Source organism: Gastrolobium bilobum, unplaced genomic scaffold, assembly GCF_033153095.1.
Source record: "Gastrolobium bilobum isolate Gb01-03AN ecotype WA unplaced genomic scaffold, APGP_CSIRO_Gbil_v1 utg6129, whole genome shotgun sequence".
NCBI classification, from domain to species: Eukaryota; Viridiplantae; Streptophyta; class Magnoliopsida; order Fabales; family Fabaceae; genus Gastrolobium; species Gastrolobium bilobum.
This window is the reverse complement of record NW_026895895.1, coordinates 373,147-431,125: the sequence shown is the minus strand read 5'-3', so window position 1 is coordinate 431,125 and position 57,979 is coordinate 373,147. Positions and strand designations below refer to the sequence as shown.

Sequence of the window (57,979 nt, the reverse complement as noted above, 5' to 3'; positions counted from 1 at the left end):
TGTTAGTTGAAATCGCATGCTCATTTCAAACTATACTTTATGGGTTTCAAAACTAAATTATTATACATGAATTTCAGAAGAGTATTTTACATATTATCATAAAAAAATTTAAACTAGCCAACATGATTACGTGACTATACATGGAATGGAAGCTTTTCCACGAAACCAGGCCACTAACCACAAGAAAATAAATTTTTATTGGGAAACTAAAGATTCCACACAAAATTTACAAACACCCAAATCATAAAGCTAAATAGCCAATGTCATTGTGTCTGAAAAAAAACAATAATTAATTCAAAACCTAAAAAGAAGGAGAAAATGTGACCTGAGCAATATCGCCAACAGTGACCAAGATCGAGTCCACGTGTGGCAACACGGAAACCCATCCTGAATCCGACAGCAACGAGTATTTCTGACACCTTATCTGGTACTGCAACCCGACTATGAATGGGTAAAACCCACCCGACATGCCGGGTCTGGTTCCTGACGGGCACTCCGAGACCCACATCACCGACCAGAACCGGGTCGGGTCATTCCCCACTGGGTTCTCGAACCCCAAGGCCTTCGTTAACCCATCAATGATATTCAGCCCCAGCTTCTCCAGGGCACGTGTGAACTCGCGCAGAGAAGCTAGTGCCAACTCGCTCGACTCGGTCGAACACGACGAGTCCAGACGGAACGACTCAGCGAGTCCGTCTCCTCCATCATCTTCGTCGTTGTCGTCGCCGCCACCGCCTTCGTAACCCAGAGGCCAGTTCATGGGGAAGAACGATTCCTTCTGGTCCCGAGAAAGGTCGAAGAGAGCGAGCGCTTCTGACTCGGCCGAGTTGGCGAGTTCGGAGGGAACGGAGTGATCGGTGAGTTGGGCGAAACCGAGTTGCGAAACGGAGGAGAGGATATCGTTCGGGGTTTGAGAGGAAAGGGAAAGGGAGGGAGGACACGTGGCGGCGGCGGAGGAGGAGGAGCGGCGGGTGGGGAGGGAGAGATTAGGTGGTAGGCGGTGGAGGAGACGCGAGAGAGCGTCGGCGGCGTCAGAAGTTGAGAGGAGATTGTTAGGGTGGGTCGACGGTGTTGGCGGCGGAGCTGAGGTGGCGCCGCCGTATAGGTTTGGTATGAGTTGATGTTGCTTGTGAGCTGAAGAGGCCATGACGTGGAAAGAACAAATGCGAAAACTGTGACTGAATGATTGAGACCCTCTGTTTGGAAACTTGAGACCCTTTGTGTTTGTTACTTTGTTCATATATATATATATATATATAGAGGGTTAAATGTTTGTTATGTCACATGACTCATTTTTATCTTTCTTGCACAGATAACAAGAGTCCCATCGGCCATTTTTCTTTTAATTTAAAAAAAAAATTGATGGGCCCCATGTTTGATTGTTTAGGCAGGAAAATTGAAATTTAATTCTGTAACATGATAAACTTTTAACCCTTATATATATATATAGGGAAATTATTGTCTCATTTTACATGACATAGCTATCTCATGTTCCTCTCACATAAAAAGTTGTGCCACTATTTTTTTCTTTTTTTAATGTATGGTGGGTCTCACCACATCATGTGTCTATGGTAGGAGATACTTATCTCCAACAACATGAGAAAAATAGAACTTATATATATATATATATATGTTGAGTTTACCATCTATCATTTAATATGACCACAAAATTTTTTCTATACACACAACATTTCGTGGGGCTAGCAGTAAAATAAAAACTCCGGCACGCAAAACGAATCTCTATAACATAACATGATCATTTTTCTTACAACATAACTCTTATAAAACCCATATTCGTTGGACTTGTTTTGATGATTACAAGCGTGTGAATATTGGGAGACGAAGGAGAGTCGGAAGGACGATTCTCACGTGTGATCCATTTGCATATTTGTTTGCCTTCTATTTTTTTATTTTTTTTTGCCAATACATTAATTCTTCATTTCCTTGTTCAAACTGAGACAATATAGCTAACAATGTCTGATTTGGCAGGCATTATTAAACAATATTAGGATTTTCTTAAAACTATTTTATTGATGAATGGTACTTGTGGGCTGTGGCGGTATCATATTACAAATTTAAATTTAATATCATTAATTAGTGATTAGTACATAATTGTACATGCATTGCTTAACAACCTTGCAACTTGTAAGTATATGCATCTAGAATAATGGCAAATATATTGTCGATGAACAATCCTCTACTTTTTCAATCTAGGAGTAGAGAAGCCGATTGTAGTCCTTCTTTCTTCTGTGTTATTTTATTGGGTAATCTGATTATTATGTTACAGCCAAATAAAATGAGTTTAGACATTCCATAGATGGGGCCAGGGAAAATTTTTCTCTCATCTCAATTTTTCTTCTCTCTCTTAAATTTTTGTTTCTGCATGATGAAAGTATTTCTATTTCTTGTAATAGGACAATAATATTACCCTATTTTATTATATTTTGCGTTATTTTGGTTATTGTTTTCTTCTCTTGTGATACCTTGGTCTTGCTTTTCGGTATTTCGTTCAAGAGATATATCACCTTTTATTTTGGCGGCATTAGTATTTATTTATTTTTTAAGGTAATGAGTACATGATATTTTCATTTATATAATTTTTACTTAGTTCATACTTAATTAATATAGAATTTTATTACTCGCGCTTTTTTTTTTTAGGTAAACTTATTACTCACACTTTAATTCTCAATAATATAAAACTAATTGCAAGAAACAATATTTGTCGGTTCAATTTTTGCTTCTTCTGCCTATGGGATTCCAAATTTCAATGTTCGTTTATGAAATTCATTAATGACTTTCACAGCTTAAACAATCATATATTAGTGTTTATTGATAACTACCTTAATCGATATTGCACTCCTAAGCTAGGATTTCCTAGCTTTCAAAACCAATTACCCCCGTTTCCAAAAAAAAAAAAAAAATACCAATTATCCTAAAAAAAAAATTCATTTTTTTTGCAGTCAATATAGATAAATTATCTACATTAAATTTAAAATAACATTATTTTAGAACAAAAATCAAGATATTTTTGTAATAATAATTTATTTTAAGATTATAATAGTCTTTCATATTTCAATTTTTTAATTTTTCAATACAAAACGACGTCGTTCTAAGAATGAATGTAAATAACTTATTTATATTCATTGTAAAAACATTAAAGAAAAAAAGAAAATTGTTATAAGAAAAACATCTAATGTTAAAAGTATGTACATTCAAAATTAGGTAATTGCTAATCCACTAATATTCTGAATCAACAATCTATTGGCAAAATTCATCTGTATATAATATCATTGTCTGCATCTGCTTTGTGAGATAATGAAAAATAATGTCAAACACAATATTTTCAGCGTAAATATACATATGGTTTCATGGACTGGATAATAATTCTGTTTTTCCTGGAAAGGTGTGCATTTCAAATATCACTCAAATAAGGATGTAGAGAGTTGAACAGCTACGAATACGATGATAGCGTAGAATAGGAAAACCATAAAATAAAAAAAAAAAAATCAAGAAATTATGACACGTGTCAAGCAGGTAAAAATTCGCTACACTGTGTAGCGAATTATGTTGGATTCTGTCTGCTTGGCACGTGTCATTTTTGCTGACTGTGCAACCTGACATGACATATTTCGTTACACTGTGTAGCGAATTACTTGCAAACATATTTTGCTACACAGTGTAGCGAAATATGTCGCGTGGCATTTTGACAAAATTTACTGTTGACGTGGCAGTTTGGTAAATTTTTTTGCCAAGTGTGACAAAATGGTCACTCTTCCCGGGTATCCCCTCTCTACCCGGGTAGGTAAAAAATTTCAAAATATATCCGAATAGGGAGAAGTGTACCCGGGTAGACTTCATGGTCAATGATCAAATAAGGACAGATTGATGTTATATTTTCTGAAGAGGTTAAATTTTTAAAATAATTTATAAAAAGAGTCAATTTAATAATTAATTATTAAAATAGGCTATAGTGGTCAAAAAGTCGGAGTGAGAACGATACAAACCTGCAAAATAAAAAAATTATTGTCTTTTAAAGATAGTGCCGGGTTTTTCCTCTTTCCAAGCATCTATCAACTTTCTGTGCTTGCAAAATGTTAATATTAAAAATGTAATTAGTAATTTCTATATTAATGCTTTCTTGTTGCTGTGACAATATTATATTTTCTTCTAAAAATAAAAAAGAGAGAAATTGAGAAAAAAAAAATTAAATAGAACCGCTTTTTAAATTTTTAGAAAATGGAAATATCCAATGAGCACAATAAAAAAGGATTTATTATTCTCCTTTTAAATGAGATAAGATTTTTTCCTGTAAATTTAAAAAATGTGGGTTCATTTAATTTTTCTTTTCTTTTTTTTTTTAGTGGAATCCACAGTTGAATTGTATCTATCGCCGGAGATAAAAAAATCCTTGTTAAAAGAGACGAATAAAGCTCATAAAAAAATCCTTCTTGTATATAGTTGTGTGTTGCTTCCAATAATTTTTTTAAGAGAAAAGTGTGAATTATTTTAAAAGTTATAAAGTTATGTCATTTTAAATGAGAGAAAGAGATAAATAAAATGAAAGAAATAGTGGATCAAAAAAATAAAAGTGTAGATGTCATATCTTTGTAAGAGTGAAATGACATAAATTATATCATTTAAAATGACAAATACTTTTCTCTTTTTTTTTTTTAAAATTGACATATGTTCGATTTTACTTTTAAATACCCAATAGTTTTTACTCTTTTTTTTTTCCAATAATTTGCATACAATTCTTGTGTGAATGATTACATTTGAAAAAAATTGTATGCAAGTTATTAAATTTTGTTGTTAATGTACAAATTTGGTCAATCATTTGTGATAGATGTCAAATTAGTGGATGGGACATGAATGTGTCAAACTCAAACAACTATTAAAGCATTTGCAGCAATCATTCATTTTTTTTTCGCTCTCTCTTAAAAGCGTTTTCTTCATTCATGGTTTCTCAGGGTACGGAAGTATGTTTGTTTACATGGCACGTAAGGACTCATCGACCTGGTAAATACTAATTAATCACACGAGGTTATATTTATAAATTTTTTGTTTATAAACTCTTATAAATTATATTAAGTATGAATGGTCATATTTTAATTATGCAGTATACAATCAGTCGCACTTAGTGTAATTTGCAAAATAATTTTGTAAACGGATCCTATCCCTTAGTTATATTATCATAAAAAAATAAATTATTCTAAAATAAATTATTATTCAAAATAGATATATAAATGTGTATTTCTTTTTAAATCTTAATAAATTAATATAATAATATTTTAAACTAGTGGAATACTACTCTTATTTTACAAGAGAGTAGTTCTCTCTTATTATAGAAAGAAGTCAGGTGAAGCTCACAATTCAACATCAACAATATCTTTATCCCAAATTAATTGGAGTTTGTGGTAAATGAACCCAAATAAAAGATACGAAAGAGTTGAAAACATAAGATAATTATCTCATATAAAATGAAAGTAATATTTTTTTTAAATAACTTTAAGGGCCTGTTTGGAGTACCTGATAAAGAATATAAGATATGATAATTTATCATATCCTATTTTTATCTCTTATTTGATGGGTCAATAGTATATGATTAGCTTATCCTATTGTCTCATTTTATCTTATCCAATACATGATTTCTTATCCTATGGGGAAGCTGGGTTATGATTCAACAAGATAAGATACCAATATTGGATACCCAATATATCCCCATGCTACCTCCCTTCCAAACCCACTCCTCCCTCTCGACCATCTCCCTCCTCCTCATCCTTGTCGAACTCCTTCTCTCTCTTATTCTCATCCGAGTGAGGCTCGACGCTGTTTGGTGTGGTTGGAGCATTCAGCTTCAAGTGTCTCTTCATTCATTTATATAGTAGGTTCATGAACTCGTACTCTTAATTTTCTCTCTCTCTATCATCTAAGGATTTTCCATTTGTTTCCTTTGTTAAAATTTCCTTCGAATTCGTAAGCTGAGAATTATTCCTTGCCTTTTCGCGAAAAGATCCCTGAGTTTTTCTCACCTTGTTTTTCCACAGGAACCCCAATTCCAGGATTTTGTTGTTACTAATCAGAACAAATTTCTCTACAAGAACCCTAAACCCCAATTTCTGAATTGGGGTATCTTAAATAGAACAAATTTCACAATCTTATCACATTACTAAGGTACTCATCAAACACAGGACATGATATAAACTTATTAGCCCCATATTATATTCTATCCTTATCCAACTCTCTTATCCTATCCGTTCTTATCTTATTCTGTCAACCAAACGAGTCCTAAAGATAATATTACTTTAAGGGATAGTTTGATTGAGGATAAACTTTTTTTTATCCGGAAATCACGATTTCTAGGAATATGATGGAAAATTAAATTTTTGAAAAATGTTACTAAAAAGTTATTTGGTAGTCCAAAATATTCCCGATAATGTTTGATTAATTTGACTGATGCTATGTTTGGTTGACTGTAAAATATTATTGGGAATGTGGATAATTTTACAAAAGTAACCTTATCCATCATTTTCATTCAAATTTTTTCCAATTTAAAATTAAAAAAAATTCAAAAAACTAAATAATCATTCAACCAAATTTTTTTTTAGCATCATCAAGTAGAATCATCGGCTTCAATAAGCAACACTATAAGCACCATCTTAGGTAGAAACTTCTCCGCTGAGGCATTGTGGTGCTTGTTGCTATGTTCTTCCAATGTCTGCATCGTCCCCATGTCACAGCTCAACGCCGTCGCCACTTCACCCATTATCAAACAACTTGCTATATAAAAAGCAAATCAGAAATCGCATCAAACACGAAAGCCCTAATGGGTCATCACCCAAAATAGAAACTTGAATGAAGCATAAGCAAAATCAACATTATACTTTAAGGGTGTGCATGATAATCTTTCCAAAATTATTTTTTTGTTTTTGTTTTCGGAAACAGAAATGGATAAAAAACTCGTTCATTAAAATTGGTTTATTTTTTTTGTTCCCGAGACGAACCTGTTTAATTTTTGTTGCTGGGGAACAGAAAAAAAATCAGAAAATTGGTTTAATTTTTGTTTCCGGGCACAAAATGAGAAACATTTATCTCTCTCAATCACTCTCCACATCTACCAATATCACCACCACCAATGGCGGACCTACCTATGTGCCAATGTCTGCAAATGCAGACATAAACTTCTGGGGAAAAAAATTGAAGAAGGATATGGGGATATAAGGGGAACAAGAATTCAGAGGGGGAAACTCCGATTTTTAGGGAATCATTGAAGAAGCTTAAAAAGAAAAACAAATCGGAGAGAGGAAGCAAGAATTAAAAATAGATCCAGCCTAAAAAAGGAAGAGCGCAAGATAAAGGAATAGAGAAAAAATCACATTAGGGGGTCCATCAGCGGGGGATTGCAAAATCAAAAGAGCATACAAGGAAGAAGAAGGAAAACATGAGTTAAAAAAAAAAAATTGATTAGGAGGAGTGAAATAGAGAAATATAAGCCAAAACAAAGAAGAATGGGAAGGAGATATTTTTTTTCTTCGTATGTATTCTTTTTGTAAAGGGAAAAGGATCGAAGAAAGTTCAACTTATCCATAAGTGCAGTATTTTGATTTATCACTGGCAAGTAGGGGTGTAAATAGAGGCTTAGAACAGGCCTAGGCTTTTAAAAAATCTATTTAGAAAATAGGCCATAAGTTTTTTTGTACATATCGGGTCTACAAGTCTACAGGTCGGCCTATATCATATTATTTATTTTAAATAAAATAAATAAAATTATTATTTCAATAAATTTGAATAATAAAGTAATATTATTTTAGTTATTCTTTTAATTGTTGAATGTTTAATAGGCTTAAACAGACTAACATGCCTATGCCAAGGCTTTAAATTTTTAAATATAGGTCAAACCAGACTTGTAATTTGGGACCTACAAAAGCTAATAGGTCAGGCCAGACCCAATATTTCTTATACAGACTTGGCCTATTCAAGTCAAAGCTTAGCCTAGCCTAACCTATTTACACCCCTACTAACAAGAAAGGTACAATCAAGTATTCACATCTTAAATTTGTTTATAGTTTTATTCACTAAACATCAATAGCAATATAATCCCATTTCATGCTTGCGTAATCAATAGATGAGGCCTGCCGAGTGTTCTTAGATTTGTAATCTTCAAGATGCTATGCTATGACTATGTTTGATGTTCCTTGAATGGGCTGGCATGCTAAGGCTGCGCATGACAATCATTCTGATTCCTGACACTGTTTCTGAAAAGAAATGATTCTTTTCTATTTCTGTATCTTGGAACAATTCTGAGAATCAGAAGTACGTTTGTTAACATATTTTATTTTTATTCTGAGAATCAGAATTACGTTTGATAACACAATAAAAATCTATTTCTTTACTTTTGTTTATAGATTTCATCAATTGTATAAAATAGCAAATGATAATAGATTTTAACTGAAATGCTAAATTTTATATTTAAAAAAATTCTATAAAAATTCTATAATATTTTATTATATAGTTTTTTTTTTACGACAAATGCTAATATATAGTTTTAACTATTATTTTTTAATCATCTTCACAATTCATATTTTTTTTGTTTCTCATTCCCTTGACCATTTTATTTTTTAATATCATATTATTACCTTAATATTAATGTCGTGTGTGTCCCATATGCAATACATTAGTCATCTTCCATTGATGACTGAACCCTCGCTTTATTTCTACAAGCTAATGAGGCTATTAATTAATAATGCACACAACAATAAACTGTGGTTTCCACAATAAAATCAATAATTCACCAAATGAAACTTCGCCAAAAGCCATCTCTTTGCGTCCTAACTCCACATAACCGTACCCGTGGACATCAACAACATAACGATCCAATGGAACCTTCCTGGAAATATCGAGCCTGCTGGGGGAAAATACCAAAACAAACACACCTTCAGAATTTTGATTTCTTGAAACTTCTTTGTTTTTTCTTTTTTTCATTTTTAAATGTTAATAATAATTTTTCTTGAAACTTAAAACATACCAAAACATTCACTGTAACAAGGAAAGACGGAGATGTTGAAAAGATTAAAATAATTGGTGTTGCATTCGCATCAGATCCAAGATTAAAAATATTTGGATGTTTTGTTATATTATGTTGCAGTGGGATGGGGAGGTTTCCATCTGGGGTTCTCGAACAACACCGATCTTGAGCGAGGTTCGCTTTGGAAATGTCAGGGCACACCAAAAAGGCGAAAGAGAGAGGGAAGATTCCGCGGTGAAGGAGGGTGGTGGTCTGGTGATATGTTGAAGGCCGGTGATGGTTTGGTGTTGGTGTACGAGGGGTATGAAAGAGAGATAGAGAGAAAACTGATTCTATTTTTATGCCAAGAATGAGAAAAGCATAAATTTTTTTGATTCTTTTTTTTGTTTCCCAGCACAAAAATTAAACCGGTTCATCTGGGGAACAAAAAAATAAACCGGTTTTAACAAACGAGTTTCTCATCCATTTTTATTCCCAGAAACAAAAATTAAAAAAAAAAAACTCATTCCGGAAAAGTTGTCATGCACACCGTAAGTCTCTATTACTTATTTTTTATAGAGTTCAATAATGGTATGCAAAGTGTTTGAAAAAAATACTTGAATTGTTATGTTATTTTTTCACCGAGAAAGGAATATATGTAACCCCCTTCTGTTGTTAATAATATATCTAAGCATGATTATGTTTTGAAAATTTCTTTCTTCTCCACTGTTTCGCAATGGTTGGGATATTGGATGATGTTGTGGATAGATATATTCATGGGATGTTACTTATATTCCTATATTAAAGCCAAAGGATAAGGTGCAGAAGGAAGTAGTCTATGACCATAATCTTGAATCACTCATTTTGTTCATTCATTATTTTATTTTTTATTTTTTTTCCCTTTCACTTGTTAGTCTCTTTGGGGTTAATGCAAGTGAAAATAATGTTTTTCTGAATTTTTTTTTTTATAAAAATGGGATACTTTCCAACGCTGTATTCATTTTTATTATTTCACTTTTAAGGCATTTATTGAAGGAAGGGGAATAATTCCATAAGTCAGTTTTAGGAGAACCATAATAACATTAGGATTGTTATTGAAAGCTATGTCTTGTGGAGGAGGGATATTATTATTACCAAAATTTTCGACTACCAACTCACTACCTATCTAATCACCATTGGATCAATATTTTCTCTTTTTTCAAAAACTTTTTAGCATTCTCTATCTTTGATCCAATGGTGATTAGATAGGTAGTAAATTGGTAGTAAAAAATTTTGGTAGTAAGAATATCTTCCCTCTTTCTTATGACGACGTTATGACATATTTTCTATTCATTCTCACTTCAAAAAGCTCATAACTTTTGGTTATTTGTCTTGTGTGCACATATCATCCATCCTTTAGTGTGAATAGATCAGTTTTGCTAGAATAAAAGGTTTTTTAATTTTTTTAAATGATGAGTGAATTGAAATTCATGACACACAAATGTTACAAGCAGCCACTTGACATCGTGTGAGAGATTAGTATTTCAATATAAATATAACAAAACCTATCACTTTATATATTCTTTTGTTAAGTTTTCTTTTCTTATTTATATTTTTTGTTTTTTAATGCATTTTAAATTATTTTTGAAAAAAAAAAGTTTGGGGCACTGCCTCCGAACCCCGCTACTAAATGTGCAGACATAAATTAAATTTTTTGAGTCCGCCATTGAACACCACCACCACCACCACCATCATCCTGACACGACCACCGCCACCACCATCGTCATCGTCGTCGTCATCGTACCAGTGTCATAATCACCACCACTATGATGCCACCGTCACCATCACCACCACCTCCACCCATCACTACCACCATGCCACCCTCACCGCCACCACTATCACCGTCACCACCACCATCATTGTAACCACTGTCGTCACCGCCACCACCACCACCACCACCGCTACCATCACCACCATTATCACCAACCACCACTACCATTACTGCAGCCACTACCGTCCCCACCACCTCCGCCAACCACAACCACCACCGTCACAGCCACCACTGTTATCACCACCACCATTACACCACCACCGCCACTATCACCACCACCACTACCATGACGCCATCACAACCACCACCACCACCACCACCACCACCGTGCCACCGCTACTATTGTCGCTGCCGCAGCCGCCACCAACCACCATCCCCACCACCATTGTCCCAGCCACTGCTGTCACCTCCACCACCATCATCCCCACCATTACCACCGTCGCCGCCACCATTACCACAACCATCGCCGCAGCCACTGCCGTCACAACCACCACCACTATCATCACCACATCACTGTCACCACCACTACCATACCGCCGCCGCCACCACCACCACCATGCCACCCCCCGCCGCCACCACACCATATGAATAGAAAAGTGATGATCCGAATATTTTATTTATTTAATAGGAATTATTTTTTATTATATTTTTTGTTGTGTTATCAAACACAATTCTCATTCTCGAAATAAAAATAGAATATGTTACCAAACATATTTTTTTTCTCAGAAACTGTTTCAAGACACAGAAATAGAAAAAAATCATTTCTTGTCAGAAACAGTGTTAGGGAATAGAATGATTGTCATACGCACCCCAAGTCTTAACTTTGAGAAATGAAAATATCTGAAAAGTTTGCTAAAATTGAGTGGAAGCAAGAAGAGAGAGAAGCATAGGAAGCAGCGTAGTGGTCAGGGTATTTTTCTTCAAAAATTATTGAAAAATATTCTCATCAGGTGGTAATTCGAAAATACTATGTATCTGGTGGTATTCTAAAATGGATTTTGCTTCATAAGTTATTTTCTTGACAATCTAATTTTTTTGAAATTTTTTATAATTTTCATATTAAATATGGGTAAATAAAATTTTTAAAATCAATTTTGTGAAAATTTAAAATTTACCTACGTACCAAATGCCCGTAAAAGAGTGTTAATCTATAATAAACATACAATAACAACCTTAAGCGCGTTTGTCATGCTAATGCTAACTGATAATATAAATGTCATGCTAATGCTAACTGACATAATATAAACTAATCTAAATCGTACCCAAGTTGGTTATAAATCGAAGTATACATGAACTCTACATTAAATTTTGCCACGAATTCAGAGCTCCCGATATCAAACCTTTTTTTTAGAAAAAAGAGGAAAATAAACAATATAATAAATGGAGTTATTCTCTTCTCTTTGTTCAAAAATTAGGACAAATTATATAAAACTTCCCTCAACTTATGTGATTTTTTTAATAAAATACCGTGCCTTTCAATTGAAAGAATTGATCTCCTTGCACTTTAACATTCAAACAATAAACCCCATTTAATAATTTTAAAACCAAAATATCCCTCTCTTCCAGTCCCCACCAAACAACAGTTGTTCCTGTTCAAGGCTGCCTCCGTCACTGCTACCGCCACTATGTTCACCTGCTGCCATCTGCCATTGAACGGTCGCCAGATAATTGTTGGACAAAGAAAATGACTTTTTGGGTTTTTGATTCATCAATTATCATTAATATTTCAGCATTTTCCAACAGAGCCATTACATTAAGTGCATGTGGGTAAGAAACTGGATGCTATGTTAGGTAGAAACTTCAAGCCAACATTAAACCTTGCAATCTTTTGTCCTAAAATAATTAAATATGTTTAATTGCTTTAATCTTATACTACAAAGGGTTAATTGTTTGAATAAAAAGTCCAGGGTGGTAATTTGAAAAAGCATTTGAGGATGGTTCCCTTGCCCAAAAAATTATTACATAAATTAGTCCAAATTTGATGGTGTGTGGTGATTGTCCTAAACCACCATCCAAGCATTTAGAGTAATAGATATTGAACCAATCTTTAGCGATAGTGAGAATATTATAATATGAGGGGATATTCCATCGAATGTTGGAGCACCTAGAGCATACAAACAAGCAAACAAAAAATCAATATCAACAAGTTATAAACAAATTTTTTTTGGAGATGAAACTTAGGAAACATACATTTAAGAGCTTAAATGCTCTAAATCTAGTGATGACGAGAGCATTATACTCGGAATGGATAAATTAAGGAGAATTACTAGCTTAAATTTAATTCCAATTTATGATAGTATTTGCACTTTGCAATCTTTTTTGTTTTGTGTTTTGTGTTATGTAATGTTTAAATAGTACTTACTAGTAAGTAGTAATTTGATATCGCTTATAGTTGAAAATGATTGTTACCCAAGAGCAAGGGTGTAAATATGTTGGGTCAAATCAAGCTTTAACTTAAACGAACTAAATCTATGAAAAATATTTTGAACTTAGCTTAACAAATTAACCTTATACAAGCAAAATTCTAGGCTAGGCTTGGCTTGACTCGTTTATGAAAAATAAAAAATTTGACTTGGCTCATTTATAATTATAAAATATATTTTTTCCACACTTACATAGGTTCAAATATTGAGACTATAATACATCAAATTCTATATTCCTTAGGGCCTGTTTGGTCTGATGTATAAGGCCTGATAGTATAAGCTTATACTATACGTTATGACATTTTCAGTTGTTTGATGTGACCATCGTATAGTATAAGCTTATACAGCAGGACCCCTTTATACATCAAAATGATGTATAACTTAATCCGGCCTAGGAGTGATGGATTAGGCCTGATAAGGAATTGATGTATTAACATTGCTTACAAGTACAATTCCCAATAACTAATATATCATTTCAATATTTATATATTAAAATAAAAAATTTTAATATATTAATTTTTGAAATATTGGAGGATATTACCTTATACAATATTATACCAAACGCTGGATAGTATTAAAATTTAATCAGGTCTTATACTATCAGGTCTTATATTATCAGGCCTTATCCTATACTATGCACCAAACATGCCCTTAAGTTAGAGAATAAACAATCATAGAATTTACTCAATCCACATATAATTACATTTTTCATGCTATCTAGCTGGAATATAAAAAAATAATATTTTCAATATATTTAATTATCCCATTAGAGATTCAATTCATGGGCTAGTTTGGAATCAATTCAAGATACAACAGGGTCTCTCTCTCAAAACAGAAAAAGTAAAAAAAATCAAACTAGAAGACAGAAAAAAAAGAAAAAGAAAAATTAATTACTACTCCCTTAGACTGTCTCCATAATTTTACCTTGAATTTACACGGCGGGTGATTTAGGAAGACAAAAAGTAAAAACAAGAAGAAGATCTTCTTGCAATTCTTTTTGGTTTTTTGCAAGAATACAATAGGATTTATAAATAATATATAATAAATTGAGAAAAAAAAAAGGAATGGAATTAAAATTTTAAAGGAATTTTAAAAGAATACAATTAGTTTGTTAGGCATGTACCGGTAATCCAATATCAAAGAAAGAGGAATTGAGAAAGAATACTTGGATTTGGTTAGTTGCTTAGTATGCGGTATTTTGTAGGATTCCTGGGAAACTGAATTTTTTTAAATTTTAAATTTTTGGATATTATCGTAAACTGAATGTAAAAATCATATTTTTGAAATTTGAGATTCCCGGACAAATAAAAATTTCTCCTGTACCAAACGCCCCCTAGGTTGTGGAGTTAAAGATGGTTATTGACTATCATAGTTGTCCTAGGTAAAAAGTTGAAGTAAAGTCGTGAAAATATGAGTGACCGGAGGAGAAAAAAAAGACTAATAGTAAGAAAACTTGTTTGTGAAATTGTAACCATGGAAAATAGCAGTCGACATTTGAATAAATTCCGCAACTAAAATGAATCAATAACTTCAAATTGTTCCATATTTATGAATTAATTATTTTATTAAACTCTGCAACTAAAACAAATTTGAATAAATTATGAGTTTTATAAAAGTTATGTGTTGTAGCAAAAGTGATTGTGTTATGTTAAAGAGATTCATTTTTCATGCCATAGTTTTTTTTTTTTTTGCTTAAATAAATGCGGGCCCCACAAAATATTGTATGAGTAAGAAATTTTTTGTTGTTATGTTACATGATTAATGCAAAGCGCTACTTCTTTTCTTTTATTTCCTACCATTTTGTATTTCAAAAATTCAAAATCAAATTTATGCATCACTTAATTTTCATCCGTCACATTCATTAGCCAACCTTCCTCCTATATCACTCCCCCATATAATAGAATTAGTAAGAAAACGTACGAATTAATTACAAATGTAAAAGGAAAAAAAAATCCCTTATAATTTAGAATCAACCACCAATCAGGAAATAAAAGTAACAACTACTGGTCAAAATGTTTTATTAATTAATATAAAGAAACTAAAGTTGTAAATAAATGTTTGTAATTTCCGATTTTGGTATTCCGGCGATCAGATCCCCGAAGCTCCCTTTGAGGTTATCAAACGGTTCCCAGTAACCCTTTGGGCATCGCATCACCGTCCATTTTGATAAGAAAATCGGGAAGAAGCAGCCGTGCACGATGCATCATACTGGTGATTCACACGGTACCTGAAGCACGAAGAAACAGAAAACTCGAATACAAATTTAGGCAGCATAGGAAGCAAAAGCCAAAAGCTGTTAGATTGGATCTTCATCAATAATGTTTTCTAGATTCTTTCAGAAATCTTCACCGCAACAAAGCCCACAGCCACAGCCACAGGTACGTGCCTCAATTTCATGTTCATTACAGATTCTAAATTCTTCGTGTGTGTGTGTGTGTGTGTTTTGGTCAAATAGTGCATTGATATGAGTTTCGATGTGAATATGAGTTCTGATACTGATGTTGTCTCTGAACATTTTTCGTGGTGTATTTCAACGGCAGAACGTAGTGCAACGTCGTTTTTCGTCTGCGGATTTTGATCCGCGAGTTCTTCTTCACTATGGTGTTCCATCTACTGCGTCTATCCTTGCCTTTGATCGCATCCAACGTCTATTGGCGGTGGGAACACTGTGAGTTATTGCTTGTCATTGCCTTTGTGTCCGAACAGTGCGTTCTCTTCATATTTTCTGCTTTATTGGAATTCTCCATTTCCAATGATACCAGAGTGAAATATTCACCAATTAGAAAACTGTCTATTTTTAAGTAAGGTCAGCTATATGATACATGCTTTTTGTGCATTATATACTAGATTCATGCTTTTGGAACTAGCTAATAATACATTATTAGTAAAATGAATTTTTATGTTTTTTGTAACTTCACTAGAATACCTTTTTTTTTTTAATCATTCAAAGTTTCATCATTCCTTTTCTGTGATGATTGAGGATTATCTTAGATATGAGAACACCAATATAGTACATTAGTACATTGTGGTGTTTAGAGTTAGACAATTTTCCAATGGAAATTGTTAGAGGCTTTATGAGTTGACTTCTGCATTTTTCTTCACTCTTGTAGTGATGGCAGGATAAAGGTGTTTGGTGGTGATAATATTGAAGGGACTCTTATCTCTCCTAAGCAAATATCGTTCAAGAATTTAGAGGTTTGTAATTTTTTATCCATGTTGAAACTTGAAACTAAAGAGTTATGTATATCAGTCATTCAGTCATTTATTGATTTTTACTATAATGTGTTTTATTTGTTCTTTGAACGCGTGCATCTCTGGAGTCCATGTGTTCATGGTGGTGATTTGTGTTGTGTGTATGGTGTGCTCCTGCATGCATGTTTATTGATCTGATTTGATATTGCACATTTATTGAACTGTAGATGTCAAAATGAAATATTTTTGAAGAATTTCATGTATATTATGGTTTCTTATCTTTTTGTGTCTCTCTCACAGTTCTTGGAAAATCAAGGTTTTCTTGCTAGCGTCTCAAGTGATAATGAAATACAGGTACAAGATACGGCTAGTAAAGTTCTTTTAAACTGTCCATGACCAGGAACCCTCCGTATCTGCTTATGATTTTTATTTGTATCACATCTGAGCTTTCTTACTTTGGTTATCTTGTGTTTTAAAATGGTTAACTTTTATACCTTGTTTTTCTCTCTCTTATTCTTGTGCCTTGCCTTAGTTTCATTGACTAACCAGCTCAATACGATTCTGATAATGGCAGGTTTGGGATTTGAAAAGCAGGCAAATTGCTTCTGCTTTGCAGTGGGAATCCATCATAACTGCTTTCTCTGTTATTTATGGCACCAGTTACATGTATAATACTTGTTCAGATGATTCGGAATCTGCAGTTGCATGCTACTCTTTCTAATAAAATCTTGGTACATGGGTCTATAACATTTTTATCCTGTTGATGAGATACAGGTATGTTGGAAGTGAGCATGGGATGGTATATGTATTGAAGTTCGATCCTGAAGACAGAAAAATTGAAATATTACCTTATTATGTTCCCACAAATGTTATATCTGGTAAGTGTTCATTCTTGTAGTTCATTTATGCCATATTTGAGTTCGAAACAAGACTTGTATTTTTGCACTGACCATAATGGCTGGTTTAATAGAAGCATCGAGTAATTTCTATGGTTTGAGTTTGGTGTGTGGGCATAGATACTTTCTGATCCAAATTTCTGATTAAGATGTAAGGCTACTTTCTTTGGACGCAGATAGTAACCCTCTGACCACAAATTGTGAAATGACCTTGTGGTTTTGCATGAGAGAAATGTAGTTATTGGCCTTGGTGTAATCTATCAACTTTCTTGACATGGGTTATGTGTGTCATCCAGAGAAATTACGAGTTTAGGATTATAACTATAAACTACTCCTGAAATTGTGTAAAAACGCATATGCTAAGGTATGAGATCCAATACTCTTTTTTTGATCAATTGCTAATATCAATGGCATATTATATGGATGTTCAATAACCACTTGCCTTGAAAATTTAAGTTGTTAGGTGAAGGCATAAGAATTTATATTTTATTTTTAATACACCCCTTAATGTGAAATTCATTTAGGCTTGAGCTGTAATTAAAGCACAAATCCACCACTACCTTATGTTGAAATCAAATTTTTGCCGGTGTGGTCAAAGAGGCTTTGATACTAGGTTAAGGAATTGCTTGACCAAAAAGTCTAAATGCTTTAACTATTAGGTAAAGGGCTAGTCCAGTATAGGATTTATTGTCAGAACATTCTATGGTGTTAGGCTAGATTGACTAAGGTGCATATTAAAGAGTATTTCCTATAAGCATGATAATTTTACTTATGTACTCTCTTGGTGCATTGGATTGAAACCATTTTTGCATCTAGCTTATGTGGTTTTCTAACGATGAAGACACTAGGTGAGGGTGGCTGATGAATGCAAGATATTGTAAAGCTTTGCACTTTATTTTCAAGGAGGATAGGGTGACTTGTGAAGAGTGTTAGGTAGTATTGGTTGTATTATATGGTGCATTCTACCCGAAGAAATGCTTGGGTATGTTTTTATTTAAAGATCATAGAGGACCCTTTTGGTTCTGAGAGATTATGGCTGGAACTGTGAGACTAATCAGTCAATTCAGGCATATATACATACACACACACATATATATATATATTCCCTATATTTATTTAATTTTGTATCTATTTATTTATATATCAATTTTCTTATTTTTTTTTTATTTTTTTCTCCAATATGTATATATATATTTTTTATACATTCTCTCATATTTTTTTATTTTATCTCAATATTTTCTTGCTTTTTATTCGGATTCATCCACCGCAGACCCCAATTAATTTGGGATGAAGGTGCTATTGATGTTGATATTGAAAATCAATTCCATTAACTCCTAAGTCAGAGCACTAATTATAGCAGTACAGAAAATACAGATTATACACATGTAACACATGTATAAAATAATTATTCCAACAATCAGTAATTTGGAGTTTTAGGTTATTGGTGTATGTGATGTTTCTTGTGTACTTATTTTCATGTATTGCACCATATTGATGCTTTGTAAATTGCAAAATTACTATTTAACTTACGAAGATTTTTGATCATTTTCAATGAAATTTCCTTGTTAGAGAAGATTATTTATTGTTGGTATGTCATATATGCAACATAAGTTCCTTAAAAAAAATGGTCCATGAGCATTTTGTTAATACCTAATTTGAATTTTCTTTTTCATGAGGGAAATCATAGAGTTTCTCTAAATCTAATACCTAACTTGTTTCAAAATTTTGCACACCTTTGCAGACGCAGTTGGGATGTCACTTGATCATGTTTCAGTTGTCAAAGTTCTCCATCAACCTTGTTCTGAAGGAAACAGGCAAGGAAAAAACTTGCAAAGTTTTCTAATTGATTACCTTATGTTCTATGAAGATATTTGAGATGTGAGTATTAGGTAATTTGGATCTCCGTTGCCAGGCTAGTTGTTCTTTCTATTAAATGGTCAGGTATTTGGGCCTTTTTTGTAAATTATGAGTGGGGATGAGTTTTAGCTTCATCAATTTCTAGATAGGCTTGACCATAGAACACAATTGAATTATAAGTTTATAACAATGAGACAAAAATGTTCTTGTGTAGTGATGTTAGAATGGAGAATATCCAATATTTTAGCCATGTTTAGGGGAAGTAGAGTTTTATTCACTTTTTATTGTATGGCAATGGATTATATTCAAGCAAGCAAATACATAGCCATGTTTGGCATAATTTGAAAATTTCTGCAAGTTACAATAAAAGTAAACAGATACTTCTGTGGTATCTGAGTTTGAATTTTTGATAGGGATTGTTAGAAAATTAATATAAAAACCATTCATATGTCTTTGGCCAATAGTTTAAGCTTTTGGGAGAATTGGTTGCTCAACATGGTATTAAAGCCTTTATGACCAAGTGGTCTAGAGTTCGATTATTGTTGCCTCCATTTTTTTAATAAATATTGTGGAATTCTTAGCACAGGGTTGGTGGGACTATGTATTGTTCACTCTTCAAGTCCGATGGGCTCATGTGTGAGGACTGAGGATGTGTGTTAGAAAATCAATATAAAAATCATTTATGTGCCTTCATCTAACAGCTTAAACTTTTGGAAGAGTTGGTTGCTTGACAAACATATTCTTCTTAATTCTGACCTTGAAATTTTTGCCCTTAACACTGCATGATAAACTTGAATATCTTAGTTTGAGATGCTTTCCCCAAGATGATTTACATCTCACTGTATAAAGTTTGAACCATCCAATCCAATATCCATTTGTTCTATTACTTGTTGATTATGCTAATTGCTTGCAGTTGCGACATGGAAAACATCATCGCAAGATTTTATGAATTGTTTAATATTCGGTGACACATATCTAAGATACAATGTTATACACATTATGTACATCGAATATATTTTCATAACCCTAAGGGTACTTATCTTTTGTATAAGTATATTTAATTGAAATCATTGTTTTGCAGACTGTTGATCGCATATGATAATGGCGTGATGACACTCTGGGATGCTTCTGAAGATCGAATTGTTCTCATAAGAGGTCACAAGGACATCGAATTGAAGGGGAAAAAACTGGCTAGTTATCCAGATGACCCTAAGGATGAACTTTCTGATGATAAAATAGACCCTGAAGAAGAGGATAAGGAGATAAGCTCTGTTTCTTGGGCATCTAATGATGGATCAATTGTTGCTGTTGGTTATGTAGATGGTGATATAATGTTTTGGGATTTGTCAACTGCTGACTCTCCCCTGGATCAACAAGCTGAAAAATTGTCAAACAATGTTGTCAAGCTTCAATTATCATCAGCAGATAGAAGACTCCCTATTATTGTTCTACATTGGTGTGCCAATAAATCTTTTAATAATAGTGGGGGTAAACTCTTTGTCTATGGTGGTGATGAAATTGGGTCTGAAGAAGTTCTGACAGTAAGCTTCGTACAGAGTAGCTATTTGACAATGATATTTTGATAGTTATTGTAATAATTAAAAACATCGTGACATCTGTCATAATGTTAACATCACATCTACCATAATATGAGGGCCATAAGTTCAAATTGCCACAAGATCCTCTCACAACAAGTGGTCTTGTGAATGTTATAGAGGAAGTTTAGGTTAAAGAGGGAATCATCTGGAGGCAAAAATCTTGGGTTCAGTGGGCTACAGGTAGAGATGGCAATGTGAAAATTTTGTGTGAGGTGGCCTCTGGTTAGGAGAAGAGTTTTATTCCGGAGGTTGAAGATGATAGGTGAAGCATGGTTAGGAATCCAGGCTCAATTTCTGAATAGGTTACTGCTTTTTTTTGTTCCTTTGTTCAGAAAAGATCAATCTCATGCCTTTCACTGAATGATTAGATTGTTGTCCAATTCCGGCAGCAAAAATACCCTAAAAAAGAAAAAAAGAAAAAGAAAAAGAAAGCACATGGTTCTAGACGAATACTATAATATTAGTATTTTGGTTTTGTGCTTCTTTATTCTCTTGGTGTTTTGTTTTTGTTATATACACTCAATATACATCCTGTCTTCCTAATGGAGCAAAGTTGTATTGCTTATTGAAAAGAAAAGAAGAGAAGAAAACAGGCTATGTGAACTTGTGGATCAAACACTTTTCATCCTCTCTAAATTGTTACTTCATTGTTTTTTTTTATGAATAACTATTTTGTTGGAACTAATTATTGCTACAATTTAGTTTTTTACTTTTGCTATATTAGATTTGAAGTTGGCTGTGTCATAATAGTAGTGTCAAGGGCCTGTTAGGTTTTCATAAATTCAACTTATGTATATAATTGATGTGTCACTATAATATGGCTTTTTTCATATTTACAGGTTTTGAGCGTTGATTGGTCTTGTGGGATTGAAAGTCTTAAGTGCACTGGCCGCATTGATGTTACACTGCATGGTTCTTTTGCTGATATGGTTTTGTTATCTAATGATCAACATGCAGAGGGGGCTTGTAATATGCTATTTGTATTGACAAATCCTGGACAACTGGATCTTTATGACGATGATTGTTTGTCTTCTTTGATGTCTAAGCAAGAAAAGAAGATTTCTCCTCCGACAATGCAATATCCAATTGTCATACCCACTCTGGAACCATGCATGACAACAGCAAGGCTTGATGTGGTATGCCAAGATGTGCAGTCATTTAGGGCCTTTTCTGAGGTAATGCATGTCTAAAGATTCTTTATTTTTCTATGGCTAGCTGTTGCCCCTACGGTAACTGTAATATATAGATTTTATGTTTGTAGTACAAACGTTGTTATATTTTCTAAAGATAAAAAAACTCGATTGTCACCACTCACCACTAATAGTAAATTATATCTGTGTAGATTCTTGTAGCTGCAAAGCAGCATTCAGCACAAAATCAGGCAGGTATCGATATAAAGTGGCCTTTGACTGGTGGTGTTCCAGGCCAGCTTTTCAAAGAAGACCATCCTTTCATTCAAATATACATAGCAGGTTACCAAGACGGATCTGTTCGGATATGGGATGCCACATATCCTGCTTTGTCACTTGTTTACAACATAAAATCTGAGGTGAGGCGTTACCATGCGACACGATTTTTTAACTAGTGATCCCATCGCACCCCCCCTCCCCTTTTCACTTATATATCAATTGAAACTCATATATTGGAGACTTGTGCAAGTCATTCATGACAGAAAATTTATTCTGCAATTGGCAGGTGAATGATGTTAAAATAGGCAGTGCAAATGCACCAGTGTCAGCATTGGATTTTTGCCCTGATGCTCTGCATCTAGCTGTTGGCAATGAAATTGGTGTCGTAAGATTTATTAGTATTACTGTATTTTTTCATTCTCTTCTCATTCAATAAAGTCTTGAATCCCTGGTTCTATGGGAGCATGTAGGTTTGTTTATATGGGCTAATAAGGAGTTCGGATGACACAACTTTGCACTTCGTGACAGAAAATGGAACAGAAAGTAGGGTATTCTTTCTTTTCTATTTGAATTGCAAATAGAATCTCTCTTTATTTGTTTGTGAAGTGTCAAACAGGTTCTCTAATAATTTGTTCAAGAAAATTTAGCTGCAAAAACAAGAAATATTGTTAAAGTAGCATCTCAAAGTTTGGATCTTTTTCAATAAATGATTAGGGGGGAGGGGAAGGGGGTGGGGTTGGTTTATATATCTTGGTACAAAGGCGAGCCATGGAGCAAACAGTAAGACTGCTTCTTTTGACCAAGAGATCATGGGTTTGAGTCTAAGAAACAACCCATTTGTAAAATTGCATACATTCGACCATCATCCTACCCTTGCAAAGTCGGGGAGGCTTTATGCACCGACTTTATGCACCGGGATTTGCCCTTTAGGGGTATTACTACCAAATTACCCTAAGCCTATCATCCAATATTTTTTGTGTGGCAAATGCTTCCACCTTAGTTATGGGAATCTAGGCAAGTGGGCAGTAACCATGAAGCACGGAACCTCACACCCCTAGTACGAGGAAGAATTGAAAATTTAGTTTATTATAATGGCATGCACTAACTTCTATTTTGGTTAGGAACTTATTATCTCAATGTGTGTATTGTTGCGGACTCGACAGCTGCACCGGTCGTACAAGTAATAAAGTGATTGAGTAAGAGTATCGTTCCCATGAGGATTAGATTTCAACCATTTATTCGCTATGTACGCCTTAAGTTGGACAATTGATCAAGAGAATTGTATGAAAACTAAACTAAATAACAAAGCAAAAATCGAGTTACTTGACAATCAAGAAACGCAGTTAGGGTTTCGATTTCCCCCAATCTCCCTTTTGTGTTATGAATTAAAACCCTTAATTAAACGTCCTTTTCATATCGCCAATTAATTCCCCTAAGTTAATTAAGACTCACTCCCTTGACATCCTAATTCTTTACTCTCTTTAAAGAGTCCTAGTTCCCCGGTTGTTCTTCAAAGAAAATAAACATTAACTCCAAGAATCATAAAGATTGCATTATTCATATGTCTATCCCTAGAATCATAAGAATTAACGATGAATTTACCACGCACAGTTCATGTACCAACATCCGTATTGCCATACACTCACCCTAGATCAATCTACAAGATCAAACTCATAGAGGGCATAAAGGAAAGATAAATTCATTCAATATAAAAAGAAAATTTGACATTAAAGATTATTCATAACATAAAGATTTGATTGGGTTCCATCTAGCGCTAACTACAAAGAAAACTAGCCTAACATAGTAGAAACAAAAATACAAGAAATCAAGAAAGCTTCCCCAAACTCCATTGGTGTGATGGCGTGGTGAATCCTCAAGGTTTCTAGCGTAATCTTGCCTCTAACATGTCTCCGGCTCTCAAAGGCATGGAGGACGCGCTTCTCCGATGAAAACTATGCCTTCGGTGTAAAGTGATATCAAAAACTCATGAAGAATAGCTTAAATAGGTGTAGGAATCTTTGTTTTAGGAGAAATCCACGTAACAGGCCTTAATTGGGTTGCAACCGGGAGTTAAAATGAGCTCTGGTAGAAAGAACTTCACATATCAGCTTGTTAAAATGCGCTACAACGCGTTATTTTGACAGCAAAATACGGTTTCACATTTTGGGAATAACTTGAGCAATACTCGTCCCATTGATGTAATCTTGGTCTCGTTGAAAAAATAAAAGAAAGATCTAGAACTTCTATGAAGAACACAAGGTCCAAATCCATCATCTTTGATACAAAAAATTGGCTGGAAGACAGCTTCAAGGAGATTTTCACTAAATCGTTGCTCCTCATTTTTCGCTTTAAGTTCTTCTAACTTAACCATTGCTCAAATGCTCAATTTTAACTCAGTTGTCCTACAAAACAAGAAAGAATCATTCACATAGAGTCAATAATTCAAAATTAATGTTTTTTAGTCAAATAACTCTATGTTTTCATGCTTTTGACTAGATATAAGAGTGATTTTAGTCCTTAAAAACATAATAAACTATGAGTTTATCACGTATTTATACGAATAAACTATGCTTAGTACAAGTATTTTGCAAGACAACTAGTATAAGCCCAACCTACACACTAACATAGTTTTATTCTCTGACAAAGGCAAAAGCACAAAATAGGATAAACAGGGCCTCCAATTGATTGAGAAAGGCTGTAGGAACATAACTTTGCATAGAGCACACTTTAAAATGTGGTTTTAAATTCATGACTATTTCTGTTTTTCAGCAAGTTGTTGTGAGTTTATTTTGGAGCTGAGACAACATTCTTTACAGTTCATGATGTGATTTCTTTTTTCCGTAAGGACATATGTTTTCTGCACCATTTTACCCTTTTGCCAATAGTTTGGCCAGACCTATGTACTGATGAGGTCCCCTGTCTTGGTGAAATTTGTAGAAAAGCTTCCTCTACAAAGTCCCCCCCCCCCCCCCCCCCCCCCCCCCATATTTTCCATTGTTTTGCAACCTTAGGTTTTGATGCTTTGAGTTGGGCTGGTGTAAACAGTAGCTATCAGTCTCAATGCACGCTTGTGGGTGAAGAACAGATTACTTGTTTGTAGTATATATATAGGGATAGGATATTATGCCTTCCTTTTTTCATGTCTACTATACCTACTCCTCTCTAACACCATTAGATCACAATTTTAAGAGAAGAGAGAAAGGGTAAAAAAGTTAAGTTGAGATTATAATCTAACGGTATCGAAAAAGGGTAGATTGAGTGTGCGCATGAAAATATATATATACATATATATATATATATATATATATATATATATATATATATATGAGTTTCCTTTTCCCATGTAATTATGATACTGATACTTGTATGCTTTATCAATAAGAAATATAATCTAGTCCCCAATCGCCATGGGGAAGTTAAACAGTTTAATTGACAATTACACTAAAAACTGATTTGATATATCTTATTTCTGATTTAAATCGTTCTTATGAAATGAGACAGTTCATAATATGCATCAAGGGGATGGACCTCATTGCAAGGCAGTATTTTCCATTCAAAATTCTGCTGTATGCAGCCTACAGTTTGCAAACCTGGGAGAGAAGCTTGCTGTTGGATATGAACATGGGCAGGTGAGGTCATCCATTAATTCCTTTCCTGTTTGAAGGAAATGGTTTATTGGTTGTTTGTTGAGTTAATGAGTAGCAATTTGATTTAAACTAGAGCTGAATTTCCAACTTATATTTTCTAATCCACTTTGCAGGTGGCTATGCTTGATATCAGTACATCATCAGTTTTGTTTCTCACGAATACTGAATCTAACACACCTTCAGCAGTCGTTTCTCTGAATGCAAAATTTTCAGACACTAGTAGCTTAAACATCCCACAGCAATCTGTATCTGATATTGCTGACCATCCTGGAAAGGGGTTAGTTTTTATCATGACTAGGGATGCACACTTTGTTGCGATAGATACTGCAACAGGGAATTCGGTTTGCAGTAGGACAATGAACCCAAAAGTGAAGTCAAATGCAATTTCAATGCACATTATAGGCAAGTATTTTGGATAAGAAAATTAGATATAATCGGCCAATAATTTTATTACTTATGGTGCTGTGTTATTTCAGATGGTAATTCTGAACTATCGGCTGAAAAACTGTCATCCAACTCGCCTCGAAAGAGTGATTCTGGAATGCAAGCTTGCATTCAATCTGAAAATACACAAGTTGCAGTTGAAACTCCTACTACCATAGAGAATTCGTATTTTCGGCAGACAGTATTGAACTCACTCATTTTGCTTTGTTACGAGAGTGAATTGAGCTTACACTCTTTAAATTTTGTGATTGAGGTGCCACTCTTCATGTCCGTTATTATTCGAATTTTAATTTATTCCTTTCTACCGGTTAATGAAATTGCTTAATAACAGGGTAGCAGTAAGTACATACGGAAGGTGAACCTTATACAACGATGCTGCTGGGCAACAACCTTTAAGAAAGATGAGAAAGAATGTGTTCTGGTTGTTCTGTATGAAACTGGAGACATTGAGTTAAGGTGAAATGCTTAATCTTAAAAGACTACGTGATCATCTTTTTACTTTGGTCATCATACGAGTAGAGTACATTTGCATGGAAAGAGGACTTTGTTAATTAATTATTAATAATCAAACTTTAGATGGTCCTTTATAAAATTAAAATACTACCCTTCAAATAAATAGTATTATGTATAGAGGTTCATTAATTTTATATTATAATCTTGACTGGGACATGGATTCCCCCCTATCCCAATATTAAAATCCCAGTTTTGCCGCAAGAAAAATATTTAATGATATTTATTCATGATTATTTATACTATTTAAGAGAAATCATGTGCTTTTGGCTCTGAATCTGTAATAGTTGTTCTAGTGCAATGTTGGCGTTGTTGCTGTATCATAATAGCTTTTCTATTCCCCCCTCCCCTTCTTTTTGATAAGCTTTTGATGGATGTTATGTCACTTTGAGCAGGTCGTTACCTACTCTGGAAGTGTTGGGAGAAAGCTCTTTAATGTCAATCCTAAGATGGAACTTGAAGACCAATATGGAGAAGACAATATGTTCTTCATCAAATGGACAAATTATTCTGGTTTGAAAATTTTCTTGTTTTTCAAATAAAGCTATATTGTTAGTATATGCTGCCGAAACTTATTTGATCGGTCTGTTGTGTTAAGCTTGATATGTCACTTTACAAATGTTTAGTATTGTGAGTTCAGTATATATAACTTAACCAATATCTATTTACTTAAAGCTTTCGAACAGTTAATCATGCAGTAAGTATAGTAAATTGAACTTTCATTTGGAAACAATGAGAACAAAATGTTCCACTTTTGTCTGATTTTCTTGTAAGAATCACCTATGTTCCACTTTAGCAATGATATAAAATAACTAGCTTTTATACCTCTTACCTGTTACTAGAACATTTGAAACATAATGTGATCTATCTAGCTGCACTTCATGTTAGGTATAAAATCCTTCATGAGCCTTTATCTAACAATTTAAATTTTTGGAAGAGTTGATTTATATATAGTATCAGAGGCTCTATGACTTAATTAGTCAGAAGTTCTATCTTTACCATTTCTATCATTCTAAATAATTAAAAATAAAATAAATTTCAGCACAATGTAGGATGGACTTGTGCATTGTACAGTCTATGCATCAAGCCTAAAGGGCTCATGCATGAGAGATGTGTTAGATGTACAAACATTCATGAGTTTTCTACTCAATAACTTAGGCTTTTGGGAAGAGTGGGTTCTTGACAATTCACAATTAACATCAATATTAAGCTTAAAAAGGAAAAGGAAAAAATAAAAGAAAAATCACTAAAGCATTGCATTTACCTTTTATGTGCTTTGGATTCTTCAAAAAGCGTTTCAGCTTAAAGCTGCAGGAAAATACATTGCTTGAATAACTCTTTAGTTCTCTGACAAATGAAGTTCTAGTTGCTTTTGGTTTTATATTCATACTCATGGATATCTTGTTTTATAGGTCAATGGGAATGAAACTGCATTTATATCACTGTTGACCTGTGAAAATGAGTTCTGGTAACTAACTTGTTTCCTCCCTTTTGTGGCCGTGTATGTTTAATTAGCCATCAATTCTTAACCTCAAAATTTAGAGCACTATTTTTCATATTTCAAGTATTGGATGAATTATTTCAACATAACACAGCTTATGACAAATTAAATGAAATCAAATTTGAGAGCTCCCATAGAAGAGACTCTGGAATAACAACCCACACATGGTTGCTGAATGTGATCATCCTCTCTACAAAAAGTCTATGAGAAAATTATACGTATAGACTCATCAATAATTAGAACTTTGATTTTTATCATGAACTTTCAAATTATTGTAGGAATGCAGAGTGTTTTCCTTGTCTACATGATGAAGTTCTTGCAGCTGTGGTAGATGTTACTGAATCTTCAAACCAAAATGAAAGACAGGTCCAGTTTATTCAGGCTTGCTGTGCTTCTGTTTCTCCTATTAAAATTTTCAGGATTAGTATTTCAACTTTTCTTGCCATAGGGAGTACCTGCTAAAGCGGGGACAGCGGATCAGAATGCAAATCAAGCTGTTCATACTAATAATTTGGACAATTTAAAACGATTATTCTCCAGTCCTCCTTTCTTAAAGCCTTCCTCAGGCACAGTAGATAACCAAGATGCTTTTGAGCTTGACATAGTAGATAACCAAGATGCTTTTGAGCTTGACATAGGTTTGTCCTTGACACCTTCTAGTGCAGGCTATTCTTCATTTTCTGAAAATGTTTACCTTATCTTCTGCAGATGAAATTCATATTGAGGAACCTTTATCCATTTCATCTCCTCAGAGAAATGATATTGACAAGAGAGGTATGTCTATATTTTTTATTTTCTCCTAAAAGTATTTTATCTTTCGAATAATGAGTGGGTTGCCTTGAAGATAAAGGGAAAGAAACAGACAGACAGAAATTATTTGAGGATGCAAGCATTGACTCGAAACCAAGAGCTAGAACAGCTGAAGAAATTAAGGCTAAATACAGAAAGACGGGGGTAAATCTAAGATCTGAAAATTCTGTAATTTACTCATTTCAGCTCTCGTTTTGACCTGGTCACTGGTTTCAGGATGCCTCGACAGCAGCTGCACTTGCAAGGGATAAGCTTGTACAGCGGCAAGAGAAACTCCAGGTAGATTATTATTTGATTCCATTCTCCATTACCCGTATCTTACCCTGAGTTTCAAACCTCATCTCCTCCAATTCAAAGAAAAATAAAAACCCGAATCGCCAAAAAAGAATTTAAAGAAGTTTCTAGTCTTGTCTGAGGTTAGTGGATGGTAGGTTTGGGTTCATCTTAAATATGGTTCAGGTTCCGTAGAAGTCTTAACAAATCTAGCTGCACGAGTCATAACATATTCCTAATAAATTCCTTTTTAGTTTTTCTTTTTCTTTATTGAAATACAAGTATGAATATAGTGAACTTCTGTTTGGTTCTTAACTATATTTATTTTAGGGTTCGCTTTTTCCGTGGTTACTACATATAAGTTATCTGCAATAAGCTCAGTACGACGTCGTTTTGGGGCAGAAATTATGATGTTTTTGTAATTTTAATTTATTTTAGGGTTATAATAGTCTTTGTATTTATAATTTTTTAAAATTTCAATACCAAAACGACGTCGTTTTGGGAATAAATACAGATAACTTATCTACATTAACTGCAGAAACATTTTTCCCTTTCTTTCAAGGGATTATATTTTCTTATGCAACAAGAGATATTTATCTCATGTTGCACTCACAATTTTACGTGGGTCCCATTGCAAGGAAAAAGTGGGGGGAAAATTGAAGTGGAACCCATATCTTTTTGAGTGTTTGAGTGTGTATGAGAGACTTGTTGTCTCATGTGACATGAGATTAATATTTTCCTTCTTTTAATATATTAATAAAGAAGGTTATACTTACTACTTATTTTCATTTACAACCTTTTACAATAATATTTTAACCGTTGATTCTGTCAATCAAACTCATTAATTAAATATTAATTCACAATAAATGATAACCGTTGATTGATTAAAATATGATTGTAAGAGATTGAGGCTGTAAACGAAAATATGTTGTAAGTATAATTTTCCTCTTTTTTAATAATGAAAAAAATAAACTCAAAATTTATACTCCTTACATAATCAGGTTTCCTCGCAAAAAAGTCCACTCTGAGAAATCAAAATATTTTTTCTCATTAATTGAAACTTTGCTGGAGTTCTCCCAAATCTGTTTATTATTTTTGTTTCTAAACATTTCTTCGCGCCATTTTTACTAGATGCTCAGCCAACGTACTGAAGAGTTGCAAAGTGGAGCAGAAGACTTCGCATCCATGGCAAAAGAACTCGCTAAAAGAATGGAAAATCGTAAATGGTGGCAGTTATGATTGGTTGCATGATTTGTTATTTACATCGACGGGGTATGCTCCTTTGGAAGTTGAAGTTCTGGACTAGTGAACTCCCCTCGCTTCTTGCATAGGTTACTCGTCTCTGATTACGTTGCCTATTTACTGTTTGTAAACATATTTCGTCCCAAGTGTGTATTTGTGTAATTTCACGAATTTGATTATTGTGTACAGCACATTAATATGTATATTATAATCAGCCTCAATAAGTTGCCTAATGCATAAAACACATGAAGATAAATTGAGATGTTTTAATTTAGATCACAAATGAATGAAATGGACAGAGATTTCTAAAAACTAAATGTTAATAATTGTTTATTGATGAAATTAGACAAAAATACGATCATATTTCATTTTAATATTTTCATTTCAGAGAATTACTAAGATGTGACTTTTATAAATTTAGTAGTGCAGAATATGTTATGATTTTGTATTCAAGAGTTGTACTAGAGAAACAACACACAATTTATCTAAAAGAAAAAGAAAAAGAAAAAACCCAAGGGTAGCTCAGTTGGCAACTGAGCTCCTAAGGATTTGCTTGAGTCAGGGGATCAAGCTCTGCCTTAAGCAAATTCTTGAAAAATCTTTGGGGGCTAGATGATGTGTCTCCCTCCTCCGGTAGCGAAGCTCAATGCACCCACGGTTCCAATGAGGGACTAGCCTATATGGTCGTATCCCGAGGGCAAGGTGACGGCCAGAGGATATGCCTCTCTCCTCCAGTAGCGAAGCTCAATGCACCAACGGCTCTAATGAGAGGCTAGCCTACAGGGCCGTACCTCGAGGGCAAGGTGACCGGAGGATGTTGAACGAGGATACCTCCAGGTTATACCAAAAAAAAAAAAAAAGAGAAACAACACACAAATTCATAACACATTCTTGAAGATAATTAAGTTTTATTAGATTTATATAGGTTGATATATATCGATATTTATTTATACTAGTTTACATGAAATTTAATTGCGCTGCATAGAATTTGTATTTTTTATTTATACAATTTTTATTCATTTAACATTACACGTTCTCAACGTCAAATACTCATCAATAAAGTTGATATAACTTAGTTTTCTTTGCTAAGAGGACGACTAATCCTCTTCCATCTAAACCTCCCGATGAGGGTGGTGGATGCCTGAATACAAAGATATCCTTCAAAGACAGTATTTTAAGAGGCCTCCGGAGGACTTGATTGGGCAGAACCTATTTAGAGTACATTACGAAGGAGGAATCTGCCTGCCCCCGAAGTGTTACATCGATGACAGAATTTTAGAAGATCAATATGTTCCTCGGAAAGATGCATTGGTGGTCAAACTACTGGGGAAGAATATTGGTTTCTTGATAAACTTAGGTTGTTTGGAAACTATCAGATGGATTTGATATAATGGACGTAGGCCATGGATATTTTATGGTGAACTTTGACATGGCGGAAGGGAGAATATAGATAGAGCTATTGGAGGAGGGGACCATGGATGATATTCGTTTCAGTTCAGTGCGAACGTGGACTCTAACTTTGTTCCTTCAGATGCAAAAGTTGATATAACTCTAGCCTGCATTAGATTTGGTTTACTATGATTAAAGCCTGTTACTAGCGAAGGGCATCTGCACTGCAGTTGGGGTGCAGGTGAAGGTATACGAACACCCTGAATGTTACGGGAAGCAGATTTGCTAGGGTCTGCGTGGAGATTGACCTTGCCCAACCGGTAGTAGTAAAGGTCTGGCTGCTTGATCATTGGTACTTCATGCCTTCATGGAGTACTAAGGCATGCACGTACGTTATATGTTTCAGTTGTGGATGTGCTATGACCAAAAGAGGGTGGAGGACAAATCCTGTATTGAAGTAGAATACAGCTAGATTGCTACACCTCTGCGGGATACAAACGGTTAATTGGAAGATCCAGACGTACGATCTCGAAGCTCCCTTGGTCACGCAGGCTATGGAGGTGTGCTAGCTTCTAGCTGAGCTTCTACCTGTAAAGCATGAAGTTTCACTGATTTGGGATTTGGGAGTTCAGAAAGGTTTCATTCAAGAAGGACTCGTTGGATGTTGTTAGGACACTGACTTTTAATGTGAAATTTCAATTTCAGTTACATATTATGATTATTGCAGACATTCAAGACATATCATATATATGATGAGTAGACAAATGAGAGTTGAGCTTCTGCATGCTTTTAGGGAAGTCAGTTTCTGTATAGATGCTATGGCAAGACTTGCTTGCAGTCCAAAATTCAGCAAGTATAAAGTTCTAGCATAGTCCCCGTTCTTGGCTTCTTCCGCTTTTGCTAGCGGGTGAGCTTGGCTTTTTTATTTTTTTTGTTGATTGTCTTTCATTTTTATTTCTAATGCACCAAAAAAAAAAAAGTTAAGATAACCTCGAAAAAGTGAAAACATTTATCTCTTGATTTATATATTATATCAATATCTTACAACACAAATTTAATGATGTACATAAATGTATAATTTATGCTGATCATATTAATTAGTTTTTATAAATGTTAATGCATTTTGTTTATATTATTAAGGGAATATGTTTTCTGTTTTTGAAACAGAGAAATTTATCTCTGCCACGTAGACAAAAGAATAGAGAAAGAAAGCATAGAGGAATAAGAGGAAAAAAATGATGGCGTCATTTCTTTTATATCTCATTGGCAGGCAAATTTGTCTGTTTCAAAAACAGAAAACATATTCCCTATTATTAATGTGCATTCAACATTACCCTTTCCAAATTTTAGCTCGTGGGTGGGTGAATTCACAAAACCAAATCTAAACCAACTCATTCTTGAAAGAACTCAACTTCCTCTTGGGACCATTGGACCGCTTATTCGCCACATAATCTTCTGATCAGGATGACAACCTTTCCCGACATGGTCTTCATTTCAAAGTAGTATCTTTCTATAATGATGGCATGCATAATTAAAGTGATAAATGATCCTGAGCACCCCGCCCTCCTCTCTCTCTCTCTCTCTCTATAGGGAAAAATAAAAATTAAGCGACTGGACCGACTATATATATATATGGATCAGGATAATTTTATATCGGTGTAAGACTAATAAGTCTTACATCACATCTGAACTGTTAGTTTTCGTGCATCCAACGGTTATAATTTAAGAAGTTATAAGAATTAATTGATATTAATTAATGATTAATTACATTATAAATATCAACCGATGATTTTTGTCCACAACAATTGAGATATGGTATATATATATATAAGAGGAATTTTTTGACTCTAGAGTAAGACTTATAACTCTTACTCCTCATCTCAACCATTGATTTCCGTCCATCTAACTGTTATTATTTATTTGAAATAAATAAATAATTAATTGTTATAAATAACCGTTAGATGGACAGAAATCAACGGTTGAGATGAGGAGTAAGAGTTATAAGTCTTACTCTAGAGTCAAAAAATCCCTCCCCTATATATATATATATATATATATATATATATATATATATGTTACACTCAATCTTGAGTATTGATCCACTCGTATCCAATGGCTCATATTATTAAAAAATTAGAGCCCTTAAATATAAGTGGGATCAATGGTCTAGATTGAGAGTGTTACTTATACTGGTGTAAAATGATCCTACCCTATATATATATATATATATATATATATATATATATATATATATATATATATATATATATATATGGGAGTTATTCTATACAATTTTTTCAAATGAATCTTGTGCTGACTTAGTTTTCACCCCTACTTCTTTTTCATTCCTCTTTCTTTTTTCTAGTCATTGATGACTTTTATAAAATCTGTGTAATATCGATAATATTGTAGATAAAATCTTTAATTTAATGGTATACAGAAAAGAATTTCCACCCATTTAATGGTCCTATTTGTCAAGTGCCAACTAATGCTGGGGAGAAAGGAAGCAGCAGGTTAGTCATCACCTGCTTTTCCCTAAATGTAAGAAAGATGTAACCAATTAGATAGGCATACTTTATTTTTATTTTTTTTCCTTATATATGATATTAAATGAGTTTTGAAGTCTTTTTTTTTCTATACATTATATTTAGTCCCGTTTGGATGGGTTTATAAAAAAAGTAACTTTCTGTCTTACTTATTTTTGAAGTGTTTTTTACAAAAATTAAAATTTTTATATTTTAAAAAAATATTTGGATTTTGAAAAACATATTTGATTTTGATGTTTTTTAGAAATTAAAATTTTCAACTTCTAAAAAAAAGTAAGTTTTGATTTTATTTTTTTTGTTACTTTTATTTTTTCTTAAATCAAATATTCAAACGTACTTTGTATAGAAATGTTTTTTCTTCTAAAAAAAAAAAGCAGTATTTGGGTAAAAAAGAAATCCATCCAAATAGGCCTTAATAAGCTTTATTATAGTATAAGCAGATAATAAATATTTAAAAACTCATTCAGAATACCATACCCATAAGATATCTCAATGACTAAAGTTTAGAACAACCAAACCAAGTTATGTGTAAGGAGTTATCTTATTGGATTATTATTTCTTTCGCAAAGTATGCCAATTTGACATTTATAAACCCAGCAAATGATATTCCTTTTATTTCCCCAATAATAACTGAATTAATATTTTTCCTAAAAAAAAAAATCTATATAGCAACATCTCCTAGGTTTTTTTTTTTCTCCCTCAACATTATTTATTGTTGTTGGCGAAAAAACACAAGACATATTACTGGTAGAGAAAAAAAGGCTGACCTCTCCTTTCTTTGCATTCAATTAAGGGGAAAAAGGTGGGGGAGGAAAAAGGCTGATCCTTTTCTTTTACTTTTTTTAAAAAATGTTCTCAAGATCATGAAAATATTTTGCTTATGAATGGTTGTCATACCTGCATAAAATAACAGTGTCTACTTCAAAAAAAAAAAAAAAAGAGAATACAAATCATAATATTTCAATAAAATAAGAAGAGAAGTTAGATTTGAAGAATTTGATCCATTCATGCTTCCAGACTACGATTAGTCATCATTGCCGGCGCACATTACTTATCCGTTGATTTTCACGTACAAGAACAACAAAAGCAGTATAATACGAGTTTTCTTTTCGTGTATGATTGTGTTCATATAAAAAGCCAACAAATAAGCTAAACGTAACCACTAGGATTGAAATGGAACAGAACTATTAATAAAATGCCCAAAGAATAGCAGATGCGAGAAATTTCCATGGAAGTACTATATAATAATGGATAAGCATTTATGAGAAGGCAAAACGATATATATTAAAAAAAAATTGTGCTGCTTAATCAATGACAAATACTTTGTCCACTTAATAAAGAAAATACAACAACCATCCACTAGAGAAAGGTGGGAATAAATTATATAATACAACAAAAGAATTCAGCATTCTTGCTTCATCAAACGTTTCTCCAAGTCTCTGTGATCTAGAAGTTGGAACTCCGTTCAAATCTCTGGATTAAAATGAACTTCGTTCTTTGCAACATCTCTCGTCCTACCCCTAAACTATACTCTATGTAATGTTGGACGGTAGTAAAAGTTCGAATAAATAAATAAAATAAATAAAATAATAAACTTAGTCAGAATAACCAAGAAGCATTGCCATGGCAGCAGCACTTACTCAAGCTACCATCTGCTCCTGCTCTATATACAGCTGCTCCACCCAGGGTGGAAGCATCTCTTTACTGAGATCATAATGTTGCATCTCAGAACTCTCAGAGGGAACATCTTTAACCAATGAATGAACCCAAGAGACATCAGGCTCAACATGTTCTGAATGTGCAAAGGAGGGTGCATTTGGGTTAACCCCATTATTTCTGAACCCAAAAGAAGCAGATTTCCTCAGCTTGTTCAGCTCGTCTCCATTTACGCCCCAATCCAGTTTCCCAGAGGGGGAACTCCAATCTGAAAGGGCAGAGGACACCCTACAAGTAGGGTTGGAAGGTGAAGACAGACCAAGGTGGTGGTGATTTGTAGCTCCACGATCAATAAAACTTTGGCTTCGCTTTGCAAATGCAGCAGACCTGGAATTCATCACTGCAGCTGCCACAGCAGCTGATGAGTCAAACCCAAATCCTGAGGGTTTTCTCACTGGAGAGGAAGGAATGTTGGATGGATAACTTGCTCTGAGGTGGTTCATGTTTTGGCGCATCGATTGCAACTGTGTAGGGGTCGAAGGTTGCACAGAAAGTCCATGTAATTGAGCTAATACAGAAGGGTCAGCAGATGCTAACAGGTCATCAAGGTTAGTTGGATTCAAATCACCAATCCTATTGAATTCCTTGCTCCGGAATGATGGGGAAGAGATCCTGGCAATCTCTTCTATCAGTTGTTGTTGTTGTTGCTGCTGCTGCTGCTGTTGTTGGTGTTGACGCGCAGGACTTTCTAGACCAAGCAGTTCCATCTCCAGATCAAAATCCCTGGCACTCAACGCAGCCTTCAGCCGGCTACCAGGGAGCTGCAAAGATGGTGGAGTGAGGTTTATTTTGTTCTGCCACAAGTTTCCATTCTTGGGAGATGAAGAAGCTGCCAAGGGAGACATGGGCGGTGTTGAAACAGTTGGCATAGGCATAGATGAGGAACTGAGAGCCAATGGACTCATTGCCGTCATGTCAAGTCCACTTGCTGAATAAGATTTTGGTGAAGGCATAGCTGACCCAGTGGAAGCATACACAGGGCGTAACTCCTCGGGTTTGTGAGCAAAGAAGCAGACTTTTCTATTGCAGCCAGTCTCATCTTTGCAAAGCCTTGTTCTGTATTGTGCAGGGTGTAGCCAGGACTCAAAAACACCATGTGCATACTCACAGGAATCCCCCTTCTGGCATGTCCCTTTGCGAAACTCGGGGCAAGGAACACAGCTATAAGGGTATTTCCGTGGGTCTCTCCTCCTTGCATTCTCCCCTGGATGAACAAATGGACACTCAGTCCAGTCGTGAGAGTAAGCCCTTGAGCATGGCTTCACCTTGAAACTGTACATCCTAAACTCGTCTGTTCCATATATACCGTTGTTTATGTCAGGCAACGATATATCAACAGGATATTCTTTCTTATCACTTCCTTCTTTTTCTTTTTTCTCAATACCTTCTTTTGATGAGAAAGGAACTGAGAACATCTGTTGCTCCATCTCCTGGTGATCTCTTTCGCCGCCTTTGAGAAACAACTCCATGGCCTTCCTTCGTGATTTGGACAAAAGATTAAAGGAAGGAGCAATCAGATTAACAGGATTATTTCCACTAGCATCAAGGCAATCAGCATCTGCTCCAGCATCAAGCAAGAGCCTAACAATTTCAAGTGAGGAATCAGAGCCCCCAGCAACAGCACAATGAAGAGCAGTGGCCCTATCAGTACCACAGGCCCTGTTCACATCAACCCTTCCTGTCTCAATAATATACTTGAGCACCCTGGTGCTTCCAAACAAAGAAGCAATCATGAGGGGGGTCCTCTTTTCTGATCCCATCTTCTTTGATCCAATTCTTCTACCGTACCAAAAACCAGCATCGTTGACATCCAAACCTTTCTCATCAACTTCTCTTTTGAAAGCTTCAAAATCATCAGATGCAGACAATTCAAGCAAAACTGGGAAGTTATGGAGACCATCATGATTCTGTTTCTGAAGCTCACTCTCCATGACGTGGTTCGAGGAAGAAAGTTTACTTTTTGAACTACTGCACATGCCCCAAATTCTGCAGAATGAAACAGCATAAACTCAATCAGCCTCTCAATTTAAACTTTACTATTCACAAAAGGAGAAGAAAAATTTTTAAAAGCCCAACTTAGAAACAAAATTCCTAATTCCCTGCAATATATCTAGTAACAACCCCGTTTTCAAATCCGTAAAGATGCAGAGCTAGGTAACATCCCATAAAACGTGTTATACCAAGATTTTATCAACGAATATTAGATCCATAACAGTATTATCAACTATCCAAGACAACAACTTTGTATTCCAATACCTCAACCCATAAAAGGGGGGGGGGGGAAAAGTTGCAGAAAACAAGCAACGACCCAGAGGCTAAATCCAAAAGCAAAGTTTGAAATTTTGATTTACCCAGAAGCAAACCACAAACCATTTTCCTCAAAACCAACCTAAGATCATGCAAGAACACCCAAAAACCAAAGATTTATAAGGCAGTGAAAGCATGAAAAGAAACACAAACCTTTTAGGTAGTAGAGAGGGGGAGTATGAGTGGAATAAAGGTTTTTGTGTTGCAACAAATTGTAGAAAACAAAAATGAGAAGATGAGGGAGAAAGCGAGGAAGGGATAGCCCTTTTATTGTGAGCCCACAGGAACAGCTATTAAGGAAGAGGCAAAGGAAGAAGAGAGGAAAGTGTGACTTTTCTTCCTCTCTCTTTCTTCTCTTCCTTCCTCTTTTCTTTGTCTTTGGTCAAAGTCAATTATTCAATGCCAAAGCTAGGGGGCCCACATACAGCGTGCGTTTGCTTCATGTCTCTCTATCTTCGTAAATGTTCATGTAAATGAAACTCAAATTGAGATTGAAATGAAACTCAAATTGAGCATGGACCCCACCATCGATACCGCGGTCCAATATCACTCAGGGAGGCTCAACGGGTGGTTAACTCTCACGTGCACTTTTGAGTTGTGAATCTTTTCGCCTACGCGCTAGTGCGCTCCCCAGTTCTTTTCTTTCTTACTTTTTCTGTCTTTTTTATTTTATTTTTTTATTTTTTTATTTTTTTTAATATTAATTTGCAATCCCCCCCAACTGAAGAAATCTTCTGAGTTTAATAAAGTTCAAATTAAAATATCCAAAATTCTTTTCATTATTCATGTATGTCAATTTTGGCCCGTTCTGTTGGGCCAGAGAAACTAGTATTAAAAATTCAAGCTTTTGAAGAAGTTGCTAAGATGGTAAGTTTTTAACATGGGCAATCCTTTTTTAAGTGACCATTTTCAAAGAAGATCATTGCATCCGACTTTTTAGTTTTTGATGAATATATGGTATTTTTGTTGGGTAGTTTCCCCAACACTTAAGAGCGTTACTTCTTTCATGAATGAGATTATCAATAAAACATATAAGATTAGTGATTTGACATGAATTAACGATGAAAAATTATATTTTTATCAATGTATTAATTTTCTCTTTGTTTATAAAGTGTGTTGAGCAATAAGTAACCACTATTGCATTTCATTATCAGAAAGTTATAATACTCTAAAGTCCCAACCAATTTAATTATCTCTTTTTTAAAAAAAAATTTGGGACTATCAAATGAAAGAATAATTAACGAAATAAAATTAAAAGTGAAAATCATAATCAATGTTCTTTTAGCAGCATTGATCATTCAAGATGATTAACTCACCATGTCATTGGAAATTGGAATGATCAATTAGAAGTTTTGCTAATTTTTATATTTTTTGATTTTCTTCCAACTTTGGGATATCTTTAATTTAATAATTTAAATAATATTAATAAAAATGATAATAATTGAGAGTGGAAGAATGTGAGAGCAAAGGAGGGACCACGAGAGAATAGGTTTGGGAGTTCAACCTATTAATAGTTTGAACGCGTTTTCTCTGTATTTGGTTCTTTCAATTCTATAATGTTTTGATTGTTGAGTGCTTGTCTGAGTGGGTCGCAGTTGGGTGATAGACAAATAGGATATGTTTCTGAGTCAAACTTCCACTATAGATGGAAAACTGCTTCCTCTCACATTAGAGTAGCACTTGGTAAAAGGAGAACCACATCTTTGACGTAGTCATAGTACTTCTTACAGGTTCATAAATCCATGCTTTTTTATCTCTATTCTTCTATCTTTATTCACTCTCCATAAAGTATCCAAATTCCAATCTAATGGCTCCAACACTAAATTATTTCATTCAGGTACTATATTATATTAGTCAAATTTGAACACTCTTGAACCGTACAAACAGAAACAGACTTTGATGACAAAAGGAAAATGAAATGTACATGTTTATTGATGCATGGGATATTTTTTTAAAAATGTTCCGAGTCAATTTTTAAAGGAGCTTAGTGTTTTTTTTAATCTCTTAAAATATAAATTAAATATAAGAGATTATCCCGTATATTAGTCAACACATATAAATGACGTGCTAAATATTTTTTTATGTATAAAAAACAATTTTTGATGTACCAAAGCAGAAATAAGAAGATAAAATGTTTTGGAAATTGGACGGTGGTATTCTAGATCAAAAGATACTAACTATTTGAGAAGAGGAAGAAAAAAAAAAAAAGTCATCTAAAAGCTTGAATTATCTTAAAAGTTTTATCGCACTTATAACTGGGTAAATGGATTACAGTTTAACTCCGAACCCAACCCAAGTATATTATAATTAAGGATTTTATAGGTCGATTTAAATATAAATCCAAAATTACAGTCATTTTTTTTAAAAAAATATTTCAATTGGTTCATCACTTTGTGACTAGTCTGATTCAGGACGGGTTACGAGATTAAGATTTTAAACTTCTTCAAAAAATAATACTAAAAAGAATCAAAAATATACTATCAGGTCCACCTACTCAATTTTATGATACCAACTAACCTGTTATCATTTATTAAGTTACACTCACTTTAACCTGCATGTAAATGAGTTGATGTCCGCAGACTTGCAGGCCAGCCCGCAATTCGCTTGTTGGGCGTTTTTAAAAATATATAAGTGGTAGCCTGTACTTTAAAAGGAGAAAAATTCCCCCCAAAAAGAGTCACGGATTTGTGGGCCAGCCCGTTGATTGGCAGGCTAAAATAGTGCAGTTTCCTAGGCTATTTAGGCCATTATAGTCCAACCCATTTTTATTTATTTTGTTCTCTACCAGCATTCGAACCTGGATCGTTATGGTGTTGTCCTCCAACAACTACCATAGTGATAGTTCAACCCATTTAAAATACGTGCTAGAGGGATTGGGTTGATAACTTAGAAGAAAGTGTTCCCTGTTTTGGTGTTTTTTTGTTTTATTTTGCTCGTTTAAGATATCACAGTGAGTCAAACCCACAACATATAAAAATATGATGCTTTTATTACAAAAGAATTCATTTTGTGCAAATTTTCATCTTCATTCCCGTATTGGGTTCCGATGGTATTTGTTTTCTCTCCTATCTCCTCTGTTTTGGTTGCGACATTGCTTTATTCTTGTTAGTCATCTTATTATTATTATCTGGTAACTACTTGTCAAAGTAAATGGAAGAATAATGTTCTGATTTCATTGATTGAGACCTTTCCTAAGGTCCATATTTATACAAATAAAAACAACCAGAGATTGTTGTTAACAGTATCACTAAAAATGATGAAACAGCCTATACATTCGGAATCCTAGAAAACAACTTGTAAACAGAAATATGAATTTTGAATCTTCAGTCCAACACTCTCTCTCAAGTTGATGTATGTGTGTTTACCATGCCCAACTTGTTGATTGTAGTCTCAAACACTTTTCCAGATACTGCCTTTGTTAAAATATCAGCCAACTGGACTTCAGATTTCACATATGGAACATGGATAATTTTTTGATCCAGTTTTTCTTTAATAAAATGCCTGTCAACTTCAACATGCTTCGTTCTATCGTGCTGAACCGGGTTGTGAGCAATTTCTATAGCCGCTTTATTGTCACAATATAAAATCATTGGTTGATCATAACTGATACCCAGATCCTTTAATACATTCTTAACCCATAACAATTCACAAACGCCATGTGTCATTCCTTGGTACTCAGCTTCTGCACTAGACTTGGCTACTACCTTTTGTTTCTTGCTTCTCCAAGTCACCAGGTTTCCTTCAACAAATGTGAAGTACCCAGATGTCGACTGTCTGGTAGTTCTGTCTCCTGCCCAATCAGAGTCAGTGTACCCCTCAATTAATTGATTTTTTTTCCTTTGGAAAACAGCAATCCTCTTTCAGGTGACCCTTTGAGATACCTTAGTATTCTGAACACAGCATCCATATGGTCTTCACTAGGAGCATGCATGAACCTACTCACCACACTTACTGCGTAAGCTATGTCAGGCCTTGTATGTGAGAGATAAATAAGCTTACCTACCAATCTTTGATAGCGGTTAACATCTGTTCCTTCCTGATCTGGGTACACTCCCAAAGTGTGATTCATCTCTATTGGTGTATCTGCTGGTTTACAAGCTAACATACCAGTTTCAGTTAGTAGATCTAGGATATATTTTTTCTGTGATAAAAATATCCCTTGGTTTGATCTTGAAATCTCAATTCCAAGGAAATATTTAAGATTTCCTAGATCTTTCATTTCGAATTCTGTGGCCAGATATTGCTCCAACAATTTTACTTCATCTGGATCATCCTCTATTACAACCATATCATCAACATAAACTATTAAAATGGTTATTTTCCCTTCTTTGTTTTTGGTGAACATAGTGTGATCGGAGTTGCTTTGTGTGTACCCAAAATTCTTCATAGCCAAAGTAAATCTTCCAAACCACGCCCTTGGTGATTGTTTAAGTCCATATAGTGCCTTTTTTAACTTGCAAACCTTGGTCTATTCAGTCATACTTCTTTTGACGCCTGGTGGTATATCCATGTACACTTCTTCTTCCAAATCTCCATTTAAAAACGCAATTTTTACATCAAATTGCTTCAATGGCCAGTCACGGTTGGCTGCAATGGAGATTAAGATTCGAATTGTATTCAATTTTGCCACGGGGGCAAATGTCTCTTGGTAATCAACTCCATATCTCTGAGTATAACCATTGGCAACCAGACGAGCTTTGTACTTATCAATGTTTCCATCTGCCTTTATTTTTACCGTAAACAACCATTTGCACCCAGTGGTCTTCTTTCCATGTGGTAGGTCTACTAGTTCCCACGTACAATTCTTTTGTAATGCCTCCATTTCAGCATTCATTGCTTCTTTCCATTTCTGATTTTTCAAGGCCTCCTGCACACAATTTGGAATAGAAATACTCTGAGGTTTGATCTGTTTGTAAGTCAGAGATATTCTCGAATGATGCTTCAACTATAGGTGTTAGTGTGGCAGTTGTGTCCGATAGCAGTGGGGAATCCGAACTTGATGCAGGATTAGAACTGGTGTCTGGGGCTGGAAGTGTGTCTTGTATAGGAGGTACAAGTGGAGTGTATGTCCAATGCTGCTCTGCTTCTCCAGAATTGCCAGAGTAAGGCTCCCCCTGAGTAGTAAGGGTCACTTTCCCAAAATGATGCTTCCAATGTCACATGTAGCTTATGAAGGAGAGGATCAAAGCAACGATACCCTTTTTATGAGTCCGAATAGCCAACAAAGAGACACTTCTTAGCACAAGGTTCTAGTTTGTTTCTCAATACCCGTGGAATGTGAACATAAACAACACACCCGAACACTCTGGGTTCGAGATTTGGAGTATGAGGCATATAGAAGAAGGATTGGAGTTTTTGGTGAGGGGTACTAAAGTTAAGGACATTGAATGGTGTCCTATTAATGAGATAGGCAGCCGAGGTGACTGCCTCTCCCCAATATTGTTTGGGTACGTTCATATCAAAGAGAGAAGCTCTTACTACCTCCATGAGTTGTCTGTTTTTGCGCTCAGCCAAACCATTTTGCTGAGGGTGTAAGGGCAAGAAGTATGGTGTTTAATGCCATGTGTCTGAAGGAAAGAAGTAAAGAAACCATTAACATATTCAGTCCCATTATCGGTTTGAAGGATTTGAACTGAAGTCTTATATTGATTCTGGACCATATTAAAGAAGATTTTAAAAGCAGAGAAGGCCTCATTCTTATGTTTTAACAGGACTACCCATGTCATTCGACGACATTCATCAATGAAGGTTATATAATAAAGAGCTTTGGACAAAGATGGGACCTTGGCAGGTCCCTATATATCAGAATGTACCACTTGAAAAGGAATGCTACTTTTATTCAAACTGGGAAAAAAAGGAATGCGATGGCTTTTAGCCAATTCGCAAACATTACATTGGAAAATATCCTTATTGGAAGATTTAAACAAAGCAGGAAACAGTTTCTGAAGGTAGCCAAAGGAGAGGTGGCCTAACCGCCTATGCCACAGCCAAATGGAGTCTGCAATCTTGTGTGAAGTATTGGTGGTAGAAGCTCGCGCCAATTTTGGAGTGTTATCCATAGGAGATTCGAACATGTACAACTTGCCACACCTAACACCATAGCCAAGTATCTTCCGAGTTGGGATATCCAGTAATAGGAGCAGTTCCACCATTAGCGGATGAGATGGCCGATTGGGAGGATGGGCCAACATGTGTGAGGGCAGTGGGGTCTCGAACTATATGATCGGAGGCCCCTGTATCAATGATCCAGTTAGATTTTCCAGAGAGTGTAGAGAAGGCATGTGGCTTACCCAAAATACTTGCAGAGGCAATATTAGCCGAGGGAGGAAGGGCTGAATCCGAGGATGCAATGAGACCTTTACTGGGAACCTTCTTGCGAGGTTTCTTGGTGAAATCCCACCATGAGGAAGCATGTGTATAAAAAAGTCATGTACTCCACGTGCTAAGTGGTTGTGACATTGCCGAGCAGCCATTTGGGTTATCTAGGCAAGGCCACCCGGTCGGTCCAAAATAGACCATTGTGGTCCTTGTGTTTTTTATAAGAAGAAATTTGTTATTGTTCTTTGCGACTCAACCGAATTAATCAAGTAATTGATGAATCGATAAAAAAAAAATAAACAAAAATAATACACTGAAGTATTATATGCAATCTTTCCTACGATCAAGGACAACATTTATTAATTCAATAAAGTCAATCATAAAAGAGAATGAAAATAGGATGTCAAAGTAAAAATATAAAAAATAAATAAATAAGGTAATACACTGCATTATTATAGGCGAACCTTCGTACGATCAGACACAACATTTATTAATTCAACAAAGGGTTTTATGTTTGTTATGTTACATGATGTAACATAACTTTCCTACACACACAGTTTTATATGGGTTTCATTCTTTGATATTTCTCTCTCCTCTCTTTTTTTCAATTGTGTGTGTTAAGAAAATTATGTTACATAACGCAATGTAACTTTTGATTTACCCTTCAACAAAATCATAAAAGAGAAAGAAAACTGGATGTCAGAGTAAAATCAAGGCAAATTATTTCAAGCACATGATTATTTTGCCCATCAAAACCAATGGCTCTCCCGGCCCAATGGATATTCGTCTTTGATGGAGTCGGTCCAGAAAAGAAAGGCCTTCCTGAAATCATTCAAATCTATTATGAGGCTTTTGCGATTGCTACAATGAATGAATTAATGGTCCAGTTTAAAAATGAAAAATTGGGCGTGAAGTTTGTGTCTCTAAATATAAAAACTAGGTTGGGCTTAAGTAGTTGGGTTATCTGTAAACCCAAGAATTGAATCCGACCTTGAGTAGCAAAGAAAAATATGAAGCGTGCACGCTGGAAATAGGGGGAGCAGATGGATTAGTCATAATGTGTTTAAAGATATGGGTTTTATGTTAGTCAATTTAGGCAAGGTCATGATTTATTGGGTAAGATTTAAAGAAACAGGCCTTGGGTTACCCAATTCATTTTCGTTAGCTCTTGTTTGGCTCTAAAACATTAATTCTTCACTATAACTTTATAATGTACAGTTTGAATGAACCTTAAACTTTTTATGCTTTTTTTTTTTTTCATTATGTACATGGAACATGATGCAAGTTTATGTTGTTATTGACACCCAACTTTGTAGTACCAAAAAAAGAAAATGGAAAAAATCCCAGAACGTTTATTATATAGTGAAATGTCGTCATGTTTTCATATCAATTACAATTGTGTTTGCACAAACTTTTATAAAAATAAATAAAAATTGACACAGTTTTTTTTTTTTTAAAATATATTCTTTTTGGTTTGTCAAAATGATAATAAAATAAATTTTTATTAAGACTTTGTTTTTGAAAAAATAAATTTCTAATTAAATATTTTTAATTAAAATAGTACTTTTTCTAAAAAATTGAAAAAAAAAACCCCTAAATTTAATTAATAAGCACTTATGATCTGACTACAAGGAATCGAATCTAATGACACACGGTCGAGCTTGATTTTATTTGGAGTATTCTGATATTGAAGCTTGTAAATTCAAATATTGTTGGCTTTCAAGAAGGATGATATCTTGGGATGTAGTCTGGATGTCATAAGTTGTAGGATCTGATTGGGATAAGAAGGTGCGGGCACGTGTAAAACACTTTGATGCTCAAATTAGTGTTTGAGTGAATGTGTCCACTAAATTAAGGTAAGAGCCCATCACTGGATCAAGCCCAACCAAAATAAATTCTTAGTTAATAAGAAATGTGTAAGATATGCATATATCTCATCCCGCAAAATTACTCTCAGCAGCTTAGGACTAGTCACCCAACTCATCCAACCAAAGACTGAATGACGTCATAGGCAAGCTTTTCAGCTAACTTTCAATAATGTAACTCAGCAAGAGACATCCAGTGTAAAGAGACTACGAGGACCACCCAAATGAGTCAACCAGAACACAAATCAAGTAAATCGCCACACAAAGGCGATTAGTTGAGACTACAAGCAAATTATGTCATGCACTATAAATGGAAAGGCAAATACCCACTTATATTCATCTTCTCCATATTATCGATACACATTTACTCAACTATCGATACTTTGTAGCCCATATCTCTGGACCATATCAATATATATATATATATATATATATATATATATATATATATATATATATATATATATATATATATATATATATGCAGTTTTTTTTTTTTTCAGTAGTAGCTCCTGCACCGTTAATGTGGCAGACAGTGTGATATAATTATTAGCAAATAAATTGGTTATAAAAAAGAATACCATATAAAATATTTGGATAAAACATAAAAAAAATATGAAAAAAGAGAGGGGGATGTCACCAAAAGATACTCGCAATAGCCCCATCAAGGAAAAACCTATGTATCAAAAAGAAAGAAAGAAAGAAAGATCAAGGCACCACAAAGAGGAGAGAAAACTTTATAGAGGGGACGAGAAAAACTTGGGCTGAGTAGATTTGCTAATGCAAAATATTGTCCTGATTTAAGGCTCCATTTATTCTCTATAGTTTAAATGGTCTTAAATTGTATATATTAAACTAAATTTAGTTTAAGTTCAAAAAAAAAAAACCTAAATTTAGTGAGACTCTATGGATAAAATAAATAATTCATTCACTTTATTTCACAATTTTGTTTATCATAATTTATAAATTAATGAAGGGAATACCATTGAAAATGATATATAAATGCGTATATAAAGGAAAATTTGTGGAGAAATTATAAATATGGCCAAATCTCATGTCAAATACATTAAATCCCACGCAATAAAACATTGAATCGAATTGAAAAAATAATATGTGTGTGTGTAACAATTTAGTAAAAATTCCATCAAGCATGTTGGGACAACTCAAATCTCGGCAAAAAAATTAATTTATTACTTTTTTAATAAAAAATTACGAATAAGTAGTCGTTTTGAAATTAATTACGAAAATATAGCAGTCAAATACGCTTCATCTGGGCGTGACCGGTTGGAGAGAGATACGCCTAATTTGGGCGTGACCGAGGAGAGAGACACGCGCTGTCTGGGCGTGTTTCACCAGGTGCTACCACGTGTCACAAAAGTCAACAGTTTGACCGTAAAACTTTGGAAGTTCATAACTTTTGACTCGGGTATCCGAATTAGGTAATTTTTTTTTTATTCCACATAACTTTTCGAGATCTACGTAATGACACCTCATTTGGCATATTTTGTCTCTCACAAAAAAAATTGAATTTACAATAATAATACCATAAGAACGTTTAAACTCAAATTAGTAAGAAGAAAATCATTGTTATGATTAGAAACATTCATAATAAAGATCCTTATGATTATGGTAAGTTATGATAAAGTTAATTATGTATGTTATTGAGATATATAATAAAAATTTGAATGAAGAATTTTATGAAATTTATAATTTTATTCGATTAACATCTGTCGGTGACAGAATATCGAATAATTTATATTAAAAAGTTAAGTGAGTGCTTTTCGTTTTATTTTGATTTTAAGTTTTTGTTCATGAATATAAAAATGTTAGATTATTTTTAGTAATAATTATAAGGTAATAAAGTCATGTCATTTTTAATAATTATGGTATCATTTTTAATAATTATGGTATTATTGTAAATTCAATTTTTTTTTTGTGAGAGACAAAATATGTCAAATGAGGTGTTATTACGTAGATCTCAAAAAGTTATGTGAAATCAAAAAAAATTACTTAATTCGGATACCGAGTCAAAAGTTATGGACTTCCAAAGTTTTATGGTCAAATTACTAACTTTTGTGACACGTGGCAGCAACTGGTGAAACACGTCCAGATGAGGCGTGTCTCTCTCCTCGGTTATGCACAGATGAGACGTGTCTCTCTCTAACTTGGTCACACCCCATGTGGACGTGACTCACGCTTTGGTCACGCCCCACATGAGCGTGTTTCTCTTTATTAGAACACGCCTCATGTAGACGTGTTTGACTGCTATATTTTCGTAATTACGACTACATTTTCATAATTTGTTATTAAAAAAACAATAAATTAATTTTTTTCCCCTCAAATCTCCTGCCTCTAACATTTTCATACAGTGAAAGCAAGACTACGACGCTTGGTGGCTTTTATGATTATTGCACTCATAATTTTTCTGGATACCAATCAGAGAGGGTACACAATAATACAAACCGAAGTAAAATTGAGTTTGTACACGGCGCCGGAATTGGGGCCAATCCCTTTCAATCGAACTGCATCAATCGAACCGCAGTAAAATGAGGGGTATGTGACCAAATTCTTTCGAGTTTTATAATTTATATTGGCAATAATAGCATAAATTGTTAATATCATCACTGTTATAAACTTTTTTCAATTAAACATAGGTGTGTCCTGAATTAGAATGGATCGATTTTGGGAGGAAAAGCTCATCGATCTAATTTTATAAAAAATTTATAGTATCATTTTATAAATTTGATTCAAAATATAAATCTGATCCAACCCAATCTATTTTAAATCAGATATATTTTCCTTTTTTTGTATTATTCAATTTTATATTTATCATTTAATTTTAAATTTTAATCAGATCGGTGACATCTTAAATAACAGTAATAAAAAATTCCAGTAAATTGCTCGCGAAGTGTTAGGTACAAGGGGGGGAAGGACAAAGGTTTTGAGTTATAAAAGATCACGTGTATTGCTCGCTCTGCTCAAATGATTAGTCTCCTACAGTGGGAAACCAATAAATGCCAATAAATTTCACATTAAATTTGTTTTTATCTTTTATATATATCAAATTCAAAGAAGGCACCCACCCCACCTCCGACCTTTGCAAAAATAAACCCCACTAAATTGTCTCATATATTTCTCTTGGAATTAACTTATTAAGCATTCACAACTATTAAAATCCATGAATTCCACGTTTCATTTATGTCCATTTCAGTCCCCACATCACAATGGCCCCCATGTCCCTTTTTTTCCCCCATTTAAAGTCCCACTCCCAATCCATCATCTCTCGTATCCCTCTCCCTTTCTCTCTTTCTCTATGTGACACTCACGTATCATGAACTTGTTTCATAGTACTTTTGTGACATATATGTATCATATATGATGAAGAGTACCTTGGAAATCAAGCCTACTAATAATAAACTTGGAGAAAATATGATAAAAAATAGCCCACAAGATTGGCCCGAACCAATAGTCCGTGTTCAATCCTTGTCCGAAACCTGCAAAGATTCAATCCCTGAAAGGTATATCAAGCCTCCTATTGACCGTCCATTAATCATAAGCTCTGATGCTGATGCCAACATCCCAATCATTGAACTTGGGGCTCTATATGGTGATGACCCAGATGCCCGAGCCTCAACACTTGAGCAAATCTCTGAGGCTTGCAATGAGTGGGGTTTCTTCCAAGTCGTAAATCATGGGATTAGCCCTGAATTGATGGACATGGCTAGGGAAACTTGGCGTCAGTTCTTTCACTTGCCCATGGAGGTGAAACAGAAATATGCAAACTCGCCAAAAACATATGAAGGGTATGGTAGCAGGCTTGGAATTGAGAAGGGTGCTATTCTTGATTGGAGTGACTACTATTATCTTCATCACCTTCCCTTGTCATTGAAGGACTACAACAAATGGCCCTCTCTGCCTCCCTCTTGCAGGTTCATTATACATATTATAATATAATAAAATGATCATGAACTTAATTATTATTATGTATTTTTGTTATATGTGTGTGTGTGTGTGTCAGTGTGTGTGGTCCTTGTGTATGTAACATAACAAGGATGAAAATTAAATTGAATGCAGGGAAGTGTTTGATGAGTATGGGAGAGAGTTGGTGAAGTTATGTGGGAGGTTGATGAAGGTTATGTCCATAAACCTAGGATTGGAAGAGGATTATCTTCAGAATGCTTTTGGAGGTGAAGACATTGGTGCATGCCTAAGGGTGAATTTTTACCCAAAATGTCCAAAGCCAGAGTTGACTCTGGGTCTATCATCGCATTCAGATCCAGGAGGCATGACACTCTTGCTTCCAGATGACCAAGTCCACGGTCTTCAAGTTCGCAGAGGTGACAATTGGATTACGGTGAAGCCTGCTCCCCATGCCTTTGTTGTCAATATTGGTGACCAAATACAGGTCAATAATCTCTCTCTCTCAATTATCCTTATAGAGAATGTTTGGTTGAAAATTCATTCATTCATTCATGCATGATACATGAATCTGTCACATGGAGGGGACACACAAGTTGAGGCGTTTATTTTATTTTATTTTTATTTCTGTTCTTCGTCATATTTTTGGATGGATGTGGCCTTACAATGTTTCTGAGCACATATCTCATTTCATGTTTAATTTTATTTATTTTTGGGTAGAAGCGAGATATTCTTAATTATATTTTCTAGTTTATACCTCTGACGTCGGGATGGTTTAGGACATGAAGTACGTGGGATCAACTGGGGGGTGGGGTGATGATACTTGGACATCAATTTCATTACATTATTTTTATACTATATATATCCTTTTTCAAATAATAATAATACAAAGTAAAACACACATTTTAATATATATTTTTCTATCTTTTCTTACTCAAATAAACAAAGTGTAAATAGGATGTATGTTGGTACGTGTAGAAATATCATTATCCTCGTTAATATGGGTTTAATTTGATTGATTGAGATCTTTATTATAAAGAATGTTCTTTCACTATTGCACAATCAGCGCGCACACATAAAGCGGATAGACATTTGTCCTATTAAATGGCCACAGGGGTTAACGATAAGGTCGTTTGTTTATTGGCATGACATTTCTCAATAAATGATTTTATATTACAAGCTTGATTTTGCTTTTACCTTTCTAGGTTTGTGACTGTAAGTTCTGTTCCCATTAGTTGTAGTGACCAATTATACCCTCATCAAATAAAAGCTACGACCAATGATCTACCAATCATATACAATATGACTAGTAAATAATTGCATCTTTGACAATGTTCAAAAGACAACACATTGCGCCTTGTAAAATATTTCCACTGTTCCGGGGGATCCCGCCTGAGGAATGACTTTGGTCTTCCCACTTAATGGACCGCAATGGCCAAGGGTAGCCCGGGACATGGGATTATACCCACAACCCAGCCTTCCAAAATTCACGATCATTATTTTTGGTAACCGCTTTAGGGTCACTCCACATTACCATAACTGCTTCCAGAGAATCTATATATACCGCTACAGTACCTTTAGAGAGTCGGAACAATTCATATTGCTCACCCTTACAATCTAATGCCCCAAGAGCTATACAATCACCCACCCCTTTATTGTTTACCCAACGAAATTTGGCTAGAGATGTTGGATCATTAGTGCCAGTAATCTTTTCTACTTGCTCCGTAAATATAATTACTATATAGCCTCTACGCTAGACATTGGTGTTCACCCCAGAACATTTACCAAGATGAATTTTTTTAAAATATGTTGATTAAATAAGGTTAGAGCACACTCCAATAATTGAGAATTAAAGGCTTCAACTAAAAGACTACAGTTTAGATATAAAGTGGGGTTTTAAAATATAGAAGGAATCTATCCTGATTTCGTATAGTGTATATTCTAATTAAAAAAAAAAAGTTGATTGATTAACTTCTCTTATATGTACTATGTAAAAATCAAAATAGATGTGCAAATAAGCACCTAGTGAGTGCATGAGTATTATTCCTTCCATGAAGCAAAAAAAAAAAAAAAAAAAAGAATAAGTTGGCTGCCCACAACCGTATGATAATGATTTTTATGCGTATGACACTGATATTGCCAAGAACATTCTGCTCCGGTAAAAACACTATACGATGTATAGCATTGCTCCTAAAAAGAAATTCATGTTATTCATTCTCAATGAGCACTACCATGAAATATTTAAATGTATATTTGCTTGAGCAATTCCGTGGTATTATAAGGTATTAACGTAGATCTTTACCTCTATTTATGTTTGCATGACGATGTTACTTCTAATTTAAGTTCAAGATCTTTAGTAACTTATCAATATGAAAGTCATGATTTGTTTGTTTTGTGTTTGACAAGGTACTAAGCAATGCAATCTACAAGAGTGTAGAGCACAGAGTGATAGTAAATCCAAATAAAGAGAGAGTTTCCCTAGCGTTCTTCTACAACCCCAAAAGTGACATACCAATAGAGCCTGCAAAAGAGCTGGTAGAGCCTGATAGACCTGCACTCTACACTGCCATGACCTTCGATGAATACAGGCTCTTCGTTAGATTGAGAGGACCACGTGGAAAATATCAAGTAGAATCTTTAAAAACTCCAAAATGATCGATGAACAAGGGCATTGCTTACATTGTATAATCATCCGCCAAACATGCAATCCCTCTCGTTGATATATATTCAGATAATAGTAACTCTTGTGATTAGATAGGTACTTGTTTGAACAAATTGCACATTAATTAAGCCACAAATTGAGTACAAGCTGAAGTTGATGGATATCGAATATATGAAGTTGATGGAAAAAGATGTTTTGTTCTTCCTGATTAGTTTGTCATGGCTAAATTTGTATGGTCCACAAATATCATCCTAGGTAGTTCTAAGATATTTGTCCCCACTTCCCAACCCATGATTGTGGTGATAAGTGCACCATAATTTTAGGTGCGATATTAATTTGTCGTATGCTGCTATGCTTGTGTGTACTGTATTGAGTATGATGCAGTGCTTGATAAAGGCCTTCTTCAAATTCAATGCACTTAAGTAATTATTGAACTCCACTATTCTTCCTTTTTCCCATACTTTCAGCTGGCTGTTAATTCAAATAAATGATACTTTTTTTTTTGTCCCTTTTAATCTTTTTTTAACAAAAATATAGTTGTATATTAAAAAAAAAATAGGTTATTCTACTTACCTTTTTTTTGCCTATCATCCTTCAACACTATTAGATCAGAATCTCAAGAGAAGAGAGAAAGATAAAGATTAGTTGAGATTCTGATCTAATGATATTTTAGAGTGATAGTCAAAGGTAGACAGAAAAAGAGGTAGATAGAATAATTATCCTATATATATATATATATAGAATATGTATATACTAGAGTTGTTCGCGGTCTAAATTAGATCGATTTTGGAAGTAAAAATCATCTGATCCAATCCCTTTGGTTTAATCATGTAATCATCCATTCGGTTTGAATTTTTTGACAAATCTGATCCGATCCAATCCAATTGGATGAGACCGGTTTTCAGTTTTTGGAAAAGCCTAAAATTTGTATGATGATTATTTGGCAAATAACATGTATTTTATATGTATCGACTTTGTAAAGTTTGTATGATGATTATTGTGCAATCTAGAAGCATTGCACAACAAAAAGTTAAATTATCATCTTTCACTTTCAACAAAAAAATTTATAATATGGTTGCCTGAGATACGAAGTAACCCAAATTTTCATCCTATGGAGAAAAAATTTAACATGCTCCAGGCCCACCATTTATTCAGTGGTCCCTTTTCTATAAATGAAAATTTTTCTTCCATTTCTACCCTTTTCTTTTTGATTTTTCCCCCCTCCATCCCTCCTTTTTTTCTATTTTTGGGAGGGACCACCATGGTCCCGTCCCACAAAAAATCTTCTCCCTATGGAGGAGCTGTTGTACAACAATAACCTATGTAATAAAAATATAGAATCTATCTTACCAAAAAAAGAAAGAAAAGCATAACATAGATCAAGCACAACTCACTTTCTTCAACATGATGGGTTAATGAGTTTTGGATTTAAAATTTTACTATATGGTTTTTGGGCTATGATTGGGAAAATGCCCAAGCAGGTAGATGATAAGGTTGGAGAATAATTGGATCGGTTTGGCTTGGCTTAGTTTTCACAAACCCATCCAATCCAATTAAATTTTGTGATTTATTTTTCGGTTTTTGATTTTTCGATTTTCGGTTAATTTGGTTTTTCGGTTTGGTCACCACGATTTGGATCGGATGATAAACACATCTAATAGGGACATGTTATTCTACCTACTTTTTTTTTCTGCCTACCACTCTCCAACACCATTAGATCAGAATCTTAACTACCTTTATCATTTCTCTCTCTTATTAAGATTCTGATCTAATGGTGTTGAAGAGTGGTAGGCGTAGGTAGAATAACCTATCTCATATATATATATATATATGTGTGTGTGTGTGTGAAAAATATTTCATATTTCTATAGCCACTTTGGATAAGGTTATTTACATCTACCCTTTTATAACTATATACTTCCGGGAGTACATAGTTATAACATTAAGATTACTTTTTTCTCTCTTTCCACATCGGCAGACAGGTTCTCAAAAGTAACTTTAATGTTATAAGTATATACTCCCGGGAGTACATAATTATAAAGGGTAGCTGTAGATAATCTAATCTAAAGTGGTTGTAGAAATATTCATCCCATATAGAGAAAAACATTTATACAGCCACTTTAGATAAGGTTGTCTACAGCTACCCCTTTTTAACTAAGTACGATCGGTCGTACATTAAAATGTATTTTTTTCTCTCCGCCACGTCAGCCGATAGTGTCTGAGGAGAGAGAGAAAAAAAGCAGCTTTATTATTATAACTAAGTACTACCAGTCGTACTTAGGGCATGTTTGGTGCATAGTATAGGATAAGGCCTTATAGTATAAGACCTGATAGTATAAGGCCTGATTGTATAAGACCTGATTGAATTTTAATACTATCAAGCGTTTGGCGCGGTATTGTATAAAATAATATATTGTATAAGATAATATCATCTAGTATCTGGCAATGCACTGTATAATACTATATATGATAAAAATATATATTTTTAATAAAAATATCCTTTAATAAAGAATTTATATAATTCTTCAAAAAATGTCATATGATATTAATTTTTATAAAAATTTATTGATTAGTGTGTCCAAAATATAAATTAATTTTTATAAAAATAAAAATATTCAATATTTTAAAAATTAATATATTGAAAAATAAATTTTTATTTTAATTGATTAATATTAAAATAATATATGAATTTTTAAGAACTACATTAGTCAACGATGTTAATACATCAATCTCTTATCAGGTCTTATCCCTCACCCTTAGGCCGGATTAAGTTATACATCGTTTTGATGTATTAAGGGATTACGCTGTATAAGCTTATACTATACGATGGTCACACCAAACAGCTGAAAATGTCATAACGTATAGTATAAGCTTATACTATCATGCCTTATACGTCATACCAAACAGGCCCTTAGTTAAAAAGGGATAGTTGTAGATAACCTTATCTAAAGTGGCTGTAGAAATACTTTTCCTATATATATATATATATTTATGTATATATTTGTTGGATTAAAACCAATCAACAGTTATAATATAAAATTAAGTAATTATAATAAGTTGTACGTATAACCACACTTTCTCTATATATATATATATGTGTGTGTGTGTGTAACTCAAAAGTTTTAATATATATATTCGTTGTGAATTATTTTAACCCAAAAAACTTAAGCAATTATGAAGACATATGAATGAGTTTATATATTAAATCATATTTCTAACACAACTATCATTTTTTTCAGGGATAGGTTATTCTGCCTACTCTTATTTTGTTTACTTTTGCATACCCCTCTCAACATCATTAGATTATAATTTCATCCAACGGTGAAGATTTGCTGGATAAAATAACCCTTTTAATCTCTTTCTTTCTCTCACTGCCTCCCATCTTTTTTTTCTCCTCCTCTTTCTCTTTATAGCATTTCAAATTTCAAATAACAGAAAAAAAACAACAATCCCAACAATAATTTTGAAATCATGGGAGGGGGGAAGTGCTAAGGTATAGTACCCTGTTCAACATAATCCAAGTATTTTCTCAATCAATTTCAACTAGAGGAAACACCATATTTTCCCTACAACCATGGCGGTCTCTTTCACACTTGAGAGAGATGAAAATCACGATCTTCTTCGAAATTTGGTTATTGAAAACAAATTATTCGATGCCCATGTGATGTATTAATGCCAGTGAGGGGAATTACGAGAAGAAATTTTCACAAGTCAAAACAAAGTTATGTCTTCATAAAGGAGGAGAGAGAAAGGGAGGGAAACCATGAGAGAAAGAAAGGGATAAAAGAACTTATTTTATCCCAAAAATCTCCACCGTTAGATGAGATTATAATCTAACGATGTTGAGAGGGGTAGGCAAAGATAGGCAAAATAAGGGTAAGTAGAATAACCTATCCCTTATAACTATGTACTACCCAGATTACATAGTTATAATTTTTTTACTGAATCAAAGTTTAGATCCAGTAACATGACAAATCATTTACCAAAGTTTAGATCCAGTAACATGACAAATCATTTTTCATATATATATTTATATATATATGGGAAGTTATATTTACAACCTCTTACAACCATATCTTAATCGTTGATTTTCGCCAATCAACGGTTAAAATTTTCGCAAAACAAATTTATTAATTAATTATTAATTCGTAATAAATGATAACCGTTGATTAACGAAAATCAACAGTTAAGATATGATTGTAAGAAGTTGTAAACAAAAATAGGTTGTAAGTATAACCTTCCCCTATATATATATATATATATATATATATATATATATATATATATATATATATATATATGGGTTTTAAAAAAGTTATGTTGTAGAAAAAGTGATTTTGTCATGTTATAGAGATTTATTTTCTGTGCCTTAGTTTTTTTTTTTTTGCTTCAAGAAATGCTGGCCCATAAAATGTTGTGTGTGTAGAAAAAGTGATTGTATCATGTTGCATGATGAATATAAACCCTTATATATATATATATTGGAAGGGTTATTTTGACTCTAGAGTTTAGAAGTCTTACTCTATATCTCAACTGTTGATGGACGGAAATCAATTGTTGTCATTTATAGTATAATTAATAATTAATTAATTAGTATGACTTCCTAAATTATAACTGTAAGTCTTACTCTGAAGTGAAAATATCTC

At 34.1% G+C, this 57,979-nt stretch overlaps 4 protein-coding genes across 10 annotated transcripts in view; 2 read left to right on the top strand and 2 right to left on the bottom strand.

Moving 5' to 3' along the window:
* The window catches only part of LOC133296689 (1-aminocyclopropane-1-carboxylate oxidase 2), a 2,370-nt gene extending 1,159 nt beyond the window's left edge, over nt 1–1,211 (bottom strand). The window contains exons 1-2 of one of the 2 annotated variants that reach the window (XM_061495742.1): nt 733–1,211; nt 326–696 (exon numbers count right to left, since the gene is read on the bottom strand). In XM_061495742.1, coding sequence (XP_061351726.1) covers nt 326–696; nt 733–1,147 — 786 coding nt within the window. In that variant the 5' untranslated portion in view covers nt 1,148–1,211. Of the gene's footprint in view, nt 1–325 lie in introns of both variants that reach the window. The other variant, XM_061495741.1, reaches the window with a different exon arrangement.
* A 14,116-nt stretch (nt 1,212–15,327) lies between these two features.
* On the top strand, nt 15,328–30,838 carry LOC133296653 (uncharacterized). 6 transcript variants are annotated; one of them, XM_061495688.1, is made up of 24 exons: nt 15,328–15,612; nt 15,775–15,902; nt 16,345–16,429; nt 16,727–16,780; nt 17,001–17,092; nt 17,201–17,304; nt 19,064–19,136; nt 20,261–20,720; nt 21,617–21,952; nt 22,120–22,326; nt 22,473–22,571; nt 22,657–22,729; nt 25,688–25,815; nt 25,947–26,235; nt 26,310–26,530; nt 26,609–26,733; nt 27,183–27,300; nt 28,200–28,255; nt 28,567–28,654; nt 28,737–28,926; nt 28,997–29,062; nt 29,139–29,242; nt 29,315–29,377; nt 30,503–30,838. In XM_061495688.1, the coding sequence occupies exons 1-24, from the start codon at nt 15,553–15,555 to the stop codon at nt 30,608–30,610; spliced, it is 3,327 nt and encodes a 1,108-aa protein (XP_061351672.1). In that variant the 5' UTR covers nt 15,328–15,552; the 3' UTR covers nt 30,611–30,838. The 6 variants fall into 6 exon arrangements, 5 of the variants coding, with proteins under 5 accessions (XP_061351672.1, XP_061351670.1, XP_061351673.1 ...); XM_061495686.1 differs by having other exon boundaries at nt 29,133–29,242; XM_061495689.1 differs by having other exon boundaries at nt 28,567–28,676; nt 28,741–28,891; nt 28,995–29,062; nt 29,133–29,266.
* A 4,989-nt stretch (nt 30,839–35,827) lies between these two features.
* On the bottom strand, nt 35,828–38,858 carry LOC133296668 (zinc finger CCCH domain-containing protein 29-like). Its single transcript, XM_061495708.1, has 2 exons — nt 38,725–38,858; nt 35,828–38,250 (listed from the first exon to the last, which is right to left on the bottom strand). Exon 2 carries the CDS (start codon nt 38,238–38,240, stop codon nt 36,189–36,191), a length of 2,052 nt encoding a protein of 683 aa, XP_061351692.1. The 5' UTR covers nt 38,241–38,250; nt 38,725–38,858; the 3' UTR covers nt 35,828–36,188.
* Nucleotides 38,859–50,177: 11,319 nt separating this feature from the next.
* LOC133296692 (jasmonate-induced oxygenase 2-like) lies at nt 50,178–53,327 on the top strand. The gene is made up of 3 exons (XM_061495744.1): nt 50,178–50,683; nt 50,829–51,159; nt 53,079–53,327. The coding sequence occupies exons 1-3, from the start codon at nt 50,184–50,186 to the stop codon at nt 53,325–53,327; spliced, it is 1,080 nt and encodes a 359-aa protein (XP_061351728.1). The 5' UTR covers nt 50,178–50,183.
* Nucleotides 53,328–57,979: the final 4,652 nt, after the last annotated feature.

What these genes read in the sequence shown, in the direction of transcription:
- LOC133296653 (XM_061495689.1), top strand. Translation starts at nt 15,553, where the DNA reads ATGTTTTCTAGATTCTTTCAGAAATCTTCACCGCAACAAAGCCCACAG. An exon ending in CAAGTGATAATGAAATACAG is followed by an intron (nt 16,781 to 17,000) that starts GTACAAGATACG and finishes TGATAATGGCAG; the next exon opens with GTTTGGGATTTGAAAAGCAG. An exon ending in TTTACAACATAAAATCTGAG is followed by an intron (nt 22,327 to 22,472) that starts GTGAGGCGTTAC and finishes TGCAATTGGCAG; the next exon opens with GTGAATGATGTTAAAATAGG.
- LOC133296668 (XM_061495708.1), bottom strand. Translation starts at nt 38,240, where the DNA reads ATGTGCAGTAGTTCAAAAAGTAAACTTTCTTCCTCGAACCACGTCATG.
- LOC133296692 (XM_061495744.1), top strand. Translation starts at nt 50,184, where the DNA reads ATGATAAAAAATAGCCCACAAGATTGGCCCGAACCAATAGTCCGTGTT. An exon ending in TCTCTGCCTCCCTCTTGCAG is followed by an intron (nt 50,684 to 50,828) that starts GTTCATTATACA and finishes AATTGAATGCAG; the next exon opens with GGAAGTGTTTGATGAGTATG. An exon ending in ATATTGGTGACCAAATACAG is followed by an intron (nt 51,160 to 53,078) that starts GTCAATAATCTC and finishes GTGTTTGACAAG; the next exon opens with GTACTAAGCAATGCAATCTA.